Source organism: Rutidosis leptorrhynchoides, chromosome 1 (assembly GCF_046630445.1).
Source record: "Rutidosis leptorrhynchoides isolate AG116_Rl617_1_P2 chromosome 1, CSIRO_AGI_Rlap_v1, whole genome shotgun sequence".
Classification (NCBI taxonomy): Eukaryota; Viridiplantae; Streptophyta; class Magnoliopsida; order Asterales; family Asteraceae; genus Rutidosis; species Rutidosis leptorrhynchoides.
In genome coordinates this window covers 703,179,730-703,251,818 of record NC_092333.1, presented here as the reverse complement: position 1 = coordinate 703,251,818, position 72,089 = coordinate 703,179,730, and the positions used below count along the sequence as shown (strand labels likewise).

General features: G+C 35.7%; 2 non-coding genes across 2 annotated transcripts; one reads left to right on the top strand and one right to left on the bottom strand.

Moving 5' to 3' along the window:
- Positions 1 to 36,983: 36,983 nt before the first annotated feature.
- LOC139887502 (small nucleolar RNA SNORD96 family) lies at positions 36,984 to 37,081 on the top strand. Its single transcript, XR_011773323.1, has one exon. It is a non-coding gene; the product is annotated as a small nucleolar RNA SNORD96 family (small nucleolar RNA).
- Positions 37,082 to 43,848: 6,767 nt separating this feature from the next.
- LOC139886737 (small nucleolar RNA R71) lies at positions 43,849 to 43,955 on the bottom strand. The gene has a single exon (XR_011772606.1). It is a non-coding gene; the product is annotated as a small nucleolar RNA R71 (small nucleolar RNA).
- Between the last annotated feature and the right edge of the window lie 28,134 nt (positions 43,956 to 72,089).

The window sequence follows — 72,089 nt, the reverse complement described above, 5'->3', positions numbered from 1 at the left end:
TGCGATCGCATGGCCATCATGCCCAAAATCCATGCGATCGCATGAGGCAAAATTTCAGGCCAAGTGCTATAAATTCTCGAGTTTTGGCCAGATAAATCACACACACATATATATTATTTTTACTCCGTATTTATTTATTTTATTATTATTATTATTATTATTATTAATAAGATTATTATTAATCTTATTATTTTTATTATTAGTGTTATTATTTTTGCGATACAAAAATAATAATGTACATAAAATATTACGACGGAGTGCTGTCCAAGTAATTTTTCAAAACGAGTTTCCGAGAAAGCTAGAGCTAAGGAAAATATGGGTTATTGCCAAGGAGGTTATGGGTAATATTCGGGGGTATTTTTGTGAATCAAACCTCGTGCTTATTATCTCCAATGCGTCTACGTGCTTTCCTGCAATATTGTATATCAATATTAAACTGTGAGTTTCATAAGATCCCTTTTACTCTCTACATTTTTGGGCTGAGAATACATGCAAATGCTTTATTAACCGATATACAATATTTATATGCGTGAGTTTCATTTGCTCCCTTTTTAATTGCTTTTGCAATCTATATTTTTGGGCTGAGAATACATGCACTTTATTTTAAACGCAATGGATACAAGTACATACTAAATTCTACACTGAGTTTGAACCGAAAATCCCTTAGCTTTGGTAACTGTTAACTGCCAGTTATAAGAACTGGTGGGCGCGAGTAGTAGTATATGGATCCATAGGGCTTGATATCCCCGTCCGAGCTAGAGCACTAGCCTTTTAACGGACGTATGCTATTTGAGAAGCGTACACGTTGGTTTGCGTGTATTATTAAGATGATTATACAAAGGGTACAAATTATATAAACGTTAAAGTTTAGTTACCAGGGTGCTCAATTTTGTAGAACCGATTGATAAACGTTTCGGATGAAACAACTGAAATCTTGTGATCCACCTTTTATGTAAAACCTATTGATAAACGTTTTAAATAAAACAACTGAACTTTTGTAATCCACATTGATATACGGATTATGTGTAATATTAAAACTATGAACTCACCAACCTTCGTGTTGACACTTGAAGCATGTTTATTCTCAGGATTCTAGAAGTCTTCCGCTGTTTGCTTATACGTGATACAAGATATGTGCTTGGAGTCATACATGCTATATACAAGAAACTTGCATTCACCATGTACCTTATTTTGACTGTATTGTCAACAGATGTATTATTGTAAACCATTTAAATGGTGATTATCTATGCGTAGGAATCATCAGATGTTAAAAACCTGGAATTTATATATTCATTTATGAAATACCTTTTCAAACGAATGCAATGTTACAAAATGTATCACATAGAGGTCAAAACCTCGCGATGAAATCGATGAATGACGTGTTCGTCCATATGGATTTGGAGCGATCGTCACAGTTTCTATCAATTTGCGGGCCATGTTCAAAGCTTCTTGATGATTAGTGGGTTTGGATGACATTACTCCGTGTTTGATGCTCTTTGGAAGACCATCCATGTAAAGTTCAACCCTTAAAGCTTCGGGTTTCACAAGATTTAGGCACATCAAGGCTAGTTCGGAAAATTGTTGATTATAAGCCTTGAGATCATCTCCGACCGCCTTTAAAGTTCTTAACTCTTGTTCGAGCCTTCAGGTTTCTTCACGAGGGAAATATTCGACAATCATCTTTTCCCTTAAGTCGGCCCAAGAGAGGGCGTGAGCTTCATCGGTACCCACCGATTGTACATATGTGTTCCACCATGTGAGGGCGACACCGGCGAAAGTGTGAGTGGAGTATTTGACCTTATCTTGGTCCCGACAACCGCTTATGCTAAAGACGGCCTCCGTTTGTTCGAACCATCGAGTGAGAGTAACCGATCCCCCGGTCCCATCAAAAGTATGAGGTTTGCACCCCATGAAAGCTTTATAGGAGCATCCCTTGCTTGAGTTACCGGCCCTTGATTGTTGTTGTTGTGGTTGTTGTTATTGTTGTTGTTGGAGGAGTGACCGACCATGGCCGCATCCACGGCGATGGCTATCATCCGTTGTAGAGCTTGTTCGGGAGTTTCATGGTGTGGCACACGACGAGGAGGCATTGTTCCTTCAAAACACAAGAATACCGTTGATTAGTATTTTTTAATAATACTAATCATGATATGGGATAAAGATAGAGAAGAATTTTCTTGACTCGCCTTAAATTCTTTGTGTCATAATGTCGGAACGTTCATATGAGTCACCGTAATATAATCCCGGAAATTATATTACCCTAATTCATATGTGCATTCGACATTACTTCACTAAGTCAAGGTGGCGCGTCAATCAAATTAAACAACGTGAGATTAAGATGAAATAAAAGTAGATATGAGTAGAAATGTTCGAGTATGGATGCACAAGTAGTCAAGTAATTCCTACTTCAAGTCTATATGCCGGTTGTAGTCTAGACTCACTAATGTACCCTATGACTCGGGGTTGACACCAATGAACTCTAAATCCCTACAACCAACGCTCTGATACCATATGTAGCGACCCTACAAAATCGTCATTGACGGCGCCGTCTACTTAGGTCCCGTTACGTGGTTATAAGTCTTTAAAACAATGTTTGACCAAAAGTATGTCGCATTCATTTCAAAAGTAAAGATGTTTCAAGGTTTACAAGGTAGTTCGACAACTAGTTACATAACAAAGTTTAAAGTACAATTTAAACATATGCGACACAAATGAAAGTAGCCAAAAGACGCTCCACGTATGCATGTTTACTCGACATCCAGGCAAGTATCAAAAGTAATGAGCGGAAGCATGTATCACACAAAACGTTCAAGGACCTGAGAAAAACATAGAAATCTGTCAACGAAAACGTTGGTGAAATCATACGTTTAAGTAAGTAAGTACAAGTGAACCACAAGATTTGCAACAATGATATAATAGTAATACATTCCAAAAGTTTGTTTCACAAGCACCCAATTATCAATGCTTAACATTCCTTCCATAGAACCCCATCACAATAGTGTTAGAACATACACTGTTTCTCGAAAACATATTTCATTCGTAAACGGTAGCGAACCGTTTGAATGAGGGTTTGTCAAACCCATATGGGCATATAACATAAGTTCTCGCTTACACCCGGCAAGTGTAACTAATGATAATCGAATTGAGGATTTTTGTTCAAACTCGTATGTAGAATGTTTGTTTTCCTGTACTTGTGTTCACTTAGTAAAAAGAAACGTTTATGTTTTCTCATCCCAAATGTAAGTGCAAAAGAGTAAAAGTGGGACTATGATCTCACCTTATGTGCACGAGTAATAAGTACTTCAACAAGTAATGTGTGCAAAGAACAATGCTAGTCTTGACCTAAACAAATAGGTTTATATCAATATCGGTAAACACGATAGGTCAAAGTGTTCAATTAGTCCTATGGCTCATTAAGACTCGATCATAATAGCATGTGAATCAAATTGTCATGTTTCATGCAAGGTACAAGTATAAAATCATGTTAGAACGATTGCACAAACATTTGGTTAAGTTTGATTAAAAGTCAACTTAGGTAGAGTCAAAGTCAACGAAAAAGTCAACACGTTCGGGTCGGGTCCCGAACTATTTTTCTGAGGTTTTTAATCATATATGAGCATGTTAGAATAAGTTACATGTGAATCAGAGTTCCATAGTATAGCAAACATTTTCCGTAAAATGACCAGCGAAGACAGAAGCCTACCAGTGTATCTGGACGGCGTCCAGATTTGAAGGCTGAGACGGTGTCCAAAGATCTGGACGGTGTCCAGCTTTGAAAACTGGGACGGCGTCCAAGGATCTGGACGGAGTCCAGGTCCGTATTCAAGTCTGATGCAGAAAACTCCTAAGTGCACGAACCAAAAACCAAACTAACACATTTTATGATCCGCAAACAACCAAAACATGTATCTTATATCATCGGAAAGGTATTTTGACGAGGAAAATGAATAGACACATTTCAAAGAGTAATTCAACACTTACAACAACCCAAAACCGCATTAAACGTTCATAATCAAAGGTTCAAGTTCTAAAAACGCATTTCATGATTTGGGCAACCAATTTACATGTATGATATGCCGTTTCGAAGGTAATCAAACACACATTGCAACAAAACACTTATCAACAATATTTCATAGCATTTGATACATCAAAAGTTCATATAAAGCTTATCAAACCCTAACCAAAATCTCAAAACCAATAATCATGTTAATGTAAGGTTTTCATGTCAATCAACACACCAAAACGAAGCTAATGAAGTAACTAACACTTTGAACACACAACCATTAATATCTAAACACATTTCATCATCCAAAATCAAAGATTTAGCAAGCTCTTTTTCAAGTTCATGCTAGTTATGTCAATTCACAAGATCGAGCATACAAATTACATATACGACACCACAATGAGCCATAGACACTAATTAACACACCTTTAAGTCAAGAACACTAAAATTATGAAATTTAGAGTTTTTAGAAAGTTACCCAATCGAGATGAAATTAGTATCAAAACGTAGAGAATGAAGAGAGGATTCCAAATATGTAATTTGTTTTGATGTTAGCCTCCAAAATCGAATTTAGAAGACCCTTTGACCTAGTCAAGGGTTTGATCCCTTGTCAAGTTTAGTCCCTCAAATTTCGTTCGGGTGCGTGAATTACCTAAACGAGATAATTTAAAACGCGTATTAACGGGAGATGTTATAAGCATATAACGGAGTTTAAAATAGTATAACGGAAAAGTAAACGAAAAAAGGCGGGATGTTACATCAAGTAACTATCCCCCCCCCCCCGGCTAGTTACTTACAGGGGTTTGACCCTTTGACCTAGTCAAGGGTTTGATCCCTTGTCAAGTTTAGTCCCTCAACTTTCGTTCGGGTGCGTGAATTACCTAAACGAGATAATTTAAAACGCGTATTAACGGGAGATGTTATAAGCATATAACGGAGTTTAAAATAGTATAATGGAAAAGTAAACGAAAAAAGGCGGGATGTTACATCAAGTAACTATCCCCCCCCCCCGGCTAGTTACTTACATAGGTATATATACCTATGTAAGTATCTATATGTATATTTGTTTAGGTATATGTATTTATACATGCTTATGTGTGTAGGGGTATATATATACATATATGTGTGTGTGTGTGTTTTATGTATGTGTGTATGTATGGCTGGGTATTTTGCTTGTTTGTATGTCCACTTGATATAACATATATATGCGCATTATATTATCCATGCTATTTATCATACTGTTGTGCATCACTGATATATTTATCTTCTTGTATGGCTACATTGTATGGTTGTATATTCCTAGGCGCACATAACTCTTACATGTACGTATTCTCACACTATTTCGTTTTGACGAGCATTTTTGGTCGGAGGTCCTTTTGGAAGCAATCTATTGGCGCTCGAGTAGAGAAAGGGACAATCTTATATAGTCGCGGGTTCTATACCCGCGGGTGGAGTAGTGACTTCATTCTAATCTATGGTACGAGGAATGATTGTCTACGCTCCACCTCCCCCATACCCTACATTCGTGGGATTGGGTATTGTTGTTGTTGTTACATATTTACTATTACAAATGTATTTACCGTTAGATTTGCATTTTTCTTATAACCTAATAATTAAATAACTATGATATATTACAACGAAGCACATATATCTAAGTAAATAAACGAACATCATACATATTTGATTTTTCATATTCTATGTTTAATAGTAAAGTCAACAAATATGTTACATCTTCGACAAAGATTATACATTCTTGTGGATATATTTGATTATGTCATGTTATATATATTTTTGCTATACCACGTTTTTGTTTTGAGCATATTAGGAAATATTGTAACATCTTTTTAATATCCAATGGATATCTATTAACCCGCTTCATCTATTGGATACGGATATGAACGGATGAACTGACATTAAGTGGATATGGATATGGATGAACAAAATCTAAATGGATATGGATATGGATATGGATGTTGCGTCATCCGATCCATATCTGATCAATTGCCATCACTAGTCAGTAGTGTTAAATCAAGTGGTGACAGTACCGACACTACTATTTCCACTGTACACTACTATTTGCACAAAACACTAGTATTATTTTTATTAAACATTACTGTGTTACTAAACAATACTACTAAACTGATAGTGTTGACCCTTGTTTATGATGTTGACACGAGTTGACCTCGATGCTGACTTTTAGGTGTGACCTTTGACTTTGACCATCTGTGTTGACGTTATGCTTTGACCTAAGTTGACTTTGACTTTTGAGTTGACTTTCGGTGTTGACTTTTCATGTCGGTCTTGAGCATTAGGAATGTGTTACACTATGACCTGACCTAGTTTATTATAAATCATTATGACCAACCTATTTAATTAGGTTGAAGTTTACGATTGTCCGTTATGTGTTATACTCGCATTTGAGTATTTATTGCAGAATTTTCAAGGTGAACTTATAGTCTCATTTTTCAATATTTCTAAATATTTTGGGATGAGAATACATGTACTTTCTGTTTTACAAAATAGACACGAGTAACTTACTAAATTTTATGTTGAGTTGAATCAAAAAATCTCATTAGCTTGGTAAATGTTAGCTACTGGTTTCTGAACTAGTAAGCGTGAATCCGAATTATAGATCTATAGAGCTTGACAACTCCCCTAGGCTAGTCACGGTAGCATTCAACGGGTGTTTTGTACTTCGAGTTTGTACACTTGAATCGGTGTATGTTATTTCAAAGTGTAACGTCCCTGGTTTTTCCAACGTTAATCAATAATTATTATTATTATTAATACTCATGATTAAACGAATATATGTTATTACATTTACTTGTTGCCATGATTAACCGTACTTGACTTTTAAATGCCCGGAACGTCTTTGTGACACACGAAAAATTCACGAATAATATTTTTAGAATATTATTTACATTCATGATTGATTTTATTAATCATTTTAATTAACTAAGGTTACTAGTTAATTACTTGGGCCTTTATTAGTGTTAATGGACTTTTACTTGGATTAATTTGTTAATTAATACATACTTGGGCTTTATGATTGAACATGGACTTATAAGCCCACCCTACACCTTAAGTGAACTAGTTAGCCCATCACCACATGTAAGTATCACTTTTATATGGAACTAGATGAGTTAACTTTGTTAAGAATCTTGTTACTTGTTCTTCCCATGCAAACACCCCCATTAACCAACTTTTTTAAGCCTTTACATGTTAGAAACTAGTGGACTAATCCTCTCCCCCCTTTTTTCCTCCTAACCGTCGGCCTCCAAGGTGATAAGGAGGTTTTGTTTCATTTTTTTTTACTACTTCACTTGCTTTCTCTCATTTCCAAAAACACACACTTACTTGCTTCATCTTTTCTCTCATTTCTTCTCTCTTTCTTGTAAGTATTATGAACATTTCTCTCTTCTTTTTGCTTGCTAAAAACCGAACCAAACACCTTAATCATCATCATCTTTTGTTCTTTGTTTGTTGTTTGATACTTGTTAGTTGTTGTTACTTTGTTACTTGTTGTTATTACTTACTAATTATCAAGAATCAAACTTGCTAGTTTGTTCTTCATTTATCTTGTATTTACAAGGACACACAAGAACATAAACTTTCTAGTTTATGTTCTACACTTAATATGTTAAAAGATTTTAAGTTCATGGTTGTAGAATCATTACTTGTAAGTCATGTTTGTAAACTTAAAGTTTACATTCTTAAGGATCAAACTTTGGTTTGAATCTTTAAAGTATGAAACCCATGAACTTATTTACTTGTTTACTTAGTTTATTTCTTCATATTATGCATTTTAATTTCATGTTTGTTGGTTGTTATTGGTCAAGTGTTACTAGTTAACTTTGATCTCATTAATCTTGAACTAAAAGTTAACTTTGAAAGTTCAAGAACATGTAAGTAAGCTTTTTTTAACTATAACTTTATACACTTATGTTAGATCTAGACTTTTGGGTCTAGGATCTTCAAGATCTAACTAAGAACTACGTTCTACAACTTAAGATCTTGATTTCATAAGTTCACTTTCAAGTTTGTAACTTATTATTAGTTTTAAAGTTCATGTATGTGTTAGATCTAAGACCTTGATGTAACTTTGGTTCATCAAACTTCATACAACTCTTAAGTGAGTTATGCTACATGTCTTCGACTTACACTTGTGTCATAATAGTCAAAACTGTGATGACCCGAGAATTTTCGATCAAATTTAAACTTTAATCTTTATATGTTTCTGACATGATAAGCAAAAATCTGTAATGTTGAGTCTCGAAAGTTTTAAAATCTATATTCATGTCATCAATTACGCTTCGACCATTTCCGACGATTCAGGAACAATAGTTATAATTAGATGTATATATATATATATATATATATATATATATATATATATTTATATATACATATATTTATATATGATTTTGTACACAATTAATACACTATGTATATTGTATGAAACATTCGAATATGTTATATGTATATTACTAAATTAATAATAGGAAATGTTAAAATATTAAATGTATTCACAAGTTAAAATGTAGTTATTATATTAATGAATATTACTTTCATTATTAACATTAATATCAGTAATATTAATATTATTAAAATTATATAGATATAAAAATTTGATACATATAAATTATTACAATATTATTACTCTTATTATTACCAGTACCATTAAAAAGAATATCATTATTATTATAAATAACACAAATTAATATTATTATTAATTATTAATAAACTTATCAAAATCATTATTAATATTATCGTTGTGATTATATTTATTAGTATTTTGTTTATTGTTAATATAATAATATTTGTTAATTATTATTATTAATATTAATTATATAAAAATCTTATATATGGATAAAGAATCGATTTCAACTACCCATCTCAATCAACTTTTTTTAAAACTTTGTTCTTTTCTCTGAATATGTACATAAACGAATCCAAACACAAGAATAATCCAAATTCTGTTAGTGATCCTTATCAACTTTACCTCATTTTTTTTTTGTTTCTGTTCCACTTGTGATATATTATCAACTAAAAGTTAAATTGGAAAGAGATGATTGGGAGCCAGAAAAGTAAAAAAAAAAAAAAAAAAATCGATCATGCTATGTATCTTCAAAATACATATATACATGACATAACATATAGATATATATACACACACTTTCCTTGTCTTTTGTTAACTACAACCACACGACAACTACATTACCACCACCTCCACAACCACCGGAGCAACCACCATGTACAACCACCTAAAACCGCCACACTCTCTTTCATCTATCTCTCTCTCTCCTCGGTATTGATAGAAATCCATAACCATCGTTCTATCTCTTCTCTCTTTCGTTTTTCATCCAACAAAGGAACCCCGCCTTATACTTCTGTTTCGGTTCCAAACTCCAAACCCACCATCAACTATTATGCTTTCTTGATTACTCGATTAAATCTCCTAGTTTCTTGTACAAATGGTTGACATACAAAGCCACCCATGAACCACCTTCTTCATCTTACTTCTTCTTTATAAACCCACAAACCATCACTTGTTATATGAAACTCTGTTACGGATTAACGACTATTTGAAACCGGCTGCTACTTCTGTTAATTGATGAACGAAACTCACAGCTCTTGAATTAGTAAAAGGTGTTGAGTGATATATATAAATGATATTTGTTATATGATAAAAGGGATGATGATAACATTCTTGTTCTTTTCTTTCGGAGTGGCAGACAAACATGTATCAATTAAACCACCTTTGCTTTACTTTATTAGATAATGAACAAAAACTGGTCCCATTTTCTGTTTTAAATATACAAAACCACATCCTGGGGAGACCACCGAAACTATATTAGATATTAGAATGGACCGAAATTTTTTTTTTGATTACAAAGTTAATGGACTGCTGGATTAAGTTAGTTCCTAGATGTATATTGGGCCTTAACAGTTTCTGTGGGTTCCCGTTTCAATGTAAACCCAAACTGAAGACTTTTGCATCTTTTCGTTTCAATTCTCCTAAACCCAGAATAATCCTCATCATCGCACTTCAAGCAGATGCATGCCTTTTGTTTCCGTTTTTTTTTTTTTTGGCGATCAACATCACTCATTTTTTTTTTCTAGAGCTGTTGCTACTGCTATTTGACTTCGGATTCTATTCCTATTTTCCTATTAACTGGATCGAAGAAAGAATGATGGTGATGATGGTGATTTTATGATAATGATATGTGATAGTCTAAGTTATGATTTAATGATGATATTTTGATGGTAGAGATAGATGACACATAAAATGATAATCGTGATCGGAGTATTATGATAATCATGATTTTATGTATTTGATAACGATGATGAGGATGGTATGTTGTTATGATGATCGTACGACGTAGATGATGATGATGATGGTGAAATAGATGCGATAATGGTGAACGATTATGATTAATGATGATAAGCTAGATATTGAGGTATGTAGAAGATGATGAATTGGGTTTTGAATTTAAAAGGATGAAGAAGAAGAAACAGAATCAAACAGGTTATAAGAATTGTAGGAGGTTATTAAAACGAAAATGATATGGTAGAGGAGTGGTTTTGGGCGTGTTGGGATAGGCGAGAGGTCGTGGGTTCGAGCCCGGGCGTGGACATTTAATTTTTTTTAAAGGCTTATCACATTGAGGTAGTTTTCTAATAAATCTATTATTATTATTATTATTATTATTATTATTATTATTATTATTATTATTATTATTATTATTATTATTATTAGAATTATGTGTATTATTAAATATTGTTAAGAGTATGATTATTATTATTATGATTGTTAGAATTATAATTATTCTTACTAATGTCATATTTATATTTATAAGTATTAAAGATGTTATTATCATTAAAATAAGTATTATGAGTATTACTAAAAACTATTATTTTTATTATCATTTTTTACAAAAATTATTATTTTTTATTATTAAAATTTTTATTATTATTATCATTTCTATTAAGAGTACCATTGTAACTAAAATTATCAAAGTTATCATTTTTATTAAACCTATCATCTACTTATCAAAATTTAACATTATTAGTAAAGTTATTATCTTTATCTTATTAAAATTTACATTTTTATTATTATTATCATTACTATTATTATTATTATCATTATTAATATTATTATTATTTTTACTACTAGTATTATTATTATTTATCGTTATCATTATAACTATATTACTATTATCAATACTACTATTAATATTCATATCAATATGACTATAAAAATTAGTCATATAAAAATATACTTAACAAAACTATGTTAATATATTTATTTCTTTAAAGTATACAAAATAAATACATTTAATTAGATTACAAATGAAACACCTAATCTACTAAGATAACAATTATAATATATAAATCTAATATAAATAAATTTGTTCGATTACAATTAGAGGTGTTAATATATATACTTGATATAGGTTCGTGAATCCGAGGACAACCCTATACTCGTTCAATGTTGTCATATGTATTTTACTACAAAATACAGTCTGGTGAGTTTATTTGATTCCCTTTTTACTCTTTACATTTTTGGGACTGAGAATACATGCGCTTTTATAAATGTTTGACGCAATAGACACAAGTACCTTAACTGCATTCTATGATAGAATTATCTGGGATTGGGGTTGATTATTATGACACGCATTAGCCCCCGGTTTCCGTTAGAGCGTATGAGCTCCCAAGCCGGGTGGATGGTTTATTATTTACGACATTTTGGCACCGGTTGGCCTATATTTTATAAACATGTGTTCAGCCGTGGGGTGTAAATACCGGCACAGAGGTTCTATATTTTGAAGGCACATGTATTCAGCCGTGGGGTGAAAGACCGGCACAGATGGTTACTATTATATTTTGAATCCTCACCAGGTGTTCTTCATATGAAAGATATTTTTTGTGTGCAGTTGGAATGGGACTTCTGCACGTTTTATAATATTTAAAATCTTGTGGTCTATTAAAATGATGGAAATGAATGATTATGATAAACTAATGAACTCACCAACCTTTTGGTTGACACTTTAAAGCATGTTTATTCTCAGGTTTGAAAGAAATCTTCCGCTGTGCATTAGCTCATTTTAAGAATATTACTTGAAGTCATTCATGACATATTTCAAAAGACGTTGCATTCGAGTCATTGAAGTTCATTAGATATTATTAAGTAAATGACGGATTAGGTCATTTATAGTTGGATATTATGAAATGGTATGCATACCTGTCAACTTTCGATGTAATGAAAGTTTGTCTTTTAAAAACGAATGCAGTGTTTCGTAAAATGTATCATTTAGAGGTCAAGTACCTCGCGATGTAATCAACTATTATGAATCGATTCTAATCGATATGGACTTCGTCCGGATGGATTAGGACGGGGTGTTAAAGTTGGTATCAGAACGATGGTCTTAGCGAACCAGGTCAACACTAGTGTGTCTAACAGGTAGTTGTTAGGATGCATTAGTGAAGTCTGGACTTCGACCTAGAAATTTTTAGGTTATATTAACGAGTTTGGACTTGAACCTGGTCTGCATGTCAAAAGTTTTGCTTATCATTTCTTGTCGAAAGTTACATGCTTATCATTCTTAGTCTAGACACATCTTACTGCATTGACTGCATGAATAGTGTATAGACAAAATTCATATCTTAGCGTATCTGCTAATTCATATCTTAGCGTATCTGCTAATCCATATCTTAGCGTATCTGTTACCATAAACTATTCCTGATATATTTCGTAAATTCCTCCTTAATCTACGAAATCTTTTGTTCTATATACATAGATATTCTATGTAATTAGAATATCATCCGATATTCGAAAATCATTTCATATCGAAAACTCCTTTATTCAATCGTACGCAATGGAACTCACCATTAGTTCAAGTCCCTCGGATTCCGATATGGAGTCCCACTCCAGCTCCAAAAGCAGCGTCACCAGAATGACTCAATCAATCAGCCATCCCCAATTCATCTGATGAGTTCGTAGTTGACTCAATCAACGGAGACGCGAAGAAGGCAATTCCTTCCATCCACCACATTCACCTCTTGGCGATGAACCCGAAGCAGTTACCGGCGAACCTGTTCGAAACACCATTTTCTCTCTCATTTCCATAGTATCTCGTCATGATTATATACTATCTCAAATTCAAAACCCTATTCACTCGTTCATTCATACCGACAATCATCTCGGAATAATAGAAGAAGTCAACGAACTTCGCGCTCGAGTAATCAATTTGAAAAATATGGTGAAAAATGTACCAGCTTCAGCAACATCAACAGTACCACCATCACCAACAGCAACATCTGCATCCCACACCTCAACATCACAATCTGTTCCACGAACATCAACATCATACGCACCATAGGTACCAAGGAGTACCAACAACAATAAACAATGAAGTATTGATCCATAACTTCATTAATATTATGTGAAGAACATGTGGATCCTAATAATTAATGATGAATTATTGATCCATAACTTCATCATTATTCTGCGAAGAATATGTGGATCCTAATAGTTTCAGAGATTACTTATTCTAGCTCAAATCGAAAATCAAATGAGTCTAATATTATATTGATTCTTTAAATCCATAATTACATCTGAAGAAAATATATAGGTATATATATTTTCATAAAGATTGTGATTAAAAAAAATTCTTTCGTACAAACTGTTAATGGTGAAAATATTTTAACGGGTAGGTAATACCCGAGGAATATTTAAGATTTCACATTAATAAGTTATATTGTACATTCTTCAAATCTGATTCAGCAGTCATTTTCTATCCTACTTACATCCACAGATAAATGAATCCGTTCACCACAGAATAATCATTTCAAATTTTATATTTGGATTTTTACCTATCAGAATCCAACAATTGGCATAATGAAGAAAATATTTGACGGAATAAAATTTGTTAGAAACAAACAAATTAACTATGAGAACTTTTGTTAAGAATCCATGCTAACAAAATCCTAGCTAACTGTTCCTAGCTAACTGTGGACTAATCAACAAAAGACTACCAACAGTGGACAAATAAAATGAATTAAAATATTGATTATAACACATGAAACTAAACAATTCTTCAAGTTTGCCACTTGATTTCATCTTAAACCTCAATTGTATCTTGACGATTACAATCTACGTTCAAACCTTTTATGATTCTTGAAAACACCTCAATCGAGAGGATGAACCAACCGCACTTCATCTACGGAAGGAAAGATTGATACATATAGTTATGCACATGAAAACACTCGGAACCTGAGAAAATGTTTAACACGTATCTGTGCTAGCTTCTTTGGCATTGTTATTTCCGAAAAATCACAACGCAATTTCTTTCCAAATTAGCCAATTTTGTCACAGCTCCAGCAAGTCAATATCGACTTTTCGTTCGAAACAACCTTATTATAACCTTGATATATATGCATGCTCTTTATTGTTACCGGGGAACCTTTTATATTCCACCATATTACCATCAGCGTTTAACCATCTAGAAACACCATTCTCTTGAAACTACCTCGGATTGATAATTGAAGATTCAAATATGGCTGCATTAAATGCAGAGGAAATAGTAAAATTGTAGATGGTCTAAACGGCCAAAAGTTTGATGATAAAGAATGGAAGGTTGGGAACGCTCAGTACCGAAAAGCGAATTATGCGAAACTATGAAGGAAGCCGTGGACAAATCACAAAGACTAAACTTGCCTTCAAAGAATCCAAATGATTCAGTGCCTGCTGAAGTCTTTAGCGAATATCTTGCTCCTCACTCTAAACCCTTGCGGACAATATTCTTCATCATCCTCTGATGTTAGAAATTCTAAGATATCATCGTATCTTTCATTATAAATATCCTCGATATTTCTGAAGATATTTTCATAACTATTCTTATCTGAAATCATTTATCTTCTCACGTTATCTGTATCACATCATAAAGGAAACTGTTTTAGTTTCTAAATTTTGAAACCTTCGAGTTTAAAGTATGAATGTTTTGAAGTAGTGTTGGGAACTGAAGCACGAGTTAGTATAATATAATGACACTTGATCAATGTGATTATATTACATTAATTCATGCTGAGTTTCTAATGGAATGAAATGATTCACAGTACCTTCATCATGTGCCATGTTACACGACTCTTACGTTCTGTCTAATCTATAAACATATCAAGAACATGTTTTTCTTGATAGTCCTATCTTTCCTTGAATTCTAGTGATTTGACAAGTCAAATTGTGCTATTACCGTTTCTTTCTTAGAACATTAACAATGTTCATTCTGAAACATATATCTACGAATTCTGGACCATTACAAGAGATGTCCAATCGCAAGAAGATGAAACGAAGGGACAAAGCTCCGAAATATAAATTGGAGTATAAATCGCAGCAAATAGGGGGAAGTATTAACTGGGGATGACAATGATTATAGAAAATCAAAGCAAGGACTTCGAAGTATAAGGGAAGATATAAAGCCAGATAACAACACATAAATTACAAACCGTGTATATCAATGTTTATAGCAACATAAAGACACAGGAGGATTTAAAAGCACTATAACCCCAAGGGCAAAGTAGAAGTAAGCAGATTCCTCTGGTGGAAGTTGGAAAAGGAGAATGATGGTTGTGATAGTAAGGATAAGGACAAGGATCAGAAATGGATTTAGCATTTTCATAAACTTTTGAATTTGGGAATTGGTTATAGGAATGGTAAAAGTAACAGAATGGAAGAAATTAATTTATAGTGAAATATCTGATAGAAAAATCAAGGCAGATCTCCGAATTTAATTAGAGAATCTAAATTTTCTTATTCGCCGAAGAATCAAATCTTTTGGATTTAGAAGATTTTCTTTAAATCCCTTGAATTCCGGAATTCAACAGTGACTACATCAAAAGTTAAGACGAACCTCTATTTACTTCATTTCACTCTTTTGGGACAGCTTCACTCGTACGCTTCACATAATCAAATCTTTCTATCTATATTAATCAATATTGATAAAACTCTATTTATCAACTCATATTCGTCAGGAAAACATTCTTATTGTTAGCCATTACGACCTCACTCAAATTTCGGGACGAAATTTCTTTTAACGGGTAGGTACTGTGATGACCCGAGAATTTTCGATCAAATTTAAACTTTAATCTTTATATGTTTCTGACATGATAAGCAAAAATCTGTAATGTTGAGTCTCGAAAGTTTTAAAATCTATATTCATGTCATCAATTACGCTTCGACCATTCCCGGCGATTCACGAACAATAGTTATAATTAGATGTGTATATATATATATATATATATATATATATATATATATATATATATATATACATATACATATATTTATATATGATTTTGTACACAATTAATACACTATGTATATTGTATGAAACATTCGAATATGTTATATGTATATTACTAAATTAATAATAGGAAATGTTAAAATATTAAATGTATTCACAAGTTAAAATGTAGTTATTATATTAATGAATATTACTTTCATTATTAACATTAATATCAGTAATATTAATATTATTAAAATTATATAGATATAAAAATTTGATACATATAAATTATTACAATATTATTACTCTTATTATTACCAGTACCATTAAAAAGAATATCATTATTATTATAAATAACACAAATTAATATTATTATTAATTATTAATAAACTTATCAAAATCATTATTAATATTATCGTTGTGATTATATTTATTAGTATTTTGTTTATTGTTAATATAATAATATTTGTTAATTATTATTATTAATATTAATTATATAAAAATCTTATATATGGATAAAGAATCGATTTCAACTACCCATCTCAATCAACTTTTTTTAAAACTTTGTTCTTTTCTCTGAATATGTACATAAACGAATCCAAACACAAGAATAATCCAAATTCTGTTAGTGATCCTTATCAACTTTACCTCATTTTTTTTTTGTTTCTGTTCCACTTGTGATATAATATCAACTAAAAGTTAAATTGGAAAGAGATGATTGGGAGCCAGAAAAGTAAAAAAAAAAAAAAAAAAAAAATCGATCATGCTATGTATCTTCAAAATACATATATACATGACATAACATATAGATATATATACACACACTTTCCTTGTCTTTTGTTAACTACAACCACACGACAACTACATTACCACCACCTCCACAACCACCGGAGCAACCACCATGTACAACCACCTAAAACCGCCACACTCTCTTTCATCTATCTCTCTCTCTCCTCGGTATTGATAGAAATCCATAACCATCGTTCTATCTCTTCTCTCTTTCGTTTTTCATCCAACAAAGGAACCCCGCCTTATACTTCTGTTTCGGTTCCAAACTCCAAACCCACCATCAACTATTATGCTTTCTTGATTACTCGATTAAATCTCCTAGTTTCTTGTACAAATGGTTGACATACAAAGCCACCCATGAACCACCTTCTTCATCTTACTTCTTCTTTATAAACCCACAAACCATCACTTGTTATATGAAACTCTGTTACGGATTAACGACTATTTGAAACCGGCTGCTACTTCTGTTAATTGATGAACGAAACTCACAGCTCTTGAATTAGTAAAAGGTGTTGAGTGATATATATAAATGATATTTGTTATATGATAAAAGGGATGATGATAACATTCTTGTTCTTTTCTTTCGGAGTGGCAGACAAACATGTATCAATTAAACCACCTTTGCTTTACTTTATTAGATAATGAACAAAAACTGGTCCCATTTTCTGTTTTAAATATACAAAACCACATCCTGGGGAGACCACCGAAACTATATTAGATATTAGAATGGACCGAAATTTTTTTTTTTGATTACAAAGTTAATGGACTGCTGGATTAAGTTAGTTCCTAGATGTATATTGGGCCTTAACAGTTTCTGTGGGTTCCCGTTTCAATGTAAACCCAAACTGAAGACTTTTGCATCTTTTCGTTTCAATTCTCCTAAACCCAGAATAATCCTCATCATCGCACTTCAAGCAGATGCATGCCTTTTGTTTCCGTTTTTTTTTTTTTTTTGGCGATCAACATCACTCATTTTTTTTTTCTAGAGCTGTTGCTACTGCTATTTGACTTCGGATTCTATTCCTATTTTCCTATTAACTGGATCGAAGAAAGAATGATGGTGATGATGGTGATTTTATGATAATGATATGTGATAGTCTAAGTTATGATTTAATGATGATATTTTGATGGTAGAGATAGATGACACATAAAATGATAATCGTGATCGGAGTATTATGATAATCATGATTTTATGTATTTGATAACGATGATGAGGATGGTATGTTGTTATGATGATCGTACGACGTAGATGATGATGATGATGGTGAAATAGATGCGATAATGGTGAACGATTATGATTAATGATGATAAGCTAGATATTGAGGTATGTAGAAGATGATGAATTGGGTTTTGAATTTAAAAGGATGAAGAAGAAGAAACAGAATCAAACAGGTTATAAGAATTGTAGGAGGTTATTAAAACGAAAATGATATGGTAGAGGAGTGGTTTTGGGCGTGTTGGGATAGGCGAGAGGTCGTGGGTTCGAGCCCGGGCGTGGACATTTAATTTTTTTTAAAGGCTTATCACATTGAGGTAGTTTTCTAATAAATCTATTATTATTATTATTATTATTATTATTATTATTATTATTATTATTATTATTATTATTATTATTATTAGAATTATGTGTATTATTAAATATTGTTAAGAGTATGATTATTATTATTATGATTGTTAGAATTATAATTATTCTTACTAATGTCATATTTATATTTATAAGTATTAAAGATGTTATTATCATTAAAATAAGTATTATGAGTATTACTAAAAACTATTATTTTTATTATCATTTTTTACAAAAATTATTATTTTTTATTATTAAAATTTTTATTATTATTATCATTTCTATTAAGAGTACCATTGTAACTAAAATTATCAAAGTTATCATTTTTATTAAACCTATCATCTACTTATCAAAATTTAACATTATTAGTAAAGTTATTATCTTTATCTTATTAAAATTTACATTTTTATTATTATTATCATTACTATTATTATTATTATCATTATTAATATTATTATTATTTTTACTACTAGTATTATTATTATTTATCGTTATCATTATAACTATATTACTATTATCAATACTACTATTAATATTCATATCAATATGACTATAAAAATTAGTCATATAAAAATATACTTAACAAAACTATGTTAATATATTTATTTCTTTAAAGTATACAAAATAAATACATTTAATTAGATTACAAATGAAACACCTAATCTACTAAGATAACAATTATAATATATAAATCTAATATAAATAAATTTGTTCGATTACAATTAGAGGTGTTAATATATATACTTGATATAGGTTCGTGAATCCGAGGACAACCCTATACTCGTTCAATGTTGTCATATGTATTTTACTACAAAATACAGTCTGGTGAGTTTATTTGATTCCCTTTTTACTCTTTACATTTTTGGGACTGAGAATACATGCGCTTTTATAAATGTTTGACGCAATAGACACAAGTACCTTAACTGCATTCTATGATAGAATTATCTGGGATTGGGGTTGATTATTATGACACGCATTAGCCCCCGGTTTCCGTTAGAGCGTATGAGCTCCCAAGCCGGGTGGATGGTTTATTATTTACGATATTTTGGCACCGGTTGGCCTATATTTTATAAACATGTGTTCAGCCGTGGGGTGTAAAGACCGGCACAGAGGTTCTATATTTTGAAGGCACATGTATTCAGCCGTGGGGTGAAAGACCGGCACAGATGGTTACTATTATATTTTGAATCCTCACCAGGTGTTCTTCATATGAAAGATATTTTTTGTGTGCAGTTGGAATGGGACTTCTGCACGTTTTATAATATTTAAAATCTTGTGGTCTATTAAAATGATGGAAATGAATGATTATGATAAACTAATGAACTCACCAACCTTTTGGTTGACACTTTAAAGCATGTTTATTCTCAGGTTTGAAAGAAATCTTCCGCTGTGCATTAGCTCATTTTAAGAATATTACTTGAAGTCATTCATGACATATTTCAAAAGACGTTGCATTCGAGTCATTGAAGTTCATTAGATATTATTAAGTAAATGACGGATTAGGTCATTTATAGTTGGATATTATGAAATGGTATGCATACCTGTCAACTTTCGATGTAATGAAAGTTTGTCTTTTAAAAACGAATGCAGTGTTTCGTAAAATGTATCATTTAGAGGTCAAGTACCTCGCGATGTAATCAACTATTATGAATCGATTCTAATCGATATGGACTTCGTCCGGATGGATTAGGACGGGGTGTTAAAGTTGGTATCAGAACGATGGTCTTAGCGAACCAGGTCAACACTAGTGTGTCTAACAGGTAGTTGTTAGGATGCATTAGTGAAGTCTGGACTTCGACCTAGAAATTTTTAGGTTATATTAACGAGTTTGGACTTGAACCTGGTCTGCATGTCAAAAGTTTTGCTTATCATTTCTTGTCGAAAGTTACATGCTTATCATTCTTAGTCTAGACACATCTTACTGCATTGACTGCATGAATAGTGTATAGACAAAATTCATATCTTAGCGTATCTGCTAATTCATATCTTAGCGTATCTGCTAATCCATATCTTAGCGTATCTGTTACCATAAACTATTCCTGATATATTTCGTAAATTCCTCCTTAATCTACGAAATCTTTTGTTCTATATACATAGATATTCTATGTAATTAGAATATCATCCGATATTCGAAAATCATTTCATATCGAAAACTCCTTTATTCAATCGTACGCAATGGAACTCACCATTAGTTCAAGTCCCTCGGATTCCGATATGGAGTCCCACTCCAGCTCCAAAAGCAGCGTCACCAGAATGACTCAATCAATCAGCCATCCCCAATTCATCTGATGAGTTCGTAGTTGACTCAATCAACGGAGACGCGAAGAAGGCAATTCCTTCCATCCACCACATTCACCTCTTGGCGATGAACCCGAAGCAGTTACCGGCGAACCTGTTCGAAACACCATTTTCTCTCTCATTTCCATAGTATCTCGTCATGATTATATACTATCTCAAATTCAAAACCCTATTCACTCGTTCATTCATACCGACAATCATCTCGGAATAATAGAAGAAGTCAACGAACTTCGCGCTCGAGTAATCAATTTGAAAAATATGGTGAAAAATGTACCAGCTTCAGCAACATCAACAGTACCACCATCACCAACAGCAACATCTGCATCCCACACCTCAACATCACAATCTGTTCCACGAACATCAACATCATACGCACCATAGGTACCAAGGAGTACCAACAACAATAAACAATGAAGTATTGATCCATAACTTCATTAATATTATGTGAAGAACATGTGGATCCTAATAATTAATGATGAATTATTGATCCATAACTTCATCATTATTCTGCGAAGAATATGTGGATCCTAATAGTTTCAGAGATTACTTATTCTAGCTCAAATCGAAAATCAAATGAGTCTAATATTATATTGATTCTTTAAATCCATAATTACATCTGAAGAAAATATATAGGTATATATATTTTCATAAAGATTGTGATTAAAAAAAATTCTTTCGTACAAACTGTTAATGGTGAAAATATTTTAACGGGTAGGTAATACCCGAGGAATATTTAAGATTTCACATTAATAAGTTATATTGTACATTCTTCAAATCTGATTCAGCAGTCATTTTCTATCCTACTTACATCCACAGATAAATGAATCCGTTCACCACAGAATAATCATTTCAAATTTTATATTTGGATTTTTACCTATCAGAATCCAACAATTGGCATAATGAAGAAAATATTTGACGGAATAAAATTTGTTAGAAACAAACAAATTAACTATGAGAACTTTTGTTAAGAATCCATGCTAACAAAATCCTAGCTAACTGTTCCTAGCTAACTGTGGACTAATCAACAAAAGACTACCAACAGTGGACAAATAAAATGAATTAAAATATTGATTATAACACATGAAACTAAACAATTCTTCAAGTTTGCCACTTGATTTCATCTTAAACCTCAATTGTATCTTGACGATTACAATCTACGTTCAAACCTTTTATGATTCTTGAAAACACCTCAATCGAGAGGATGAACCAACCGCACTTCATCTACGGAAGGAAAGATTGATACATATAGTTATGCACATGAAAACACTCGGAACCTGAGAAAATGTTTAACACGTATCTGTGCTAGCTTCTTTGGCATTGTTATTTCCGAAAAATCACAACGCAATTTCTTTCCAAATTAGCCAATTTTGTCACAGCTCCAGCAAGTCAATATCGACTTTTCGTTCGAAACAACCTTATTATAACCTTGATATATATGCATGCTCTTTATTGTTACCGGGGAACCTTTTATATTCCACCATATTACCATCAGCGTTTAACCATCTAGAAACACCATTCTCTTGAAACTACCTCGGATTGATAATTGAAGATTCAAATATGGCTGCATTAAATGCAGAGGAAATAGTAAAATTGTAGATGGTCTAAACGGCCAAAAGTTTGATGATAAAGAATGGAAGGTTGGGAACGCTCAGTACCGAAAAGCGAATTATGCGAAACTATGAAGGAAGCCGTGGACAAATCACAAAGACTAAACTTGCCTTCAAAGAATCCAAATGATTCAGTGCCTGCTGAAGTCTTTAGCGAATATCTTGCTCCTCACTCTAAACCCTTGCGGACAATATTCTTCATCATCCTCTGATGTTAGAAATTCTAAGATATCATCGTATCTTTCATTATAAATATCCTCGATATTTCTGAAGATATTTTCATAACTATTCTTATCTGAAATCATTTATCTTCTCACGTTATCTGTATCACATCATAAAGGAAACTGTTTTAGTTTCTAAATTTTGAAACCTTCGAGTTATCATTTTTATTAAACCTATCATCTACTTATCAAAATTTAACATTATTAGTAAAGTTATTATCTTTATCTTATTAAAATTTACATTTTTATTATTATTATCATTACTTTTATTATTATTATCATTATTAATATTATTATTATTTTTACTACTAGTATTATTATTATTTATCGTTATCATTATAACTATATTACTATTATCAATACTACTATTAATATTCATATCAATATGACTATAAAAATTAGTCATATAAAAATATACTTAACAAAACTATGTTAATATATTTATTTCTTTAAAGTATACAAAATAAATACATTTAATTAGATTACAAATGAAACACCTAATCTTCTAAGATAACAATTATAATATATAAATCTAATATAAATAAATTTGTTCGATTACAATTAGAGGTGTTAATATATATACTTGATATAGGTTCGTGAATTCGAGGACAACCCTATACTCGTTCAATGTTGTCATATGTATTTTACTACAAAATACAGTCTGGTGAGTTTATTTGATTCCCTTTTTACTCTTTACATTTTTGGAACTGAGAATACATGCGCTTTTATAAATGTTTGACGCAATAGACACAAGTACCTTAACTGCATTCTATGATAGAATTATCTGGGATTGGGGTTGATTATTATGACACGCATTAGCCCCCGGTTTCCGTTAGAGCGTATGAGCTCCCAAGCCGGGTGGATGGTTTATTATTTACGACATTTTGGCACCGGTTGGCCTATATTTTATAAACATGTGTTCAGCCGTGGGGTGTAAAGACCGGCACAGAGGTTCTATATTTTGAAGGCACGTGTATTCAGCCGTGGGGTGAAAGACCGGCACAGATGGTTACTATTATATTTTGAATCCTCACCAGGTGTTCTTCATATGAAAGATATTTTTTGTGTGCAGTTGGAATGGGACTTCTGCACGTTTTATAATATTTAAAATCTTGTGGTCTATTAAAATGATGGAAATGAATGATTATGATAAACTAATGAATTCACCAACCTTTTGGTTGACACTTTAAAGCATGTTTATTCTCAGGTTTGAAAGAAATCTTCCGCTGTGCATTAGCTCATTTTAAGAATATTACTTGAAGTCATTCATGACATATTTCAAAAGACGTTGCATTCGAGTCATTGAAGTTCATTAGATATTATTAAGTAAATGACGGATTAGGTCATTTATAGTTGGATATTATGAAATGGTATGCATACCTGTCAACTTTCGATGTAATGAAAGTTTGTCTTTTAAAAACGAATGCAATGTTTCGTAAAATGTATCATTTAGAGGTCAAGTACCTCGCGATGTAATCAACTATTATGAATTGATTCTAATCGATATGGACTTTATCCGGATGGATTAGGACGGGGTGTTAAAAAAACTTGGTTAATATTACTTTTACTTTTCATGTATGTTTTGAATCTAAGACTTTGATGTAACTTTGGTTCATCAAAACACTTGCAACACTTAAGTGAGCTGTGCTTCATGTCTTAGACTTACACTTGGGTTATGATGGTCAAACCTTGGTGAAAATGATGCAAACACATCAACGAGTTGTACACTTGAAGCTATATGCATCAAGGATGAGAACCATGATAAGCATCGAGCACCAAGAACCACCGGAACCTACTGACCCTACTGTTTTACTGTTTCTGTGTCTGACCCGTATGACTTAGGCTACTGTAAAGATGATTTTCAGATAGCTCTGTTCGAGTAGATAACTTTTCATTTAGGACTCATCTTAATCCGAGTTACGGTTTAGGATTTATGGCCCTCCGATCGTCCCTATGTCCTTTTAACGTTGTGCTGAAAATTCTGACCTACTCGCACTTAGACCGTCGCCACGGTCAAACGAAGATGATTTTGCTTCTGGGATTTTTACCACAACTAAAGGACTCATATATGGAGCTATGGCCACTGGTCTCACCTTATTTCAGTAGGTATAGATGCCGTGGTGACTGACCGAACTCAGCCTTTGTTTTAAACTCTTTTCATGGACGAAACTTACTTTACACCTTTTGTTTAATGATGAATGATGATGACCCTTAAGACCTTATTTACATACATTTAAACCTATTGAGACAATTTACCGACTTAGTACTATTTGACTTAAGTTGAGGACCCGTTTGGACAACCTACATACTTGCTTATTTTCCGACTCGACTTTACCGCTACTTTATCATTGTGAGTTATAGCATTCCCTTTTTACTTTAACTTATTTTGGGAACTGAGAATACATGCGGATTTTATGTTTTACATACTAGGCATGAGTACTTAAACTTTATATATGTGTGGGTTATATAACGGCAGAAACATTCCCTTTAGCTCGGTAACGTTTAGTCATTGGTTTTTGAACCGGTGAACGCGAATCTTAGATATGGATCCATAGGGTTTGACATCCCCACTCGGGTTAGTAGCGCTAGCATTTAACGGGTGTTTAATACTTCGTAAAAATACGCACTTTCCAAGTGTACTTTCAGGAGGTATAAACGTTAAGTTAGTTACTAAGTGCCCACGGTTAACATATACTTTATCATATTGTTTTGAAACGCTCTTTGTAGCACTGAAATCTCATGGCCTACCTTACATACTGTTATACTTAAACTATAGCTCACCAACCTTTGTGTTGACGTTTTTAAGTATGTTTTTCTCAGGTGCTTAAGGTTGCTTCCGCTGTGTACTAGTCTTGCCGTAGACACCCGCTGCTCTAGTGTATTCACCGCATGAACTACTTTATCTTGCATTCAAACTTTAATACATTTGAAACTATGATTTGTAACGACCTAAGGGTCACGTACTATTATGTCTGCTTCTGTTCATTGAAGCATACTTTTGATGTAAAACATTTGACGTTAGTTATGACGTCACCTTTTTATCATGAATGCAACTTGTTTTGAAAACGCATATAGTGTTTGACCTTGTAATGATCCTGTTGTTGATGGTCCATACATGATGATTTAGTATGGGGCATCACATTTGGTATCAGAGCACTGGTTGTAGGGAATTAGGTTGCATTAGTGAGTCTAAGATCGACCCGAGTAGGATTCACTAATAGGACTAATCTACAACTTGCTAGTTTACTTGTTTCCGCTGAACTTACTGCATGCTGCTGCTTACTTTTACTGTGATATGCCGTATGCTATTACATGATTTCACTACTGCATGCTATTATCTGCTTTCGATTGCATGATACTTGTCGTTACTGCCATGTTACTTACTGTTATACATGATTTAGACTGTTGGCCTAATACGTGCTTGCTTTATGACTTACTGACATGGAAAATTTATTTTTCCTTGTTCAGATGTCGGATACTCCACCTGCTATCATTTTGAGCAGTTCAGACTCGTCAGCCACCCCACCTGCTGCTGCTGCCGACACACCGATCCCGCTACCCACTAGTGACCCCGGCGCTTCATCTTCCGGGACTAGAAGCCAGGCGCCTGCCCCAGTGGTTACTTCTAGCGGAGCCCAGGACCCTTCGGAGATTCCAGATCCATCTGCCCCCGGACCCTCAGGATCACAGCCCCGCTCCAGTGAGATTGTGATTCCCGCAGAGTTCGGGGAAGGTCCGTTCCGTAACCGGTATCGCCATTGGTGCCGACGCGCCCCTGATGGACGTCTCATTCCGATCGGACCCGCTAGGTACAGATAGATGATGGCCGCTCGAGGAGAGCCAGTTCAGCCACCAGTGCAGTCACCACCACATGATTCGGACGACCCATCATCCGCTGATTCTTCATCCGATGACTCATCCACAGATGACTCGAGTGATGATGACTCCGACGAGGAGGACCCCGATGCACCTGTTCAGCCACCCTCCACCCCGCCGAAGAAGCGGTATCGCTTCGACGGTACCATCATTCCGGGGATCAACGGAGGACGAGCCTTCACTGACGCATTTGGTCATCGTCGTAGGGTTACTGCCCGTAAGCGGCTTGTGCCGTATCCTTCTGACCCACTCGTGCGTAAGGCACCCCGCTATATACTGACTATTTCTGGAGCCGGACCATCTACATCGGCACCACCTGCACCGCCAGCACCGCCAGCACCGCCTGCCCCACCATCTCCCACTGTCGAGGAATTGACAAGGGAGGTGGAGATCCTCCGAGCTCAAGTAGCTGAGCTAGAGGACCAGCTGTCCCATGTTATGGACGTCCTACACCCACCTTCACCGTAGGGCTTTTGTATGTAGATTTCATAATGTAATCTAGTTGTAGTTTTATGTTTCACTTATGTATTGTACGAACTTATTCAGATGTATGAAACTTGTTATTATTAATGAATGGAACTTTGCGTTATTTAATTCTTGCACTATGTTCTATTTACGTTACTATATGATTCTGTGGTATTTGTACCTAGATGCGTTACTTAATAAACATGTGATGTGTTGATTCCATGTTGGTTGTTGTATACTGTATTATTACTATTTGCATGCTGGATTTTGACTTGAGTCAAAATTTTTGTTTAGAACATCATGGCCAATGGACGATCAACACCTACCACCGCCCAAATCGAAGAGATGATTGCCGAAAGGGTAGCCGCAGCCATTGCGGAAATGCAACCCCAAGCTCCACCGCCACCGCCACCACCACCGGTTATTCAACCCATTCGTAATGGGTGTACTTACAAGGAATTCCAGAGCTGTAAACCACATAACTTCAGCGGCACTGAGGGACCGGTTGGTCTCACTAGATGGTTCGAAAAGCTAGAATCAGTATTCCGAGTTAGCAACTGTTCAGAGGACAGCAAAACCAAATTTGCTTCTTGCACGCTCACGTGGTGGAACATAATGGCACAAGCACAAGGCATTGATGAGGCGTATGCTACGCCATGGGAAGAATTTAAGTGTGCCATGATTGAGGAGTATTGTCTGAGAACCGAGATACAAAAGATGGAAATGGAATTCATGCAGTTAAAGGCCGTTGGGAACGACCTTGATGGTTACAATAGGAGATTTTTGGAGTTAGCCCTGATGTGTCCGACAATGGTCACCCCAGAATTCAAGCGTATGGAAAGGTACTTCTGGGGACTTCCTAAGAGCATTAAGGGAAATGTCACCGCGTCCAAGCCACCAAATGTTCCCGAAGCGATGCGTATATCGCATACTTTAATGAATCAAATTACCATCGATGAACCGGAGAAGGCCAAATCTGAAGCGGGTAGTAGTGAGAAATGCAAATGGGATAACCACAACAACAACAACAACAACAACAGGGGAAGGAACTATGATCAAAACCTGGCGAAATGACATGAGGGTTTTAGGGGAAACAACAACGGTGGAAATCCCAATCCAAACACCAACACGAACCCGAACTACAAAGGAATCTTACCACAATGCAAGCGGTGCTACAAGCACCATACTGGATATTGTAATGTTGTTTGTGAAAAGTGCCAACGGACTGGGCATATCGGGAAGGACTGCAAGGTCACCACTATGACGGGGAAGCCGAACACCAACGGGCCGAAGAAGTTTTATGAATGCGGGCAGACGGGCCATTTCAGAAATGCGTGTCCAAACAAGCGAAAAGACGGCGGACCACCGCGAGGTAGAGCTTTCAACGTTAATGCAAGGGACGCCCGAGATAACCCCGACTTGGTGACAGGTATATTCACTATCAACAATCTTTTAGCTTATGTCCTATTTGATACTGGTGCCGATAGAAGTTATGTATGTAGACACTTTTGAGATAAGATAAATTGGTCATTAGTCCCTTTAAAAGAGAGTATGCTTGTCGAGGTCACCAATGGAAAACTTGAGAAAGTTGACCATATTAGTCGATGAGCTATTATCAACATAGCTGGTGCAGATTTCGAAATCGATTTGATACCCATCAAACTGGGAAGTCTTGACGTGATCGTCGGTATGGATTGGTTAAGCAAGATAAGGGCCGATATTATTTGTGGAGATAAAGCTCTTCGTATACCACAAGGAGATGGTGAGCCACTGATCATCTACGGAGAGAGATGTACCTCGAAGCTGAACCTCATTAGTTGCGTGAAAGAGCAGAAGATCATGAAGAAGGGACGTTTTGCTGTCCTAGCGCATGTGAAAACGGTAGAAACCGAGGTGAAGAATGTGAACGACGTTCGAATTGTGAACGAATTTTCCGATGTCTTCCCTGAAGAATTGCCTGGATTACCGCCGCCGATAGCAGTAGAGTTTCAGATCGACTTAGTGCCAGGAGCTGCACCTGTAGCTCGCGCACCTTATAGACTCGCACCTTCCGAGATGCAAGAATTACAGAGTCAACTACAAGAGCTGTTAGACCATGGATTTATCCAACCAAGTTTCTCGCCTTGGGGCGCACCTGTTCTGTTTGTGAAGAAGAAGGATGGATCCTTCCGTTTGTGTATCGACTACCATGAACTCAACAAATTAATGATCAAGAATCGGTATCCTCTTCCCCGCATTGACGATCTTTTTGACCAACTACAAGGATCGAGCATTTACTCCAAGATCGATTTGCAATCCGACTATCACCAGTTGAGGGTGAAAGAAGGAGATGTAATGAAGACTGCATTTAGAACTCGTTATGGTCATTATGAGTTTCTCGTGATGCCATTCGGATTAACCAATGCACCTGTCGTGTTCATGGATCTTATGAATCGTGTCTGCAAGCCGTACCTGGATAAGTTTGTTATCGTCTTCATAGATGATATCCTCATCTACTCCAAGAGCGAAGAAGAGCATGAGCAACACCTCCGACTAGTACTTGAACTTTTGAGGCAAGAGTAACTTTATGCCAAATTCTCCAAGTGTGAATTTTGGTTGAAGGAAGTCCAATATCTGGGTCATGTTGTGAGTGACCAGGGTATCAAAGTTGATCCCGCCAAGATTGAAGCTATCAGTAAATAGGAGACCCCCACTACTCCGACTCATATTCGCCAATTTTTAGGTCTCACTGGTTACTACCGAAGGTTCATTGAAGGATTTTCTCTGATTGCGCGTCCTTTGACCGCGCTGACTCACAAGGGCAAGAAGTTCATTTGGGAATCCGCACACGAATCAGCATTTCAAACTTTGAAGAAGAAGTTAACCACCGCACCTATCCTATCACTTCCGGAGGGCAGTGATGACTTTGTTGTTTATTGTGATGCATCAAAGAGTGGTTTTGGTTGTGTACTGATGCAACGATCAAAAGTTATTACCTATGCCTCCCGCCAATTGAAGATTCACGAGCGGAACTACATTACTCACGATCTTGAACTTGGAGTCGTTGTCTTTGCACTCAAATTGTGGAGACACTATCTTTATGGAACTAAGAGCACTATCTTCACCGATCACAAGAGTCTCCAACACATCTTCGATCATAAGCAACTGAATATGAGACAGCGTCGATGGATCGAGACGCTAAACGACTATGATTGTGAACTTCGCTATCATCCTAGCAAGGCCAATGTTGTAGCCGACGCTTTAAGCCGAAAGGAGAGGACGGCACCTCTTCGTGTTAGGTCTCTGGACATCACCATCCATTCGAACCTCAACAGTCAGATCCGAGTAGCCCAATATGAGGCTCTCAAGGAGGAGAATATATCTCATGAACATTTGAACATACTTGTCTCTCGATTCGAGGTTAGGGAGTCTGGACTCCGATGTTATGCCGGAAGAATTTGGGTACCTCTTTATGGAGATCTACGGCACCTTATACTTGATGAAGCACACAAATCGAGATATTCGATTCATCCTGGAGCGGGCAAAATGTACCACGAACTTAAAGAACAGTATTAGTGGCCGAATCTTAAGAAGGACGTTGCGACTTATGTTGGTAAGTGTTTGACTTTCTCGAAGGTTAAAGCCGAGCATCAGAGACCTTCTGGTTTACTTCAACAACCGGAAATCCCACAATGGAAGTGGGAAAGGATAACGATGGATTTTATCACCAAGCTACCAAAGACGGTGGGCGGATACGATACCATCTGGGTTATTGTTGACTGTCTTACTAAATCTGCACACTTTCTAGCGATGAAGGAAACGGATACGATGGAGAGACTTGCTCAATTATATATCAAAGAGGTTGTATCTCGTCATGGTATACCTTTATCGATCATCTCAGATCGCGATCCCCATTTTGCTTCCAGATTTTGGCGTTCTTTGCAAGAAGCCATGGGAACCCGTCTCGACATGAGTACTGCTTATCACCCACAGACCGACGGGCAAAGTGAATGAACGATTCAGACCTTGAAAGACATGTTGCGTGCATGTGTTATCGATTTCGGAAAGGCCTGGGAAAGGCATTTGCCACTCGCCGAATTTTCTTACAATAGTTATCACTCGAGCATTAATGCTGCACCTTTTGAAGCGTTGTATGGCCGCAAGTGCCGATCTCTTATTTGTTGGGCCGAAGTAGGCGAAAAGCAAATCACCGGACCCGAGGTAGTCCATGAAACGACGGAGAAGATTGCTCAGATTCAAGCGAGACTTAAGACTGCCCGTGATCGACAAAAGAGTTATGCTGATCTTAAACGTAAAGACTTTGAATTCAACGTCGGTGACCGTGTTATGTTGAAGGTTGCATCTTGGAAAGGTGTGATCCGTTTTGGAAAACGTGGAAAGTTAAACCCACGATACATTGGTCCTTTTGAAATCTTGGAACGTGTTGGACCCGTTGCTTACCGTTTGGATCTTCCAGCTCAATTGAGCTCAGTTCATCCTACCTTCCACGTGTCAAACCCGAAGAAGTGTCTTGCTGCATCCGAACTTATCATACCATTGGAAGAACTTACAATTGACGACAAACTCCACTTTGTGGAAGAACTAGTTGAGATCAAAACTTTGAAACGCAACAAGATTCCGATCATCCGAGTACGATGGAATGCCAAACGAGGACCTGAGTTTACTTGGGAGCGAGAGGATCAAATGATGCGGAAGTATCCTCACCTTTTCCCGATTCCTCCATCTACCTCAGCTTAAATTTCGGGACAAAATTTTCTTTAACAGGTGGGTAATGTAACGACCCTGGTTTTTCCAACGTTAATTAATAATAATTATTATTAATACTCATGATTAAATGAATGTATGTTATTACATTTACTTGTTGCCATGATTAACCGTACTTGACTTTTAAATGCCCGGAATGTCTTTGTGACACACGAAACTTTCACGAATAATATTTTTAGAATATTATTTACATTCATGATTGATTTTATTAATCATTTTAATTAACTAAGATTACTAGTTAATTACTTGGGCCTTTATTAGTGTTAATGGACTTTTACTTGGATTAATTTGTTAATTAATACATACTTGGGCTTTATGATTGAACATGGGCTTATAAGCCTACCCTACACCCTTAAGTGGACTAGTTAGCCCATCACCACATGTAAGTATCACTTTTATATGGAACTAGATGAGTTAACTTTGTTAAGAATCTTGTTACTTGTTCTTCCCATGCAAACACCCCCATTAACCAACTTTTTTAAGCCTTTACATGTTAGAAACTAGTGGACTAATCCTCTCCCCCCCTTTTCCCTCCTAACCGTCAGCCTCCAAGGTGATAAGGAGGTTTTGTTTTTTTTTTTTTTTTTTACTACTTCACTTGCTTTCTCTCATTTCCAAAAACACACACTTACTTGCTTCATCTTTTCTCTCATTTCTTCTCTCTTTCTTGTAAGTATTATGAACATTTCTCTCTTCTTTTTGCTTGCTAAAAACCGAACCAAACACCTTAATCATCATCATCTTTTGTTCTTTATTTGTTGTTTGATACTTGTTAGTTGTTGTTACTTTGTTACTTGTTGTTATTACTTACTAATTATCAAGAATCAAACTTGCTAGTTTGTTCTTCATTTATCTTGTATTTACAAGGACACACAAAAACATAAACTTTCTAGTTTATGTTCTACACTTAATATGTTAAAAGATTTTAAGTTCATGGTTGTAGAATCATTACTTGTAAGTCATGTTTGTAAATTTAAAGTTTACATTCTTAAGGATCAAACTTTGGTTTGAATCTTTAAAGTATGAAACCCATGAACTTATTTACTTGTTTACTTAGTTTATTTCTTCATATTATGCACTTTAATTTCATGTTTGTTGGTTGTTATTGGTCAAGTGTTACTAGTTAACTTTGATCTCATTAATCTTGAACTAAAAGTTAACTTTGAAAGTTCAAGAACATGTAAGTAAGCTTTCTTTAACTATAACTTTGTACACTTATGTTAGATCTAGACTTTTGGGTCTAGGATCTTCAAGATCTAACTAAGAACTACGTTCTACAACTTAAGATCTTGATTTCATAGGTTCACTTTCAAGTTTGTAACTTATTATTAGTTTTAAAGTTCATGTATGTGTTAGATATAAGACCTTAATGTAACTTTGGTTCATCAAACTTCATACAACTCTTAAGTGAGTTGTGCTACATGTCTTCGACTTACACTTGTGTCATAATAGTCAAAACTTGGTTAATATTACTTTTACATTTCATGTATGTGTTGAATCTAAGACTTTGATGTAACTTTGGTTAATCAAAACACTTGCAACACTTAAGTGAGTTGTGCTTCATGTCTTAGACTTACACTTGGGTTATGATGGTCAAACCTTGGTGAAAATGATGCAAACACATCAACGAGTTGTACACTTAAAGATATATGCATCAAGGATGAGAACCATGATAAGCATCGAGCACCAAGAACCACCGGAACCTACTGACCCTAGTGTTTTACTGTTTATGTGTTTGAACCATAGGACCTGGGCTACTGTAAAGATGATTTTAAGATAGCTCTGTTCGAGTAGATAACTTTTCATTTAGGACTCGTCTTAATCCGAGTTATGGTTTAGGATTTATGGCCCTCCGATCGTCCCTATGTCCTTTTAACATTGTACTAAAAATTCTGACCTACTCGCACTTAGACCGTCGCCACGGTCAAACGAAGACGAGTTTGCTTGTGGGATTTTTACCACAACTAAAGGACTCATATACGGAGCCATGGCCACTGGTCTCACCTTATTTCAGTAGGTATAGAGGCCGTGGTGACTGACCGAACTCAGCCTTTGCTTTAAACTCTTTTCATGAACGAAACTTACTTTACACTTTTTGTTTAATGATGAATGATGATGACCCTTAAGACCTTATTTACATAAATTTAAAACTATTGAGACGATTTACTGACTTAGTACTATTTGACTTAGGTTGAGGACCCGTTTGGACAACCTACATACTTGCTTATTTCCCGACTCGACTTTACCGCTACTTTATCATTGTGAGTTATAGCATTCTCTTTTTACTTTAACTTATTTTGGGAACTGAGAATACATGCGGATTTTATGTTTTACATACTAGGCATGAGTACTTAAACTTTATATATGTGTGGGTTTTATAACGGCAGAAACATTCCCTTTAGCTCGGTAACATTTAGTCATTGGTTTTTGAACCGGTGAACGCAAATCTTAGATATGGATCTATAGGGTTTGACATCCCCACTCGGGCTAGTAGCGCTAGCATTTAACGGGTGTTTAATACTTCGTAAAAATACGCACTTTCCAAGTGTACTTTCAGGGGGTATAAACGTTAAGTTAGTTACCAAGTGCCCACGGTTAACATATACTTTATCATACTGTTTTGAAACGCTCTTTGTAGCACTGAAATCTCGTGGCCTACCTTACATACTGTTATACTTAAACTATAACTCACCAACCTTTGTGTTGACGTTTTTAAACATGTTTTTCTCAGGTGCTTAAGGTTGCTTCCGCTGTGTACTAGTCTTGCCGTAGACACCCGCTGCTCTAGTGTATTCACCGCATGAACTACTTTATCTTGCATTCAAACTTTAATACATTTGAAACTATGATTTGTAACGACCTAAGGGTCACATACTATTATGTCTGCTTCTGTTCATTGAAGCATACTTTTGATGTAAAACATTCGACGTTAGTTATGACGTCACCTTTTTTTAATCATGAATGCAACTTGTTTTGAAAACGCATATAGTGTTTGACCTTGTAATGATCCTGTTGTTGATGGTCCGTACATGATGATTTAGTACGGGGCATCACACAAAGGGTATTCATTTATATTCGTTAAGTTTAGTTACTGGGTGCTTAACATATAGAATACTTTTATAAATGTTTTCAAACATGGAATCCTGTGGTCTATTATTTTATTTATTATATGTAATAAATCTATATTCACAAACATTCGTGTTGACTTTTAAATTATGTTTATTCTCAAGTTCTAAAAGTTGTTTCTGTTGGTTGATTTGCTAAAGTCTTGAATGAAGACATTCATGTCACGCTTTAAAAGATTATTGCATTCACATTAAAACTATGTTATGTTGGTTATCGGATGATTTGACTTCTTAGTCAACTTTCTATTTTTAGAATCTTTCTATGCTTGGAAACAAAATTATTTTGAGAACTTTCTAATTCTAGACATTTATTTTAAATATGAATGTAATGTTTATTAAAGCGTATCATATAGAAATGTAGTACTTATGGAAACAATAAGAGAAGTTGTAAGAATATAGTATCCACGAGTGGTGGTGAAAGTGGAAAATAGGAGAAACAGTCAAAAGAAAAGTGGACAAAAGACTTGATAAAATAAATGCAACATAGTAGTTCATTTGGGTTCAAAATACATGGTAAACAAATGGGTTCAATATTGTAAAATTTATGGTAAACATACTAGATCAAAATAACAATCTTAATTCTAATAACATTCAACACAATGTGATGCATTACATCATTTAAAAAAAACAAACCAAGTGCAAAACACATTATAATTACTAAAATAATATATAGCAAGGACAACCCAGCTAACAATGAACATGATCTTCAAGTTCATCTCTCATTTTTCTGAGTTTCTAAGCTATTCATCAACATCAATTTTGGCATTCATAAGTGCAACCATACGATTCAATGTATTCGTAGGATCATACCAAGCAAATAACGAGCAACTTGTGGTCTGCACCAAAAAGAAAACATGAATTCGTAACTACATTATTAATTATGCACGAATCTATATCGGATTTATTACTTTGTTGCGCAAGTATAGAACCGACGTCAATGGTTAGATTCAGTCGTTGAAATTCGAATAACACATGCTTGGCCACACCAGCAATCCATTGCTAACGATTTAGGGCTCCAATTCCCCCCCCCCCCCCCCCCCCCCCACACACCCACACACACACCCCCCCCCCCCCCCCCCCCCCCCCCCCCCAAAGATTTGGGGATAATTCGAGGGTTCATATATGGGTATTTGATTTAATGTAGGTGAGCAAAAAAGAAAACACATAAGCATATGAAGGTTTTAAAGGTTGGAAAAGGGAAAAATGACGAAATATCCATCATGTGTTACTCATGTGATGGTATTTAACAGACAATTTGAATGATAAGTTGATGGAGGGATGCGGATTGCAAAATTTTGATAACTAAAAAATTATAAAGACAAAAAAAATAACTCGAAGGACACTATTAATAGTAGAAAAACCAACTAAGAAAAAGTCGATTTAAAAGCCTAAACAGAAGGGAAATATGTTAATGTTACGGATGTTAAGCTAGCCCAAACGAAGCCCGTATATTTTCCTAGGGTTAGAAAAAAAACAGAGATCTAGTTATGCCATTTTACATCATCATCTGACGGCTCACAATCCGTCACCAGCACTTCGTACTTCTCCTATAAATTAAGCTTAATACATCTTCCTAACATATACCCCCTGAAGTACTAAACCCGCCTTCTTCAATCACCAACTCTCATGTCTTTCTAGTCTCTCTTATTTTTAAATTATTCATTTAGTTTTACCGGATAATGATGTATATTAGTTGTAACGGCGGTTTACGTATAAAAATTGGGGCGAACAGTTAAAATATTCGTAAAACTCAATCGTAAATCGTCGAAAATCAATCTCTTCTCTATGATAACAGCGGTTGAGAAACCCTAATTTCTTAATTAGGGTGGATCCCGTTGCAGTGGAGAAGGGACTTGTCACATCCTATCGCCTTGGGGAGCGGAGTCTCTGCTATTACCTCTTGGGATCGGCCGTGAGAATAACATTTTAATTTCTTAATTTTTCATTTTTCCGTTATCCAAATCAAATATTTTTATTGATTTATTAATGGCCAATGAGGAAATCAATTTTAAAAGAACACCATCTTTCGGGACTGAATGGTCTTTTTAAGACCTAGTTGATGTCTATTCTGCAATTCTGAGGCTAATTTTTTTTTTTTTTTTTTTTTTTTTTTTAAGTATATGAAATCTCAATTTACTTATTTAGTTGTGATATTATAAGTTTGTTTTTATCATAATTGACTGTTTATGAATTAGTGCTTATGGACGGTCAAGTGCTGTTTATATTAGCAGCCAGTAGTTAACATTATTCATAAGCTACATTAATGATTAGCCGTTTGTCTTTCGTGCTTTCCTTGTTCTTGTTTAGGGTTTGGCAATCCAATTTATGGCTAACATTCATTAATGGACTTTCGATTTACAGATCTTCTATACTTAGTTAATGTATGTCTTTCAGAAATTTTAGATCCTTGAAATTTCAATTGTTTCAATATTTATACAATTATAACCTTTATTCTAAAATTCATCAGAAAGCATGGAAATGTGTTTTCTTTGTCACCCAAATTATAAAGATCTAGATTTAGGTAGATGTAGACGTGGATATGGTTGTATATTTCTGTGAATTTGTCGGATTTATTCAGCATTGTGGATCTACTTAAATGTAAACTTATATAGGCCAGATGTCTACTCTTAGCTGGATCAGTTACAATAGTTGTTTTGACTCCATTTGTTGTGAGAGTCCGAGTTTGTATACTCCGTGTTAAATTACGTATACTTTAAAGAATTGCGACTACATACGTTTCTATTTATATTCTTTCTTAAATCTTGATGAATGCCAATCCAAAAACGAAGAAATGATAGGATCTTAAATGTAACGTTTTGTGAACTTCGGCACAATTTCTGTAATGCCATATATAACCGGTTATTGTATCCATAACCATACACAGTTGTCCGAATTAGGAAAGAGAATCCAACCAAGATCAAAACTGTTGGTGGTAACTCTATCCAGGGAAATTATAGCAATAATCATTTAGAATCAAAAGTTTATAACATTAGAAAACATTTTCCAAAAGAAAATGAACTTAACAAAAAGCACAAAAGAGGACTCTGGTCAAAGAATCAATTACAAATAAAAAAGATTTTTACGAAACATGAAACTCAAATAAAAGAACTCGGTCCTTAACAAACATACAAAAGTCTATCTATGAAGCTATATTATTCCAAGAGCCGAACAGAAGTTCAAGAAACGTCACATGATCTTTGTGTTTTTCAGGATTGCGTTGTCTAATACAGCATTGGATTAAATGCACATGTATAATTGTATGCGGATCGTCTACTCTTCAAGTATCTCGGGGATCAAGACTATTTATCATTTTTGGAATGATCCATAAGAGCGCTCCCAACCATGACAGGGTTTCTTTCAGGACTAACAAATCATTCAGCGCCACATCAACACCTCCATCCCACTTTCTTTCCAGGACTAAACCTGGACTAAACACTCCCAACAATAACATACCTCTTCAAATAAATTGGGACCCACTTAAATTATTTAATTAAAGATGTTACAAGCTTTAATGCTCATGGTACAAGCAATATATACGTCTAGCCGTCCTCAAATATGTTGTAAATGGACAAGAACCTGGACTAAAACTTGGGCAGAGCCTGGCGCATGCGTTGGGAGAACTCTAAGAGTTTTAACATCACATGTTATCATGCTGAACCCCACCATCATTTAAACCTTTAACATTATATAAATCCGCCATATTTGTACACTCATCAAATGTCTCTTAAAGATCTGAACCCGCGACAATCAGAGTAGATTAATAAGATTTGAGCTGTTTAGTATACACCTCTGAGGGAGGCCAAACCACAACAGCAGGCACTTCAAAACCTTCCCCGACAGATGGACCATCACCGATACACACTTTCCAATTCGAAGATGAAACCTAATCCAAGGGGAATATATCTTCACGCATAAGCTCAATGTAACCTGAACCTGTTCTCCCAGATAAATGCATTACAGTTCTCACCCGAATCTCGAGAACAACTTCCATTAACTCATTAATATGTTTTACGGCATTCGATAAAGACCCTTATACCCCACATTACCAAGCGAGACCAAGGCTTTGGCACCGAAATCACTTCACTAAATGGCTAGTGAAGTAGCTGTTAGAAAATCGTGTGTACTTTTAAATCAGATTAACGCAGCGGATAGTTAAAATAATAATCAATTATTATTTTATAAACCATTTACAAAATTAAATATTAATATATTTAAATTTAATAAAACATGCACATGATTAACGATCCCAAAGATCCAGTTAAACCATAATAATTGTCATGAATATTAAATCATAAGATGAGTTAACGATATACCTTTCTTGAAGAAACTGATGAACAGAGAGAAACCTACGATCAAAAGTATGACCGTCTCTTTGGATAGTCCACACTACACTTCAAACAATGTCAATGGATGCTAGTCCAAACCCAAGTAACAAATTAATTAACCCTTGATTAATTGTGAAAACAATTAAAATGAGAATACTCCGTATATAATTATGTCCTTGATTTCAAACAGAACCAGTGGAGGAGAATTTGGTTGTAATAAGCATGAGACTTTTAGTCGTTGTGTAATACCAAAAATTGTGTGAAAATGAGTACCGAGAGTTGATATTTAATCCTCTTTTTCATATTACTATTAAAATGCCTTTTATGGTTTTTGTCTGTTTTCTTGAGCAATCACACAAGTAGACTTTTTAAAATTTGATATCAATCCAAATCTTTATAAATCTCCTTTTAATATTTGATATCAATCCAAATATTATTTTCCGTTTGATTTGGTTTTAAAAAGTCGTATTTCTCAAATACTTTAGGGTTATATTATGTAACTTATAATTAATAATTTCTATCATGTAGCTTTCATGTGAATAGTAAATTAATTAATTTCGTTTCATTTACTATTCATATGAATAGTAAATGAATTAATTTCGATTTACTATTTTCTTACTTGAGTAATATATATATGATAGTGCTCCAAATGAACATATATTTAGGCGCAATATCCTTCCAATATGTAAAGTTTTTAGTTGCAGTTGTTCTAATTCCAAGTAATATTCGTTTAAATAATAAAAGGTGAAGACAAAAGACAGATTCGACGATTTGAAGACGTAAATGACCAAAACGCTAAAAAGTACAAGTTACAATCCAAGTGGTTCAATTTATTGATGATTAACATCTAAATATTGACAAGAGTACAAGTCACGAAACGTAAAGTACAAGTTTTCTAAGCATACGAAAAGGCGTTCGAAAATCCAGAACCGAGACATGAACCAACTATCAACGTACAACTCAACGGAGCTGAAATTACAAATCAACAATGCACAAGGGATAAAATAATAATAATAAAAGTTGATGTCAATTTGCAAATGGAAACACAGATGAAATGTGTACAAGTTGTGAGAATTAAATACTTCACCATCTTTTCAAGACAATAAATTCAAGGAGACAACATCACTTTCCAACACATCATCAATTCACTTTACAGAATGCAAAATACGTGCAAATCAACAAGTTGAATTTTTCAACTTCACAATCACATGTAACAAACTTTCAAGCTACCTTTCAACTATTCAATAGTGAATTTCATGCATTATAAATACGGAGCAAGAGATCATCAGTTTGGGGGCACAACACACCTTCACAATCAATTCTATCAATCTTTCTCTGTAGTAATAATTAGTAGTATAGATTAGTAGTATATTAGTTAGTTTGGGTTATTGTAACGCTTGAGTTACGGGTTCAAAATTCGAAGTTCTATCCGTGTAACACTCCGCAATTAATGAACGCTGTAAGATATTTCTCCTTTTTAATTATGTTTGTTAACTAATTTATTATTATGCTTATTTAACCCAAGTATTTATTATGTTTGACTAAAAATAGAAAATGGGTTGATTTAATTTGTACAACGATTAATATTTAATATTTAGATAAAGAACGACTTTAAGGGAGATTGAGGTTTTAACTATTAATGGGTATGGTAAAATAATTAAGTAACAACTTGTTAAATTACCACTATTTATAATTTACTATATGTATAAATAATCACATACGTTGACCGGATACGGAAGACGGGTTATTTATATATATGGTAAATTATTCATTGAAACGGACACGTGAATGGATTAATGGTTAAAAGACTAGTTAAAATTAAGGTGGGTTACATTCAGTGACAACTGGTGTAATTATTGACATGCGTGACAACCGCGTCAAACCATCTAAATAGTAATTAGTTAGAATATTTAACTGTGGTTACAAGATAGAATGACGAGGACACTCGCATTCGATGCTTTTAATTATAGGACTGCGCTGGACAACTCCAGGTGGACATATTAAATATTCTACGGGAGCAAGGAAAATTAACCCAGGGTAAAAAAGTAATAAAGTAAAAGTCAAACATCGTAACTACGAAAGTTAAATAAGCATAATACTCTTTTATTGTATTTTCATCTCGTTTAGTTAAAGTAATATTTATTTACCGCAGTAATTTTTATTTACTTCATTGTTATAATCTAGTTTAAATTTATTATCTAGTTGTTTAAATTAAAAAGAAAAGCTAAAAAGACAAACCGGTCATTAAACGGTAAAATCCCCCTTTTTATAATAATAATACTACAATATTGTACATATATATAATAAATAAATATTTTAAAATAAATAAACGCTTAGCAGTCTCTGTGGAACGAACACGTCTTACTAAAAACTACACTACTCTACGATTAAATACACTGCCTATAGTGTTGTAGCAAGGTTTAGGTATATCCCATCTGTAAATAAATAAATTAAAACTTGTATCGTATTTCGTAGTAAAAATATAGTATATTTCGTACACCTCCGCTGCACACATCAAGTTTTTGGCGCCGCTGCCGGGGAAACTGCTTAAACGCCGAAAGCGAAAAGCTATATAAAAAAAAATATTTTTATTAAGTTTAATTTCTTTTTGTAAAAACACGTTTTAAAATTTTAAAAATACAAAAACAAGAAAAAGAAAAATATATCTATATTTTTAAGTTTAGTTAAATTAAAAAGTTTATATTTTTATTTATTGTGAAGAAGTTATAAAACTAATAAGTAATATTTATATGCTAAATATATTTATATCTTATATATTTAAAAAAAAAACAACAGAAAAAAATATAATTAAAATTGTAAACGGGCTACACTGTAGCAGCCCAAATAATCTGGCCCGATTTTCTAATTCATGCGACCGCATGAATCCATAGGCTAAAACTCATGCGACCGCATGAGGGTTACTGACACGCCCAACTGAACCTGCCGACAGCATTAATTACGGATGATTATTAATTATTATTAATATTAAACCCTAATTAGGGTTAGTATATTATATTAATTAATTTTAGATTTAATTAATTTGTAATATTTAGTTTTAAATTAGTTTTATTAATATAATAAATTGATACTTTTATAAAATAAATAATATAAAAATAATATTTTTATAAAAATTAGTCATTTTATCATTTTTTTTGTCTCTTTTTATAAATTGTATATTTTTATTATTTAGTACGTAATTTGTATTTTTATCGCTCGTAACTAGTTTTAAGATATAGTTTTTGCCATAGTTATTTTTATTTCTAGATTTTTAGGCTTTGCCGTAAAATCCCTTAAGTGCTTTTTCTTTAGACTAAGATTTAGGTGCTTTAGAATTTTGCGACGCCGTTTTATAAATTTTAGTACTTTTTAAGTTATTGCTGTTTTGGATATACTATTCCTTTAAGCTTTAATACTTTTAGACGCAACTTTTAACTCTAAGTTTTTAGATTTTTAAGTTTCGACGCGCTACGTTCTTTTTATTATTTTTCGACCTTTTATTTTTCGACGTTTTTCGACGCAATCTTTTTCTTTCTTATTTTTCGCCGCTCTAGTTTTAGGACATAGAATTTTCTATTTCTTCTCTAAAATTTCTTAAAACTTCGACGAAAAATTATTTTAAGTGGTTAAATTGATAGACATTCAAAATTTTCTGGTTCGTAGTAATAGTTGAATTTGTTAGTGGCGAGTTGTGGGCTTCCGATTTAAAGGGTCCTGGCTACCTGCTGTATCTATTGGCTATTCGAAACGTGGGCAAAATCAGAAAAGTCTATTAATTTGATAACTTATATAATTTTAATCTTTTATAACTAATAGGATATTCAGTGAATGCACCGAGCAAAACGTTCACCACCTTTTATACGTTCACCACCTGTAACTCGATCAAGACATCTAGCCAATATTGTCGCCGTTAATTTTTCTTTAGAATCGTCATCTAGTTGACCAAGTACTCCAATTCAAATTTTCGATAATCCATTTTTTGAACCCGACCTCACAATTGAGAATCCGGAGGATATTCAGGGACAATTCAGAGATCCTGAACCATTAATCATTCCTCTCGAACCACCAATCATTCAAACAGAGATTGTTGAGGAACAAACCATTAAATCAGAATCTTCTAGTGATTCGAATTCAACAAATTCAATCATGGAAAATCTGGAACCTCTAAGTATGGAAGACCGAATGAGAGCTAAACGCACTGGCCAAGGTCATGCAATTACTCAACCAGACATTAATGCGCCAGATTATGAAATCAAATGACAAATCCTACACATGGTAACTAATCAATGCCAATTTAGTGGTGCACCGAAGGAAGATCCAAACGAACATCTTCGTACCTTTAATATGATTTGTACTTTATTCAAAATAAGAGAAGTGGAGGATGAACAGATATATCTCATGTTATTTCCCTGGACTTTAAAGGGAGAAGCCAAAGATTGGTTGGAATCGTTACCTGAAGGGGCGATTGATACATGGGACGTTTTAGTTGAAAAATTTCTTAAACAATTTTTTCCGGCATCTAAAGCCGTGAGACTTAAAGGAGAAATTGTTACGTTCACACAGAAGCCAAATGAAACTCTATATGAAGCATGGACAAGATTTGGAAAGTTGTTAAGAGGATGTCCGCAACATGGTTTAGACACTTATCAAATAGTACAAATATTCTACCAAGAATGCGACATCACTACAAGAAAAGGCATCGATATAGCAGCTGGTGGTTCCATTATGAAGAAAATCGCAACTGAAACTTACAAAATTATTGATAACACTGCTTCTCACTCACATGAGCGGCATCAAGAAAAAGATATCGTTAGATCATCTAAAGCAGCTAGAGCCGATTCTAGCCATGACTTTGATTCCATTTCTGCAAAGATAGATGCTGTCGAGAGACGAATGGAAAAGATGACTAAGGATATTCACTCAATACGAATTAGTTATGAGCATTGTGGAGGACCACATTTGACAAAAGATTGTCTCAGTATTGAACAAACAATGGAACAAAGAGAGAATGTTTCATACATGAACCAAAGGCCTGGAAATAATTATCAGAATAATTATCAACCGCCAAGACCAATCTACAATCAAAATCAGAATTATAACCTAAATGTTCCATACAACAATCAACAAGGTCATAGCAATCAACAAGTGTCTAATAATACTTACAATCGGCAAAGACCTATTTTTCAAAATAAACCACCACAAACCGATGATAAAAAGCCAAATTTAGAAGATATGATGTCGAAGCTAGTTGAATCTCAAACTCAATTTTTCACATCTCAGAAACAAACCAATGAACAAAATGCTCAAGCATTTAGAAATCAATAAGCTTCTATTCAAAATCTGGAACAAGAAGTAAGTAACCTAGCAAGGTTGATAGGTGAAAGAAAACCGGGAAGTTTACCTAGTGATACAAATGCTAACCCCCGGAATGAAACAGCTAAAGCCATTACCACAAGAAGTGGTATTACACTTAAACCACCTGAAATACCTGTAATTTCTGATGACTCTATTCCTACTCCACAAGAACCACAATCTGAGCAAGATAAGGAAACAGAACCGGTAGTTGAAAAGGTTAATGAAGATAACACAGTTAAGGCAAAACCTTATGTTAAACCATACCAACCACCACTTCCTTACCCGAGTAAAATGAGAAAAGAAAGACTTGAAGCCGAGCAATCCAAATTCTTGGATATGTTTAAACAAATAAATGTTAATCTTCCTTTCATTGATGTAATTTCAGGAATGCCCAGATATGCTAAATTTCTGAAAGATCTAATCACAAATAGAAAGAAAATGGAAGAACTCTCGGCTGTTACTATAAATGCTAATTGTTCTGCAGTGCTGTTGAATAAGATACCAGAAATATTATCAGATCCAGGAAGTTTCACAATTCCATATTTTCTGGGTAGTCTTAGTTCAATAGAAGCATTGGCAGACTTAGGTGCTAGTATAAATTTAATGCCGTATTCACTATACGCTAAACTAGACCTTGGAGAATTGAAACCAACACGAATAAGTATACAACTAGCCGATCGATCAGTAAAATATCCTAGAGGGATAATGGAGAACATGCTAGTTAAAGTTGGTACTTTAGTATTTCCAGTAGATTTTGTTATTCTGGACATGAAAGAAGATTCTCGAGTTCCTCTCATATTAGGAAGACCATTCTTAAACACGGCTAAAGCAATAATAGACGTGTTCGGTAAGAAACTGACCCTAAGTATAGAGGACGAGAGTGTTACCTTTTCAGTTGATAGAGCCATGCAACAACCGCAATCTGCAGATGATACATGTTATTATATTCAAACTATAGATTCATATGCAAAATTGTTAGAAGAATTTCCAGAATTACAAGGAACAGGAGAATGTTCGTTAGGAGAAGGAACTGAACCAATTGATGAAGTTGAAATGTTAGCCGCACTCATGGCTAATGGATATGAACCAACAACAGAAGAAATTCAAATGCTAAAAGAAGAAGACAGATATCGATACAAATCATCGATAGAAGAACCACCGACATTAGAGTTAAAACCACTTCCAAACCATTTGGAATACGCTTATTTACATGGTGAATCTGAATTACCTGTAATAATATCGTCTTCTCTTACTGAAAATGAAAAATATATCAGCTATTGCATGGAAGATTCATGACATTAAAGGCATAAGTCCTTCGTATTGCACACATAAAATCCTTATGGAAGAAGGTCATAAAACGTATGTGCAACGCCAACGAAGACTAAATTCAAATATGCAAGATGTTGTTAAGAAAGAAATTATTAAACTGCTCGATGCAGGTTTAATTTATCCAATCTCTGATAGTCCATGGGTAAGCCCAGTTCAATGCGTACCTAAGAAGGGTAGCATGACTGTCATCACAAAAGAAAAAAAATGAGCTTATTCCTACTAGGACTGTAACAGGATGGCGTGTTTGTATTGATTATAGAAAATTAAATGACGCCACCAGAAAAGATCACTTTCCCTTACCTTTCATTGATCAAATGTTGGAAAGATTAGTCGGAAATAGTTACTATTGTTTTCTTGACGGTTTTTCCGGATATTTTCAAATCCCAATAGCACCCGAAGATCAAGAGAAAACCATATTCACATGCCCTTATGGTACTTTTGCTTACAAACGCATGCCATTTGGACTTTGCAAAGCTCCTGCAACCTTTCAAAGGTGCATGGTGGCGATTTTTCACGACATGATAGAAGAATGCATGGAAGTTTTCATGGATGACTTTTCAGTCTTCGGTGATACTTTTGAAACATGTCTAGTTAGTCTTGAACGAATGCTTATTAGATACGAACAATCAAATCTAGTTCTTAATTGGGAGAAATGTCATTTCATGGTTAAAGAAGGCATCGTTCTTGGTCATAAAATTTCAAAGGAAGGAATTGAAGTGGATAGAGCTAAAGTAGATGTAATTGCTAAACTTCCATATCCCACCAATGTTATAGGAGTTAGGAGTTTTCTAGGGCATGCCGATTTTTACCGACGTTTCATAAAAGATTTTTCTAAAATTGCCACTCCTATGAATAAACTCCTAGAAAAGGATGCTCCATTCATCTTTTCAGATGAATGCATCAAATCTTTTAATATTCTTAAAGAAAAACTCACTAATGCGCCGATCATGATAACTCCAAATTAGAATCTACCGTTTGAACTTATGTGCGATGCAAGTGATTTTGCAATGGGAGCCGTTTTAGGACAAAGGATTGAAAAACGATTTCAACCTATCTATTATGCTAGTAAGACATTACAAGGAGCACAAACGAATTACACAACTACTGAAAAAGAACTCCTTGCTATTGTCTTTGCTTTTGACAAATTTCGTTCATATCTCGTTCTAGCTAAAATGGTGGTCTATACCGACCATTCTGTCTTAGATACCTATTTTCAAAACAAGATGCTAAACCACGATAAATCCGTTGGATCTTACTCTTACAAGAGTTCGATATTGAGATCCGAGACAAAAAGGGAGCAGAAAATCTCGCCGTTTATCATCTTTCTCGTCTTGAAAATCCTGAATTAGAAGTTCTAAATGAATCGGCCATACAAGATAACTTTCCTGATGAATATCTATTGAAAATCAATTATAATGAAATTCCATGGTTTGCATACTATGCAAACTACTTAGTATGTGGATTCTTTGAAAAAGGGTTGTCGTACCAAAAATGAAAGAAATTCTTTAGTGATATAAAACACTATTTTTGGGAAGATCCATATTTGTTTAAAAGTTGTCCCGATGGAATAATATGCCGATATGTATTCGAGGATGAAGCCAGTCAAATCTTAAACCATTGTCACACATGACCAACAGGACGGCATTATGGGCCTCAACTCACAGCAAGAAAAGTCTACGATGCTGGATTCTATTGGCCTACAATTTTCAAAGATGCACACCTTCTTTGCAAATCCTGTGATGCTTGTCAAAGGGCCGAAAAATAAGTCAACGTGATGAAATGCCACAAAATGTCATTCAAGTATGTGAAGTATTTGACGTTTGGGCTATTGACTTTATGGGTCCATTTCCAAAATCTCATAATAATCTCCACATTCTCGTTGCTATTGATTATGTATCTAAATGGGCGGAAGCACAAGCTCTCCCGACTAATGATGCACGAGTTGTAGTCAACTTTTTAAAACATCTTTTTGCATGGTTCGGAACATCGAAAGCTTTAATAAGTGATCGGGGTACTCATTTTTGTAATAATCAACTTGAGAAAGTTCTCAAAATATATGGAGTAACTCATAAAATCTCAACCGCTTATCATCCACAAACAAGTGGACAAGTTGAAAATACTAACCGAGCTTTAAGACGTATTCTAGAGAAAATCGCAGAATCAAATCCGAAGGAATGGTCCATGAAATTGGAGGATGCACTCTGGGCTTTTAGAACAGCCTACAAAACTCCAATTGGTACCACACCTTTTAGACTCGTTTACGGAAAAGCATGTCATCTTCCAGTAGAAATTGAACATAAAGCATTTTGGGCTTTGAAGACATGTAATCTTGATTTACATGAAGCCGGACGTCTACGGTTAAGTCAACTAAATGAATTAGAAGAATTAAGACATGAAGCATATGAAAATTCATTAATCTATAAAGAAAGAACGAAGAAATGGCATGATAAAAGAATCAGAAGTTCAAAAGAATTTAAAGAAGGAGACAGAGTTCTTCTTTTCAATTCACGATTCAAGCTATTTCCTGGAAAATTGAAATCAAGATGGTCTGGACCATTCATAGTCAAAAGAGTTTTTCCGTACGGAACAATAGAGTTAATAAATTCAAATGGAGTTGAATTTAAGGTTAATGGTCACAGAGTTAAACATTACATAGATAATCCGATGGAAGTTGAAGATGAAGTAAATCACAATTTCGACACCACAGCGAACTAAGTGTGGGAAGGTTCGAATCTTTTTAGGGTAATATATATTTCTGTTAGAGTTAGATATTCTGTTTTCGTGTAGTTTCCGAGAATGGAATTCGAATGGTCTTTCCCTAACAGACCCTAAAGAACTAGTCTTCTCCCTCCATTCTGAATTTTTATTTTTTTTAGTTTTTACGAGATGAAGAATTCCTTTGATCTGAACCATGGTCTAATGCTACATGCTATGATTACTAAATGTAATAATGACACCCTTCCGAGTGAACTGGTATCCTTCATAAGAGGCAAAATGGACGGAGTAAGAAAAGAACTCAGGAAAGATCATCATAAGATACATTTTGGTAAAGGAAAATCAAAATCCGCAACAAAAAGAAGAGCACGACACCTTGAAAGATGTTATAAATGCGGAAAATGGTCATATGAAGGTAAATGTTCAAATAATCAAACATATTCAAATACCGAATTTGTTACTCTATGCAGAGAAGGACCGTTCATATGTTTAGAAGAAAAGATATTGAAGAATCGAGGTTATGCTTACATAGCTATGGAAAATCAAATCACACGACTCTCCTATGAGTCAGCTAAAGCAGGTCCCTGAGAATTCTTCCTCATAGGTAAGTATGTACAGTTTTTATTTTTATTTTTATTGCTTTTAACCTTTTGATAATAAACGCTGAATCGTTCTCTATAAAGTATTAAATTGGTATTCAATAAAATTAGGTATGCGTAACTGAAATTATTGATATCATACAAAAATTTATTACATCACTGCGAAATTTACCGTTTATTCTTAAGATATAAATATCTTTAATCAATCAACCCAAAATATTTCAAAAATTCGTCAGGAGTAAAACTAGGTTATGGAACCAAAATTACTTTACCGAAAAGAGGGGCTTATATTTTTGATAATATTTGATTGATTAAAGTGGGATAAAAAACCAAAAAAAATTTTAATTTTTAATTTTTACCATGTTTTTAAAATCAATATATAAATATTAAATTAATATTTTAAATCTTTTTAAATCAATATATTTAAGTTTTTAAGTATTTTTAAAAATTAATATTTTTAATATAAGTTTGTGTATAAAAAAAATATAATATAAATTTGGTGTGAATTTTTAATTTTAATAATATGAATTTTTAATTTTATGCATTTTAAATTTAAGTTTGGTGTGAATTAAAAAAAATAAAAAATTTTCTTTATTTCATTAAGTTAAAAATGTGATTTCTAAAAATTCGTCGTTAGTTAAAAACTAGGTCGTTGAACCGAAATTGCTCTACCCAAGGGAGGGACGAGAACTTTTATTATCATTATTTTTAATCTTATTGAATTAAAGTATGCCAAAAACATTAAAAAATCCAAAAATCTTTGCTTTTAAAACGACGCTTAAAAAGTGACAAATTTTAAAACTTTGTCGAGAGGCGGACTAGGACAACGATCTGAAATGCCCTCACTCCTAAAAAGAAAAAAATATTTAAAAATTTATTAATTTATGTTGTAAAAGTATAAGGTTTTTATAATAAAAAAAAACCGGACCCCATGCGATCGCATGAGATTTACACTGAAACCTCATGCGATCGCATGAGGCCTAAAATCTGGCCAGAAACATAAGCATACAAGCTGTTCTGTTCTTCCACAAACACACACACATATACACGAAACTCTCTCAAAAACACCTCAAAAATTCCCAAATTTTCACCAAAATTCATCAAATTTCGTCCTACAATCCGCTCTAATCATGCATAGGTTCGGATTTTTTAGCAAGAAGGTAAAAATTACACCCCTAAACTCTTAAATTTCTTAGTTTTTGTGATAATTACCAATATTTTACCTAATTTGATTTTGTCAATTTTTAGTGTAATTAGAGTTAAATTGTTAATATATTATGCATGTATAACCTAGATTGATGCTATTTAACATGATTTGAAGCCAAAAACTTCAAAATTTTTAGGAATCTAGGGTTTGTGTTCTTGAGCAATTTGAGGCTTTTTGATATAAGCAGGTTATGGCCAATTTTTGTCATGAATTATTGCTAAATTAAGTAGTGTAACATGTTTAGGTAGCTAAATGATCCAAACTTTGATCCTAAACATGATTTTTGAGAATTAAAGTGGACCTTTTAGGTCTAAAATTCATGAACTTGATTAAATTAATGTAAATGTCATTTGAAACTTGTTTAATTGCTAGTAATGGTTATTTTGACATGTTATTTGAGTAGAATGCTTATTAACTTTGTAAACATTTTCATATATGCTTATTTGAAAAAGTGTAGAATTGTAAAAATTGTGAAAATGTGTATACGTTTAATTTTGATTGAACATGTTATTGTAATTGTTTCAAGTTGTTATTTTGCTAACACTAATGCATATTTGGATGCACAAATTTTGTGTTTAATGTGTTTTGCAGAAAAATACCGATACTGATGGTGCATCATCATCATCTAGGCAACCTGCTTCGGAACCTGAACCAGAAATGCAATATGAGCCACAATATGAACCAGAACCTGAACATGAGCAACAACAGGAACAACAACAACAACCTGATCAAAACGTACCATATTATGATCCGCAACTAGAATATGTTAATGCCTATGTACAATTTCCGATTCATCCGATAATAGCACACCCAACGATTCATGAAGAACAGTTGCATCCTAATTTGAGATTTGATCGAAGTTGGAGAGATTACCCAACGTATCAAAGTAACAAATTCAAACTGGTAACGAAAAATGTAGAAGTACCGAGGGTAATCGATTGGGAGCCTTTGGAAAAGGTCCAACTAGTTAATTCAGTTAGACAGCATCTGATCCAAAGGTATGGCAGCTCTTCTTTTCCCGATTGGGAACGTTTATTCACCATTCGTAGGCCTGTATATAAGGAATGGTGTGTTGAGCTAATGAGTAGTATTTCACTTAATGCGGATGTAGTTAGGTTAGATGATAGAAGTTTTCTTAGATTTTTACTTGGCCGTAGGATGTACAGAATGTCCATGCTGGACATGGCCAGGGCTTTACAGGTTTACACTCCTGGTGAATTACAACTACCCGATTGTACAAATTTGATTTATCATGGGGAGCGGGTAGATAGGAATTTTGACGAGGACGCCGTCTGGAGGCGTATGTCAGATTATAATGTTTTTACGCTGAGAGGAAGACACTCCTATTTAGATATTAACAAAGCAGAGCTACGTATTATACATAGTTTTTTAGCTAATTCGATTACACAAAGAGGTAAAAACAAGGAGAAGATGACCTTACACGATTTATTTTACCTTAAGTGTATTCGAAACCCTAGAAGCTTTGTTAATATCCCCTACTGTGTTGGTTTTTATCTGTCCAAAGTAGTGGCAGGAATACAGGACGGGGGAGTAATAGGAGGAGGTATTTTTGTTACTCTCATTGGAGAGTATTTGGGTGTAGATAGGGATCAAGGGGGTACACTTATGGTATGTAGGGAACAGGATGATACTTTAGGATTGAAGGTCTATCAGGGTGCTAAGGTATTAAAGCAGACGCAATCAGGCAGTACCATATGATGGTAATCATCCACAGGTAGAGAGAGGTTCAGATGAGGAAATGAAGGAAGCAGATGACATTAGGGATGTCATTAGGGAGGCTATGACTGACGTCTACCAGCGTATAGATGAGGTAGAAATGACAAACCAGGATAGACATAGTCGGTACGAGCAGTGGCAAGCCGAGAATGTGTACGAGCATTCTAGGCAATGAAAGCATGATAGATGGCACTATCATCAGCATCAGATCATGAGCCAGCTATCACCTCAAGTACCAAATAACTACGTACCGACCCGACCTGCTTACTATCCTCCACACCAGCCCGATATGCGACCACCATTTACTTTCTACGACCCTAACTAGGCCTATCAGTACACCTATAACCAACCATGGAACCCGCCCGACGACATGAACTGGAACCCCTATCCAGATTGATATAGTTCCGTTAGTGATTTCTATGATTTTTATCTTTTTATTATTTTTATTTATTTATGTTTAAACATATAAAATTGTGATACTTTTAATTTAATGTTTAATATTTTTATTATGTTGTACTAATATTTCATATTTGATTTGAAAGTGGGATGTTAAGTCCCATTTCAAATTACCATGCATGTTATTATTTGTATGTATGTATTGTAGTGACCCGAACTTTTCCATGTTTATATATATTAATTGAGATTGATATTTACATGATTAAATGTTTCCAACATGTTAAGCAATCAAACTTGTTAAGACTTGATTAATTGAAATATGTTTCATATAGACAATTGACCACCCAAGTTGACCGGTGATTCACGAATGTTAAAACTTGTAAAAACTATATGATGACATATATATGGATATATATATATAGTTAACATGATACTATGATAAGTAAACATATCATTAAGTATATTAACAATGAACTACATATGTAAAAACAAGACTACTAACTTAATGATTTTTAAACGAGACATATATGTAACGATTATCGTTGTAAAGACATTTAACTGTATATATATCATACTAAGATATATTATATATCATAATATCATGATAATATAACAATTTAACATCTCATTTGTTATAATAAACAATGGGTTAACAACATTCAACAAGATCGTTAACCTAAAGGTTTCAAAACAACATTTACATGTAACGACTAACGATGACTTAACGACTCAGTTAAAATGTATATACATGTAGTGTTTTAATATGTATTCATACACTTTTGAAAGACTTCAAGACACTTATCAAAATACTTCTACTTAACAAAAATGCTTACAATTACATCCTCGTTCAGTTTCATCAACAATTCTACTCGTATGCACCCGTATTCGTACTCGTACAATACACAGCTTTTAGATGTATGTACTATTGGTATATACAATCCAATGATCAGCTCTTAGCAGCCCATGTGAGTCACCTAACACATGTGGGAACCATCATTTGGCAACTAGCATGAAATATCTCATAAAATTACAAAAATATGAGTAATCATTCATGACTTATTTACATGAAAACAAAATTACATATCCTTTATATCTAATCCATACACCAACGACCAAAAACACCTACAAATACTTTCATTCTTCAATTTTCTTCATCTAATTGATCTCTCTCAAGTTCTATCTTCAAGTTCTAAGTGTTCTTCATAAATTCCAAAAGTTCTAGTTTCATAAAATCAAGAATACTTCCAAGATTGCAAGTTTACTTCCAAGTTTTCTAAATCCATTCCAAGTAATCATCCAAGATCAAGAAATCTTTGTTACTTACAGTAGGTTATCTTTCTAATACAAGGTAATAATCATATTCAAACTTTAATTCAATTTCTATAACTATAACAATCTTATTTCGAGTGGAAATCTTACTTGAAATTGTTTTCGTGTCATGATTCTGCTTCAAGAACTTTCAAGCCATCCAAGGATCCTTTGAAGCTAGATCCATTTTTCTTATTTCCAGTAGGTTTATCCAAGGAACTTGAGGTAGTAATGATGTTCATAACATCATTCGATTCATACATATAAAGCTATCTTATTCGGAGGTTTAAACTTGTAATCACTAGAACATAGTTTAGTTAATTCTAAACTTGTTCGCAAATAAAAGTTAATCCTTCTAACTTGACTTTTAAAATCAACTAAACACATATTCTATATCTATATGATATGCTAATTTAATGATTTAAAACCTGGAAACACGAAAAACACCGTAAAATCGAATTTACGCCGTCGTAGTAACACCGCGGGCTGTTTTGGGTTAGTTAATTAAAAACTATGATAAACTTTGATTTAAAAGTTGTTATTCTGGGAAAATGATTTTTATTATGAACATGAAACTATATCCAAAAATTATGGTTAAACTCAAAATGGAAGTATGTTTTCTAAAATGGTCATCTAGACGTCGTTCTTTCGACTGAAATGACTACCTTTAAAAAAATGACTTGTAACTTATTTTTCCGACTATAAATCTATACTTTTTCTGTTTAGATTCATAAAATAGAGTTCAATATGAAACCATAGCAATTTGATTCACTCAAAACGGATTTAAAATGAAGAAGTTATGGGTAAAACAAGATTGGATAATTTTTCTCATTTTAGCTACGTGAAAATTAGTAACAAATCTATTCCAACCATAACTTAATCAACTTGTATTATATATTATGTAATCTTGAGATACCATAGACACGTATACAATGTTTCGACCTATCATGTCGACACATCTATATATATTTCGGAACAATCATAGACACTCTATATGTGAATGTTGGAGTTAGCTATACAGGGTTGAGGTTGATTCCAAAATATATATAGTTTGAGTTGTGATCAATACTGAGATACGTATACACTGGGTCGTGGATTGATTCAAGATAATATTTATCGATTTATTTCTGTACATCTAACTGTGGACAACTAGTTGTAGGTTACTAACGAGGACGGACAGCTGACTTAATAAACTTAAAACATCAAAATATATTAAAAGTGTTGTAAATATATTTTTAAAATACTTTGATATATATGTATATATTGTTATAGGTTCGTGAATCAACCAGTGGCCAAGTCTTACTTCCCGACGAAGTAAAAATCTGTGAAAGTGAGTTATAGTCCCACTTTTAAAATCTAATATTTTTGGGATGAGAATACATGCAGGTTTTATAAATGATTTACAAAATAGACACAAGTACATGAAACTACATTCTATGGTTGAATTATCGAAATCGAATATGCCCCTTTTTATTAAGTCTGGTAATCTAAGAATTAGGGAACAGACACCCTAATTGACGCGAATCCTAAAGATAGATCTATTGGGCCTAACAAACCCCATCCAAAGTACCGGATGCTTTAGTACTTCGAAATTTATATCATATCCGAAGGGTGTCCCGGAATGATGGGGATATTCTTATATATGCATCTTATTAATGTCGGTTACCAGGTGTTCACCATATGAATGATTTTTATCTCTATGTATGGGATGTATATTGAAATATGAAATCTTGTGGTCTATTGTTACGATTTGATATATATAGGTTAAACCTATAACTCACCAACATTTTTGTTGACGTTTAAAGCATGTTTATTCTCAGGTGAATATTAAGAGCTTCCGCTGTCGCATACTTAAATAAGGACGAGATTTGGAGTCCATGCTTGTATGATATTGTGTAAAAACTGCATTCAATTTGTATTGTAAACCATTATGTAATGGTCGTGTGTAAAAAGTATATTTTAGATTATCATTATTTAATAATCTACGTAATGCTTTTGAAACCTTTATTGATAAAATAAAGGTTATGGTTGTTTTAAAAATGAATGCAGTCTTTGAAAAATGTCTCATATAGAGGTCAAAACCTCGCAACGAAATCAATTAATATGGAACGTTTATAATCAATATGAACGGGACATTTCAGTTGGTATCAGAGCGTTGGTCTTAGAGAACCAGAATTTTGCATTAGTGTGTCTTATCGAGTTTGTTAGGATGCATTAGTGAGTCTGGACTTCGACCGTGTTTACTTGAAAAATGATTGCTTAACAAATTTTGTTGGAAACTATATATTTTTAACATGTGAATATTATGTGATATATTAATCTCTTAACGCTTTTGATATTATGTGATAGATGTCTACCTCTAGAACAATTCCCATTGACTCACCTAATAATAATGAAGAGTCAAATGTAAATTGGAATGATTCGTGGACTGATTCACAAGTTCCCGAAGAGGAACCGGAAGAAGAGTAGGAACCGGAAGAATAATCGGAACCAGAAGAAGAATCGGAACCGGATGAAGAAATAGAACCGGTGGGGGAAATAATAAAATGGTTAAGTAAAAGAAAATCCTCAACCAACCGACCAAGGTTAATGATGGTCAATGGTGTTTCCACCAAGGAAGCAAAATATTGGGAGGATTACCAATTCTCCGATGATTCGGATTCCGATGATGTTATAGAAATTACCCCAACTGAATTTAAAAAGGCAAAAGAAAATAATAAGGGAAAGGACATAAAAATAGAGAAATCTAATTCCAACCCCGATGAACTTTATATGTATCGTCAACCCCCGAAGTCCTTAAGTTGTAACAATGACCCGGGAACCTCTAAACCACCAGGTTTTTCTAAACCAATGTGGAAAACGACGGCTCGTATTAGGGGAACATCATATATCCCTAGAAACTTGGCAAAACGAACCAAAACCGAAGAAGAAGAAACAAGCGAGTCGGAATAAGATAGTTGTATTCGTGTGGTGTAATATATGTAATATAGTGTGCTTATGCTTTATGATATATGTAAAAATTGCTTGTGTTAATAAGTAATTTTTTTTTTATGAATCTAACTCTTGTCTATTTTACAGTATAAAAACACAAAATGGATAGACAACCCAATATTTTAAGAGACCTACCCGGAGACATGATTGATGAAATCTTGTCTAGAGTCGGTCAGAATTCTTCGGCACAACTATTTAAGGCGAGATCAGTTTGTAAGACATTCGAAGAACGTTCCAAGAATGCCTTGGTTTATAAAAGGCTTTCGTTCGAAAGATGGGGGATATCACATTGGGAAATCCATAAGTTACGATGTGTTTACTTTGACGCATATATTGCGGGGAACCCAAATGCTATTTTACGCAATGGGTTAAGAAATTATTTTGACTCAATATATCCGAATATTGGACTTCGTGATTTAGAAAAAGCGGCTAACATGCAACATAAAGAAGTATGTTATGCTTACGGATTAGTAATGTTCGCTTCTCACCAAAGTGAGAACAAGAACATCGGGCTACAACTATTAAACAAAACGTTCCCACAAGTGACGGAGTCGGTAATTGGGGTAAGAAATGAGGTTTTTAGATTGTTACGGGACTGTTGGACATTACGTAACCCTCATCCCTTTGACGACGTTACAACACGCTGTCTTATCAACGGCCATAACGGTTATGTTCCACAAGACCAAGGATGGGAAGTAATCCTAGTAAAACCAGAATGCATGACTTGTTTCTGGACGTATGAATTACGTGTCTTTATTGCCTTTGCTGAACGACTTGTGTACTAGCTAGAATTATCTTCACAACCATCTTGTATCAAATTTATTGTGTGCTATATTTCATGCTATATGTAAAATAAGCGGTATTGTAAGTTTGTAAAATATTGTGTAAAAGTTTGAACGCGAAATATTATTATAATCAGTTTTTCATATAGAATTGTAGTAGTTGAATTGTATATTAGCTACTAAGTATGAACTTAACGGGTAGGTACAACCCGAATTTAAACTTATAAAACGCTAATATGAAGAAAAAGCTTTTATAAATGAGTTCATATTATGCTACGAAATACTATTAACTACTCTTAATATTCTGTATGATTAACTTGTTCCATTTGACTATTTTGAAGGAAATGGCACCGACTACTCGCCGCCGCCAACTCGGGACAATCCGGCTTGCGATGTCCCTCTTTATGACAATAGTAGCACATTCCGCCTTCACTTCTCAGCATCGTGCATTCCCACAACTTGTGACCCCTAACGCCACAATTGAAACATCTAGGCGCACGAGATTCCACCGCGCCCTTTACCACTTTACTCGTACTCGCACTCGGACCCTTAGTCCTCTTACTCGGAGCACCATAAGAAACAACCCTTCCCTCACTTGAAGGTTCGCCCTTTTTCGATCGCGTATAAGACTCGAAACCTCTAGCCACCGCAAATAACTCCGCAAACGACTTCGCGTAACCCCGGCTAATTTTGCTTTTCAAGTCATCGCTCAAAGTTCGATAGAAATCCTCCATCAACAAACGATCGTTCCCCAAATATTCCGGGCAAAAACGAGCCTTCGACATAAAAGTCGTCTTTAAAGTATTCAAGTCCATAGAACCCTGTTGCAAATTTCGCAACTCACAACGCAATTCCGATAAATCGGCTGAAGTTCGGAACTCCTCGAAGAATTCCTCCTTAAATTCGTCCCACGATAACGTCATAAACGTTTCACCACCGACAAGATCAATCTTGCCATCCAACCAATCCTTCGCCCTACCCCGCAACAAACTAGTAGCGAGTCTCGTCTTTTTCTCGGGTGGGCATTCCATAGTACGAAAACACCCTTCGACATCCGAAACCCAAGTCGTACTCACCAAAGGATCCGGTTTCCCATCATACATCGGGGGTCTAGTCCTCATGAAGCTCTTAAGACAACGCTCCATTTCACCCCTATTTTGGAATTCGGAATACTTCCCATCCATTTCTTCTCAAAACGCTCTCATTTGCTCCGCAACGGCGGCCGCAACTCTAGCGTTAAATTCCGTGTCGTTCATCTCGGTCTCGTTTCGCGTCGTCATTCTAAAGAATGCAAAACGATTAGTCCACGCACGTATAAAACGACACGCACAACACCCTCCCATCTTGCTAAACACTCGTCGTACATCACTTGTTAGACACGATTTGCACCCGTAATAAGGTCTGCAAGTTCTTATTACGCACGCACGCCGCATCGACTCGTTAGTACAACGACCGCCTCGCTCGATGCTATAAACAAACACAAACAAAATTCTATGCGATAGAAGCACACGCGAGAATTACACCACAACACAAATAATATATTAATAATATCCGCATTACTAATATAAACGTTAGTCGACCTATAAACAAGGCACTAACTAAACCCGTTCCTGACCCGTAATCCTACAAGTCCCGCAACAAATTACGCGCACACAAAAGTCTAAGTCTAGGCACCTATCTCAAGTCACCTAAATCCCTTAGACCATGCTCTGATACCACTTGTAACAACCCAAACCATACCGCGTATAAAACCCCGTTAAATTTCATGACAAAAATTTTTTTTTTTGCTGTTGGCTGAGTTGCGCGGCGCGCCAACAGGTTGCGCGGCGCGCAGAACCTGTCTGGCAGCCCGCTGTCCGGTTTTCCTTGAAATGTGAAAATGTTTGACCCGTTCCCGACGTTTTTAGCCAAAACGCTTTTAACCATGAATTCATACATATAAAACTAACACGTTTAATTAATAAAATTAAGTTTACGAAGCGGGTCCCACAACGACCCATTTTACCACCTTAAGTACCGAAATACAATATTTGACCAAAAGACTTTAATACAATACAAAGCCGAGCATGGCGATTGGGGATACGCTACCCAATCCTAAATGATCCAAAAGCAAGTCACTAAAGCAACTATGCACGTCTTCTAGTCCTCGCGCTTACCCGAGCCACCAATCCACATGCGATCTATAAAAAGAGTCAACAACGAGAGGGTAAGCTAATGCTTAGTGAATGATAATATACTACATACATATATATGTATAAAATGAATACGCCGCACAAAACAAATACCGCATACCGAAGCTTCCAAGTATAAAGCGTCTACACTAAGCATACCGTACGATCTAAGCAACGAGCTAAAGATACAACACAAAAGATAGTCCATCAACGACAAAGTAAACATCGCCAAATAGCTACACCCGGAGGGTTAGCTACAACACAACAACACATTAATATATATATAACAATATAAACGAACAAGGTTAACCCCTTAACCTCAAACACACGAACATTGGCCGAACAACCCGAGCCTTGTGAATTTGCACAACCCGAAATTCACTTCTCAACCATAAGATGACCGAACAACCCGAGTCATCATGAATCCGCACTACCCGAGATTCATTACCTCCAATAAGGTGACCGAACAACCCGAGTCACCATGAATCCGCACTACCCGAGATTCATTTCTCATTACTAAAGCCCACGGTCACGGGATTATAAAATCCACCACACAACCATATCAACCCTTCGCCATTAGGGTTATAACAACCAAATCACAACCAAGTGTGATAACGTGCACACAAACGTGTACTTCGCCAAAGATGGTCAACCAAGATGCACAAACGTGCCAATTGGACTCATACACAAGTCCTTCAAATCCACCTATATGTGAAGTGAGCTCTATAACCGAGAATCACTTCACCCGACCCGCACCCATCCTACACATACATATGCATATAGGATATTATCACTCACCTTGAAGTCTTGAAGAATGCTTCCAAGTAATCCGCAACTCGCCAATGGAAAGTACCTATTCCATTATCACAATTACAACAATACGCTTAGAGTGGATTTACAAATCAACCCAATTCGACACTTAGTGCAAATTTGACCCAAATGCACTTCCAAGCACAAACCGTGCCCAAAACTAACCAATAATCACTAACACAAGTGAGAATGGTCCTAATACGCCAATTAAACTCGAACTCAAGTGTTAAACACGTGTCATACCCATTTTGACACTTAAACCCTAATTTTGACCCATAAAGGTCAAAATCTCATCCTTTACAAGTTTTGACACCAAAACACATTTAACTTGGTTTAATACTTCAACTTAATCCATTTTAAGTTTACAAACCTCATTAAATCGCCAAATGGGTCATAATCACCACCAAACCCTAATTTGACCCAAAGTCACAACTAGTCAACCAAATTACCCTAAATGGGTTTCAACACTTCCATAATCACCTACTTAAGTGATTAAACTCAAATTAAAGTTCTAAACATGGCCAATTAGTTCGCCAACTCAAAATCCACCAACCATTAACAACAAACCCGATTACTAGCTTCACTAAACCCATTTCATCACATAAAAGGGTTTTACAACTAATTAACTCAAAACCCTAACTTGAATATCAAATTAAATAATTGAAATTCGGAGTTTGAGCTTACCAATACTATCACCGTGTAGCCGAGAACGAAAGGAACAACTTTAAAACCCGAGCTTTTGCGAGAAATCCACTCCTTCTTCCCCAATCAAGCTCTCTCTCTCTAAACTCCCTTCTCTCTCTCTAGATGTAAGTGTGTGAGTGAAAGAGGTGAAAATGAAGATAAGATTGCCCATGGATCAGTTTTGTGGCTCAAAACCCAGCCACCAAGTGAAATACCCATTTTACCCTTTTTAAAACACTTAAAAGAAAAAGGGGTCTGCCAGCTCAATTCTGCGCGGCGCGCACCAGGACCGCGCGGCGCGCAACATGCCTGTTCCAGCTTCTTTTGCTTTTTAACTAATACAAATAGCCAATGCAACCAGAACTCGAATGTTATAAGTACATAAGTATGTAATATAAATATTTGGGTCTTACAACTCTCCCCCACTTAGACTCGATCACGTCCTCGTGATCCTCTTCACTTAACCCAACGGACCTCACCTCACGGTCCTCGACGTAAGTCCCAAACCGACTTTCCTAAGCAATTCTTTCCAACGAATCGCCTTCCACAACTTAATCGTCACCCGCGATTTCTCAAGTTCACAACCCGAGCACTAAACCATGCTCATTCCCCAACATCAAGGAAAACTCAACTAATCTCGTACCGGGATGTCAATCCCTTAGCATACTAATACCGAGTACAACTCTAAAAGCAACCAAGTCTCAACCTAAGGTCAACGACCCGAAACAATGAAGACCGAACCAAAAGAATCCTTACGGATACCACCAATCACGAATCATCCATTGTAGTGAGCAATACGACCCATACGCAACTACCGTAACAACACAATCCACGGTTAGAAACCGATAGCGCCCAAAGCGGCTATGGGAACACAAATCCCAAGGTGTACGAAATCGTCCATCGTCACACCCGTAACAAACATGTGAGCGAAACACGGCTATCGCATCACTAATCATACCACGTGGTCCTCACGACCCCACCATCGACGCATAAAACGACCGATAGTTCCCACAACATGGTCCTCACGACCCCACCATTGGTGTATCAAACAACCAATAGATTACAACTCAACATGGCCGAAACAACCCGAGCCAAAACACATATGGAGGATGGTCGAAACAACCCGAACCTTAGTGAATTCGCACAACCCGAAATCCACCAACCCAATCCATATATCTCACAACGACATGACCGCAAAACCCGAGTCATCGTGAATACGCGCAAACCGATATTCACTACTACCGCCACATAGTATAACCGAGGATGGCCGTACAACCCGAACCTTAGTGAATCCGAACTACCCGACATTCACTACCTCAAACTATGAGCCCAACCAACAGGGACAATCGTACTACCCGAAATATTGTGAATACGAACAACCCGATATTCACGTACCACAACACAACCCTCTTGATGAAGTCAGCGGACCCCGAAGGTCATGCTCCACCAATCTCAATATCGGATGAAGTCAGCGGACCCGAAGATCATGCTTCACCGATCTCAACACCACGCTCATGACGAAGTCAGCGGACCCTAAAGATCATGCTCCATCAATCACGTACTCCCATGATGAAGTCAGCGGACCCTAAAGATCATGCTCCATCACGCAACCATACTATAATGAAGTCAGCGGACCCCGAAAGTCATGCTTCATTAATCATCAATACCACGATGAAGTCAGCGGACCCCGAAGGTCATGCTTCATCAACTACATACCATAATCGAGCAAGAACCACCTATATCAAACATAGGTACCGAACAAGAATTCTCCAAAAGAGAACCCGACACACACCTTCCTTAACCGAAGGATTTCACCTTGCTCACCAAACACGTCCATTATCTCTCAACGAGATTTACCACATTACCGCATCGGTGGGATTCCAATCCAAACCATAAGTACAATTTATCCGAAATCGCACTCTACCACGAATCGACCCAAAACTAGGTCTCGGTAAAAATTCCAGATCTACCAAAATCATCATCCGAAATATCACACTAACACTTTCCTCGCGCAGGAGTGCAACTCCCCCACTTGGAAACACGTTCCTATATCACAACTCGTACACCCGTACGATGCTACCAAAGGTAGACTTTACCAACAATTGGGTACACACGACCCATCACCACACCTTGCTCTAACCTTGAGCACACGAAGGATTTCAATCAATCCTTAAACACTTCGAACGAAAAGTGTACCACGATTACACAAACCATACCCTCGCAATTATCCAATTGCTTTAGTTTGTCAAGTTTCACCTAGCCACTCATGTACCTACGGGTTTCTCCCGGTACCCTAAGTACAATGTAACCACAACACAATCGGAGTCGACACCACGCTAGTAGGTATAAAAGAGGCACCTAATGTCGCGTCATAAAGACTCCATTACCAACACACATCGAGATTTTAAACACTCGGCCTCAAAGGTTCCAATCACCCGACGAACCTCATGGTTCATCACTTCAACACCAAAAGCGAACACGCGCTAAACAATCGAACACCAAAACCATTTCCGTGGCTTGGTAGTAACATTCCCCAAATACTAAGGAATGCTTGGTTACACCAAGTCTTACGCCCTTCGTCCAACAACCAAACATGCAAATTACTATGCAATTAACAAGTCCGAACATAAACGCCACATAAATAAATATTCAAAGACATATTTATCAAAACGAAACGTACCTCAACGTCTCCTTGCGGCATTCACCGCCGCCAACTCGGGACAATCCGGCTTGCGATGTCCCTCTTTATGACAATAGTAGCACATTCCGCCTTCACTTCTCGGCATCGTGCATTCCCACAACTTGTGACCCCTAACGCCACAATTGAAACATCTAGGCGCACGAGATTCCACCGCGCCCTTTACCACTTTACTCGTACTCGCACTCGGACCCTTAGTCCTCTTACTCGGAGCACCATAAGAAACAACCCTTCCCTCACTTGAAGGTTCGCCCTTTTTCGATCGCGTATAAGACTCGAAACCTCTAGCCACCGCAAATAACTCCGCAAACGACTTCGCGTAACCCCGGCTAATTTTGCTTTTCAAGTCATCGCTCAAAGTTCGATAGAAATCCTCCATCAACAAACGATCGTTCCCCAAATATTCCGGGCAAAAACGAGCCTTCGACATAAAAGTCGTCTTTAAAGTATTCAAGTCCATAGAACCCTGTTGCAAATTTCGCAACTCACAACGCAATTCCGATAAATCGGCTGAAGTTCGGAACTCCTCGAAGAATTCCTCCTTAAATTCGTCCCACGATAACGTCATAAACGTTTCACCACCGACAAGATCAATCTTGCCATCCAACCAATCCTTCGCCCTACCCCGCAACAAACTAGTAGCGAGTCTCGTCTTTTTCTCGGGTGGGCATTCCATAGTACGAAAACACCCTTCGACATCCGAAACCCAAGTCGTACTCACCAAAGGATCCGGTTTCCCATCATACATCGGGGGTCTAGTCCTCATGAAGCTCTTAAGACAACGCTCCATTTCACCCCTATTTTGGAATTCGGAATACTTCCCATCCATTTCTTCTCGAAACGCTCTCATTTGCTCCGCAACGGCGGCCGCAACTCTAGCGTTAAATTCCGTGTCGTTCATCTCGGTCTCGTTTCGCGTCGTCATTCTAAAGAATGCAAAACGATTAGTCCACGCACGTATAAAACGACACGCACAACACCCTCCCATCTTGCTAAACACTCGTCGTACATCACTTGTTAGACACGATTTGCACCCGTAATAAGGTCTGCAAGTTCTTATTACGCACGCACGCCGCATCGACTCGTTAGTACAACGACCGCCTCGCTCGATGCTATAAACAAACACAAACAAAATTCTATGCGATAGAAGCACACGCGAGAATTACACCACAACACAAATAATATATTAATAATATCCGCATTACTAATATAAATGTTAGTCGACCTATAAACAAGGCACTAACTAAACCCGTTCCTGACCCGTAATCCTACAAGTCCTGCAACAAATTACGCGCACACAAAAGTCTAAGTCTAGGCACCTATCTCAAGTCACCTAAATCCCTTAGACCATGCTCTGATACCACTTGTAACAACCCAAACCATATCGCGTATAAAACCCCGTTAAATTTCATGACAAAAAAATTTTTTTTTGCTGTTGGCTGAGTTGCGCGGCGCGCCAACAGGTTGCGCGGCGCGCAGAACCTGTCTGGCAGCCCGCTGTCCGGTTTTTCTTGAAATGTGAAAATGTTTGACCCGTTCCCGACGTTTTTAGCCAAAACGCTTTTAACCATGAATTCATACATATAAAACTAACACGTTTAATTAATAAAATTAAGTTTACGAAGCGGGTCCCACAACGACCCATTTTACCACCTTAAGTACCGAAATACAATATTTGACCAAAAGACTTTAATACAATACAAAGCCGAGCATGGCGATTGGGGATACGCTACCCAATCCTAAATGATCCAAAAGCAAGTCACTAAAGCAACTATGCACGTCTTCTAGTCCTCGCGCTTACCCGAGCCACCAATCCACATGCGATCTATAAAAAGAGTCAACAACGAGAGGGTAAGCTAATGCTTAGTGAATGATAATATACTACATACATATATATGTATAAAATGAATACGCCACACAAAACAAATACCGCATACCGAAGCTTCCAAGTATAAAGCGTCTACACTAAGCATACCGTACGATCTAAGCAACGAGCTAAAGATACAACACAAAAGATAGTCCATCAACGACAAAGTAAACATCGCCAAATAGCTACACCCGGAGGGTTAGCTACAACACAACAACACATTAATATATATATAACAATATAAACGAACAAGGTTAACCCCTTAACCTCAAACACACGAACATTGGCCGAACAACCCGAGCCTTGTGAATTCGCACAACCCGAAATTCACTTCTCAACCATAAGATGACCGAACAACCCGAGTCATCATGAATCCGCACTACCCGAGATTCATTACCTCCAATAAGGTGACCGAACAACCCGAGTCACCATGAATCCGCACTACCCGAGATTCATTTCTCATTACTAAAGCCCACGGTCACGGGATTATAAAATCCACCACACAACCATATCAACCCTTCGCCATTAGGGTTATAACAACCAAATCACAACCAAGTGTGATAACGTGCACACAAACGTGTACTTCGCCAAAGATGGTCAACCAAGACGCACAAACGTGCCAATTGGACTCATAAACAAGTCCTTCAAATCCACCTATATGTGAAGTGAGCTCTATAACCGAGAATCACTTCACCCGACCCGCACCCATCCTACACATACATATGCATATAGGATATTATCACTCACCTTGAAGTCTTGAAGAATGCTTCCAAGTAATCCGCAACTCGCCAATGGAAAGTACCTATTCCATTATCACAATTACAACAATACGCTTAGAGTGGATTTACAAATCAACCCAATTCGACACTTAGTGCAAATTTGACCCAAATGCACTTCCAAGCACAAACCGTGCCCAAAACTAACCAATAATCACTAACACAAGTGAGAATGGTCCTAATACGCCAATTAAACTCGAACTCAAGTGTTAAACACGTGTCATACCCATTTTGACACTTAAACCCTAATTTTGACCCATAAAGGTCAAAATCTCATCCTTTACAAGTTTTGACACCAAAACACATTTAACTTGGTTTAATACTTCAACTTAATCCATTTTAAGTTTACAAACCTCATTAAATCGCCAAATGGGTCATAATCACCACCAAACCCTAATTTGACCCAAAGTCACAACTAGTCAACCAAATTACCCTAAATGGGTTTCAACACTTCCATAATCACCTACTTAAGTGATTAAACTCAAATTAAAGTTCTAAACATGGCCAATTAGTTCGCCAACTCAAAATCCACCAACCATTAACAACAAACCCGATTACTAGCTTCACTAAACCCATTTCATCACATAAAAGGGTTTTACAACTAATTAACTCAAAACCCTAACTTGAATATCAAATTAAATAATTGAAATTCGGAGTTTGAGCTTACCAATACTATCACCGTGTAGCCGAGAACGAAAGGAACAACTTTAAAACCCGAGCTTTTGCGAGAAATCCACTCCTTCTTCCCCAATCAAGCTCTCTCTCTCTAAACTCCCTTCTCTCTCTCTAGATGTAAGTGTGTGAGTGAAAGAGGTGAAAATGAAGATAAGATTGCCCATGGATCAGTTTTATGGCTCAAAACCCAGCCACCAAGTGAAATACCCATTTTACCCTTTTTAAAACACTTAAAAGAAAAAGGGGTCTGCCAGCTCAATTCTGCGCGGCGCGCACCAGGACCGCGCGGCGCGCAACATGCCTGTTCCAGCTTCTTTTGCTTTTTAACTAATACAAATAGCCAATGCAACCAGAACTCGAATGTTATAAGTACATAAGTATGTAATATAAATATTTGGGTCTTACACTATTGTGTCCGGGAGCATTCGAAGATGAGGAAGAAAAGATCGACGCGTTTGTGAAAGGATTACCGGAAAGAATCCAAGAAGATATAAGTTCACACGAGCCCGCCTCCATACAACAGGCATGTAGAATGGCTCACAAACTAGTGAACCAGATTGAAGAAAGAATTAAAGAACAGACTGCTGAAGAGGCCAATGTGAAGCAAGTCAAAAGAAAGTGGGAGGAAAACGGTGATAAGAATCACCAATACAACAACAACAGCAATTACAACAATAATCGCAACAATTATCCCAACAATCGCAACATCAATCGCAACTACAACAAACGGCCTAACAACAACAACAACAACATCAACTACAACAATCATCCCAACAATAATAATAACCGCAACAACAACAACAATCAGAAGCAGCTATGCCAAAGGTGTGAAAAGTATCACTCAGGGTTCTGCACCAAATTTTACAACAAGTGTAAAAGAAATGGTCATAGCGCGGCGAAGTGTGAGGTCTACGGACCAGGGGTTAATAGAACGAAAGGAACAAATGGTGTCGGAACGAGTAATGGCGGAGCAAGTAGTGTCGGAGCAAGTTATGCCAATGTAGTTTGTTATAAATGTGGAAAACCGGGCCACATTATTAGAAATTTCCCGAACCAGGAGAACATGAATGGACAAGGCCGTGGAAGAGTTTTCAATATTAATGCGGCAGAGGCACAGGAAGACCCGGAGCTTGTTACGGGTACGTTTCTTATTGACAATAAATCTGCTTACGTTTTATTTGATTCGGGTGCGGATAGAAGCTATATGAGTAGAGATTTTTGTGCTAAATTAAGTTGTCCATTGACGCCTTTGGATAGTAAATTTTTACTCGAATTAGAAAATGGTAAATTAATTTCAGCAGATAATATATGTCGGAATCGAGAAATTAAACTGGTTAGCGAAACATTTAAGATTGATTTGATACCAGTAGAGTTAGGGAGTTTTGATGTGATAATCGGTATGGACTGGTTGAAAGAAGTGAAAGCAGAGATCGTTTGTTACAAAAATGCAATTCGCATTATACGAGAAAAAGGAAAACCCTTAATGGTGTACGGAGAAAAGGGCAACACGAAGCTACATCTTATTAGTAATTTGAAGGCACAAAAACTAATAAGAAAAGGTTGATATGCTGTTCTAGCACACGTCGAGAAAGTACAAACTGAAGAAAAGAGCATCAATGATGTTCCCATTGCAAAAGAATTTCCCGATGTATTTCTGAAAGAATTACCGGGATTACCCCCACATCGATCAGTTGAATTTCAAATAGATCTTGTACCAGGAGCTGCACCAATAGCTCGTGCTCCTTACAGACTCGCACCCAGCGAGATGAAAGAACTACAAAGCAAATTACAAGAAATTTTAGAGCGTGGTTTCATTCGACCAAGCACATCACCGTGGGGAGCTCCTGTTTTGTTTGTGAAGAAGAAAGATGGTACATTCAGGTTGTGTATCGACTACCGAGAGTTGAACAAACTTACCATCAAGAACCGCTACCCACTACCGACAATCGACGACTTATTTGATCAACTACAAGGCTCGTCTGTTTATTCAAAGATTGACTTACGTTCCGGGTATCATCAAATGCGGGTGAAAGAAGATGATATTCCAAAGACTGCTTTCAGAACACGTTACGGTCATTACGAGTTTATGGTCATGCCGTTTGGTTTAACTAATGCACCAGCTGTGTTCATGGACCTTATGAACCGAGTGTGTGGACCATACCTTGACAAGTTTGTCATTGTTTTCATTGATGACATACTTATTTACTCAAAGAATGACCAAGAACACGGTGAACATTTGAGAAAGGTGTTAGAAGTATTGAGGAAGGAAGAATTGTACGCTAAGTTTTCAAAGTGTGCATTTTTGTTGGAAGAAGTTCAATTCCTCGGTCACATAGTGAACAAAGAAGGTATTAAGGTGGATCCGGCAAAGATAGAAACTGTTGAAAAGTGGGAAACCCCGAAAACTCCGAAACACATACGCCAGTTTTTAGGACTAGCTGGTTACTACAGAAGGTTCATCCAAGACTTTTCCAGAATAGCAAAACCCTTGACTGCATTAACGCATAAAGGGAAGAAATTTGAATGGAAGGATGAACAAGAGAAAGCGTTTCAGTTATTGAAGAAAAAGCTAACTACGGCACCTATATTGTCATTGCCTGAAGGGAATGATGATTTTGTGATTTATTGTGACGCATCAAAGCAAGGTCTCGGTTGTGTATTAATGCAACGAACGAAGGTGATTGCTTATGCGCCTAGACAATTGAAGATTCACGAACAAAATTATACGACGCATGATTTGGAATTAGGCGCGGTTGTTTTTGCATTAAAGACTTGGAGGCACTACTTATATGGGGTCAAAAGTATTATATATACCGACCACAAAAGTCTTCAACACATATTTAATCAGAAACAACTGAATATGAGGCAGCGTAGGTGGATTGAATTATTGAATGATTACGACTTTGAGATTCGTTACCACCCGGGGAAGGCAAATGTGGTAGCCGATGCCTTGAGCAGGAAGGACAGAGAACCCATTCGAGTAAAATCTATGAATATAATGATTCATAATAACCTTACTACTCAAATAAAGGAGGCGCAACAAGGAGTTTTAAAAAAGGGAAATTTAAAGGATGAAATACCCAAAGGATCGGAGAAGCATCTTAATATTCGGGAAGACGGAACCCGGTATAGGGCTGAAAGGATTTGGGTACCAAAATTTGGAGATATGAGAGAAATGGTACTTAGAGAAGCTCATAAAACCAGATACTCAATACATCCTGAAACGGGGAAGATGTACAAGGATCTCAAGAAACATTTTTGGTGGCCGGGTATGAAAGCCGATGTTGCTAAATACGTAGGAGAATGTTTGACGTGTTCTAAGGTCAAAGCTGAGCATCAGAAACCATCAGGTCTACTTCAACAACCCGAAATCCCGGAATGGAAATGGGAAAACATTACCATGGATTTCATCACTAAATTGCCAAGGACTGCAAGTGGTTTTGATACTATTTGGGTAATAGTTGATCTTCTCACTAAATCAGCACACTTCCTGCCAATAAGAGAAGATGACAAGATGGAGAAGTTAGCACGACTGTATTTGAAGGAAGTCGTCTCCAGACATGGAATACCAATCTCTATTATCTCTGATAGGGATGGTAGATTTATTTCAAGATTCTGGCAGACATTACAGCAAGCATTAGGAACTCGTCTAGACATGAGTACTGCCTATCATCCACAAACTGATGGGCAGAGCGAAAGGATGATACAAACGCTTGAAGACATGCTACGAGCATGTGTTATTGATTTCGGAAACTGTTGGGATCGACATCTACCGTTAGCAGAATTTTCCTACAACAACAGCTACCATTCAAGCATTGAGATGGCGCCGTTTGAAGCACTTTATGGTAGAAAGTGCAGGTCTCCTATTTGTTGGAGTGAAGTGGGGGATAGACAGATTACGGGTCCGGAGATTATACAAGAAACTACCGAGAAGATCATCCAAATTCAACAACGGTTGAAAACCGCCCAAAGTCAACAAAAGAGCTACGCTGACATTAAAAGAAAAGATATAGAATTTGAAATTGGAGAGATGATCATGCTTAAAGTTTCACCTTGGAAAGGCGTTGTTCGATTTGGTAAACGAGGGAAATTAAATCCAAGGTATATTGGACCATTCAAGATTATTGATCGTGTCGGACCAGTAGCTTACCGACTTGAGTTACCTCAACAACTCGCGGCTGTACATAACACTTTCCACGTCTCAAATTTGAAGAAATGTTTTGCTAAAGAAGATCTCACTATTCCGTTAGATGAAATCCAAATCAACGAAAAACTTCAATTCATCGAAGAACCCGTCGAAATAATGGATCGTGAGGTTAAAAGACTTAAGCAAAACAAGATACCAATTGTTAAGGTTTAATGGAATGCTTATAGAGGACCCGAGTTCACCTGGGAGCGTGAAGATCAGATGAAGAAGAAATACCCGCATCTATTTCCAGAAGATTCGTCAACACCTTCAACAGCTTAAAATTTCGGGACGAAATTTATTTAACGTGTAGGTACTGTAGTGACCCGAAATTTTCAATGTTTATATATATTAATTGAGATTGATATTTACATGATTAAATGTTTCCAACATGTTAAGCAATCAAACTTGTTAAGACTTGATTAATTGAAATATGTTTCAAATAGACAATTGACCACCCAAGTTGACCGGTAATTCACGAACGT